The sequence below is a fragment of the Periplaneta americana genome, chromosome 16 (assembly GCF_040183065.1).
Source record: "Periplaneta americana isolate PAMFEO1 chromosome 16, P.americana_PAMFEO1_priV1, whole genome shotgun sequence".
NCBI lineage: Eukaryota > Metazoa > Arthropoda > Insecta > Blattodea > Blattidae > Periplaneta > Periplaneta americana.
In genome coordinates, this window is record NC_091132.1 from 11,383,524 (window position 1) to 11,444,471 (window position 60,948).

The 60,948-nt window shown below is 36.8% G+C and overlaps 1 protein-coding gene across 3 annotated transcripts; it reads left to right on the plus strand.

Annotated features, from left to right (window-relative positions):
• Positions 1-20,737: 20,737 nt before the first annotated feature.
• LOC138691191 (testis-expressed protein 10 homolog) lies at positions 20,738-56,363 on the plus strand. 3 transcript variants are annotated; one of them, XM_069812972.1, is made up of 12 exons: positions 20,740-20,937; positions 21,703-22,746; positions 24,070-24,278; positions 27,696-27,902; positions 32,396-32,762; positions 36,919-37,152; positions 42,823-42,914; positions 46,061-46,310; positions 47,158-47,377; positions 47,460-47,614; positions 50,955-51,141; positions 56,195-56,363. In XM_069812972.1, the coding sequence occupies exons 3-12, from the start codon at positions 24,084-24,086 to the stop codon at positions 56,211-56,213; spliced, it is 1,926 nt and encodes a 641-aa protein (XP_069669073.1). In that variant the 5' UTR covers positions 20,740-20,937; positions 21,703-22,746; positions 24,070-24,083; the 3' UTR covers positions 56,214-56,363. The 3 variants fall into 3 exon arrangements, with proteins under 3 accessions (XP_069669074.1, XP_069669073.1, XP_069669072.1); XM_069812971.1 differs by lacking the exon at positions 21,703-22,746 and having other exon boundaries at positions 20,741-20,937; XM_069812973.1 differs by lacking the exons at positions 21,703-22,746; positions 27,696-27,902 and having other exon boundaries at positions 20,738-20,937.
• The last annotated feature ends 4,585 nt before the right edge of the window (positions 56,364-60,948 follow it).

Genomic DNA, 60,948 nt, shown 5'->3' on the forward strand with positions numbered 1-60,948 from the left:
TACAGGTAAATATCAGCGACAAAATGGCAAGGGTTTATAGCGCACATCTTAAATACAGTAGAATCTCTATTATCCGTGGTAATGAAAGGGGTGGGCTGAACGGTTAATCGAAAAAATCGGATAATCCGTACCACAGAAAACTTTCTTAAATTAAGTGTTGCATAATGCAGTTTTCGTAATTTTCTTGTAGTCATGTGTTGTAACACATAGGTAGTGGACCAGAAGTTTTAAGTATAATAGCTCTGTTGGAAAGAGTGGATGAAGAAAGAAGAATGCTGAAGCTGACCAGGAAGAGAAAAAGGAATTGGCTGGGTCATTGACTGAGAAGAAACTGCCTGCTGAAGGATTCACTGGAAGAAATGGTGAACGAGAGATGATTTCGGGGCAGAAGAAGGTATCAAATAATAGATGGCATTAATATAAATGGATCATATGCGGAGACTAAGAGGAAAGCAGAAAATAGGAAAGACTGGAGAATGCTGAGTTTGCACTGTCAGAAAATTATCAATGAATGAATGAATGATGGGTTTCCAAGGGTCAAGGAAACTTCCTATCATGGATTTCTGTGGAAAGATAGGAAAAGTATAGGTCTCATGTTATAGATTTAAGTAATTTATACACTTTATCCTTGTTTTTTTATTAAATCGCGCACAATTGTAGCTTCAATTTCGTATTCCGATGTGAGATGAACCGCAGTTCCTCTTTTCCAAAACCACTCAATTATATGCACTTTTCTTCGATATTTAGCACAACATGTATTCTTTTGGCACTTCTGGAAGAAGTTTTGCAGAGAAATTAAACAGGTCACTCGAACAGCAGACCATAATGTGTAAGGGCAAAGACTTGTAGTATCACTCTCTATAAAAAAAAAAATACGTACTAATGTATTGTGCAGTATTCAATATTTTTTCTGCAACAAAAAAAATGAGAAAATGACAGTCGGATAATCCGCCAATCGGTTAATAGGGTGACGGATAATCGGGGTTCTACTGTAGACCTAAATGCAATAAAATTATTTCACAACATGAGATGTTATGTGGGGTTTTAATAACTAACAAGAAGTTACTTTTACATTACAATAGCTGCGTCCACGTGTAGGCCTACAACTTTCGGAACTATTGGAGTATTACTTCATTGCCATTAAAATAGCAATACTGTTATGCGAAAATAAACTTTTTAAAGTATAATTTCGTTAGAATGTCTTCTATTTCACTCTCACCCCGGGCTAATTACGTCTCGGAAAATGAATGAAGCAAATCCAAGCATAGAGCTCTTATCATTATCCAATAGCTTGGCTTTGTTAGTTCATGAAATCCGATCGCTATGCAGATAACTTAGCCTATGTGCTGCTGAAAATCGTGACATACTAATTTTCGCTGCAAATTTACTAATATTCGGACAAAGTTCATAGTTTGAGGAACTGCAAAAGCTAAGAAATTGCTTGTCATTGTGTAGGTACATTTCAGTATGAAAGATCAATTAATTCTAGCTGCAGCCCTGGAGGCAAATTTCCTAGATTTGCGGAGTGGAGGTGACAGAAGAGCTCTAATTTGGGTTGAACCACTTCCACAAAGCGTCTCTGAATACTGTTTTCCATAATAATGCAATGTTTTCCACATGTTAAGGACAATGTACCTCCTACTTGCTCTATACATTATTCCTCTACTTGATTTAGAAACTGATAATCTTTTCACCGTACCCACCTTCCTATGTCTTCTAGTAGCCCTAGGCTAGGGGAAGAGAAAAATCCCCCGCGCAAGATCTTGCGGGCTTGAATGTGCACCACAGGCCTACTGTGTCCGTTGTTTCTGCTTCAGACTAAGCTGGCTTTCTTGTTAAGTCCACCACCATTTGTCTTAGGATCTTAAATGTTCTTAATGTATTAATGCGGTAATCTGCCAGTGAAAGCATAGCTTATTTCACGAACCAGTTCTTTAATTACCGGTTTCAACTGGTAATAAATTAGTCGTTTATAATGATGATGATAATAATAATAATAATAATAATAATAATAATAATAATAATAATAATAATAATAATAATAGTGATAATAACAATGACAATAGCGATCAATCAACCTTACCAGTAATTATGATATATCGGTTTATCGTTTCTGAAGCAATGTAGGCCTACGGCATGTCAGATTTCAAGGCAGGTATTGCATGAGTTTTCCCAGTTAATTCATTTGTGCATAGCATATAATTGACCGCATGATTAGCACAGGAGGTAGGCCTACTATACCAAAATTGTTTCCTAATTTCGGCAAACAATTCGACTTCAAAACTAGACACATTAAAAACTTGGCCTCTTGACTTTGAAAGGTTCTCTTAACATCTTACGAAATCATTTACATTCTTGTGGAGACTGGAAAGGCAAGAGAGAATATGGAGATGAGAAAGGCAGGAGAGAATGTGGAGACGGGAAAGACAGAAGATAACGTGGAGACTGGAAATGCAGGAGAGAATGTGGAGATGGGAAAGGTAGGAGAGAATGTGGAGACGGGAAAGACAGAAGATAATGTGGAGACTGGAAATGCAGGAGAGAATGTGAAGATGGGAAAGACAGGACAGAATGTGGAGACGGGACAGGCAGGAGAGAATGTGGAGACGGGAAAGGCAGGAGAGAATGTGGAGACGGGAAAGGCAAGAGAGAATGTGGAGATGGGAAAGGCAGGAGAGAATGGAAAAGTAGAAGAGAATGTGGAGACTGGGAATTCAGGAGAGAATGTGGAGACGGGAAAGGCAGGGGAGAATGTGGAGATGGGAAAGGTAGGAGAGAATGTGGAGCTGGGAAAGGCAGGAGAGAATGTGGAGATGGGAAAGGCAGGAGAGAATGTGGAGATGGGAAAGGTAGGAGAGAATGGAAATGCAGGAGAGAATGTGGAGACTGGGAATGCAGGAGAGAATGTGGAGACGGGAAAGACAGGGGAGAATGTGGAGATGGGAAAGGTAGGAGAGAATGTGGAGACAGGAAAGGCAGGAGAGAATGTGGAAATGGGAAAGGCAGGAGAGAATGTGGAGACGGGAAAGGTAGGAGAGAATGTGGAGATGGGAAAGGCAGGAGAGAATGTGGAGATGGGAAAGGTAGGAGAGAATGTGGAGATGGGAAAGGTAGGAGAGAATGTGGAGATGGGAAAGGCAGGAGAGAATGTGGAGACGGGAAAGGCAGGAGAGAATGTGGAGACGGGAAAGGCAGGAGAGAATGTGGAGATGGGAAAAGTAGGAGAGAATGTGGAGATGGGAAAGGCAGGAGAGGATGTGGAGACGGGAAAGGCAGGAGAGAATGTGGAGATGGGAAAAGTAGGAGAGGATGTGGAGATGGGAAAGGCAGGAGAGAATGTGGAGATGGGAAAGGTAGGAGAGAAAGTGGAGACGGGAAAGGCAGGAGAGAATGTGGAGACGGGAAAGGCAAGAGAGAATGTGGAGATGGGAAAAGTAGGAGAGAATGTGGAGATGGGAAAAGTAGGAGATAATGTGGAGAGGGGAAAGGTAGGAGAGAATGTGGAGAAGGGAAAGGCAGGAGAGAATGTGGAGACGGGAAAAGCAAGAGAGAATGTGGAGACGGGAAAGGCAAGAGAGAATGTGGAGATGGGAAAAGTAGGAGAGAATGTGGAGATGGGAAAGGCAGGAGAGAATGTGTAGACGGGAAAGGCAGGAGAGAATGTGGAGATGGGAAAAGTAGGAGAGGATGTGGAGATGGGAAAGGCAGGAGAGAATGTGGTAATGGGAAAGGTAGGAGAGAATGTGGAGACGGGAAAGGCAGGAGAGAATGTGGTAATGGGAAAGGTAGGAGAGAATGTGGAGACGGGAAAGGCAGGAGAGAATGTGGAGATGGGAAAGGTAGGAGAGAATGTGGAGATGGGAAAAGTAGGAGAGGATGTGGAGATGGGAAAGGCAGGAGAGAATGTGGAGACGGGAAAGGCAGGAGAGAATGTGGAGATGGGAAAAGTAGGAGAGGATGTGGAGATGGGAAAGGCGGGAGAGAATGTGGAGACGGGAAAGGCAGGAGAGAATGTGGAGATGGGAAAGACAGAAGATAATGTGGAGACTGGAAATGCAGGAGAGAATGTGGAGACGGGAAAGACAGAAGATAATGTGGAGACTGGAAATGCAGGAGAGAATGTGGAGATGGGAAAGGTAGGAGAGAATGTGGAGACGGGAAAGGCAGGAGAGAATGTGGAGACGGGAAAGACAGAAGATAATGTGGAGACTGGAAATGCAGGAGAGAATGTGGAGACGGGAAAGGCAGAAGATAATGTGGAGACTGGAAATGCAGGAAAGAATGTGGAGATGGGAAAGGTAGGAGAGAATGTGGAGACGGGAAAGGCAGGAGAGAATGTGGAGATGGGAAAGGTAGGAGAGAATGGAAATGCAGGAGAGAATGTGGAGGACTGGGAATGCGTGAGAGAATGTGGAGATGGGAAAGGTAGGAGAGAATGTGGAGACTGGAAATGCAGGAGAGAATGTGGAGACGGGAAAGACAGAAGATAATGTGGAGACTGGAAATGCAGGAGAGAATGTGGAGACGGGAAAGACAGAAGATAATGTGGAGACTGGAAATGCAGGAGAGAATGTGGAGATGGGAAAGGTAGGAGAGAATGTGGAGACGGGAAAGGCAGGAGAGAATGTGGAGACGGGAAAGGCAGGAGAGAATGTGGAGATGGGAAAGGCAGGAGAGAATGGAAAAGTAGAAGAGAATGTGGAGACTGGGAATTCAGGAGAGAATGTGGAGACGGGAAAGGCAGGGGAGAATGTGGAGATGGGAAAGGTAGGAGAGAATGTGGAGCTGGGAAAGGCAGGAGAGAATGTGGAGATGGGAAAGGCAGGAGAGAATGTGGAGATGGGAAAGGTAGGAGAGGATGGAAATGCAGGAGAGAATGTGGAGACTATGAATGCAGGAGAGAATGTGGAGCCGGGAAAGGCAGGGGAGAATGTGGAGATGGGAAAGGTAGGAGAGAATGTGGAGACAGGAAAGGCAGGAGAGAATGTGGAAATGGGAAAGGCAGGAGAGAATGTGGAGACGGGAAAGGTAGGAGAGAATGTGGAGATGGGAAAGGCAGGAGAGAATGTGGAGATGGAAAAGGTAGGAGAGAATGTGGAGATGGGAAAGGTAGGAGAGAATGTGGAGATGGGAAAGGCAGGAGAGAATGTGGAGACGGGAAAGGCAGGAGAGAATGTGGAGACGGGAAATGCAGGAGAGAATGTGGAGATGGGAAAAGTAGGAGAGAATGTGGAGATGGGAAAGGCAGGAGAGAATGTGGAGACGGGAAAGGCAGGAGAGAATGTGGAGATGGGAAAAGTAGGAGAGGATGTGGAGATGGGAAAGGCAGGAGAGAATGTGGAGATGGGAAAGGTAGGAGAGAATGTGGAGACGGGAAAGGCAGGAGAGAATGTGGAGACGGGAAAGGCAAGAGAGAATGTGGAGATGGAAAAAGTAGGAGAGAATGTGGAGATGGGAAAAGTAGGAGAGAATGTGGAGATGGGAAAGGTAGGAGAGAATGTGGAGACGGGAAAGGCAAGAGAGAATGTGGAGATGGGAAAAATAGGAGAGAATGTGGAGATGGGAAAGGCAGGAGAGAATGTGTAGACGGGGAAGGTAGGAGAGAATGTGGAGATGGGAAAAGTAGGAGAGGATGTGGAGATGGGAAAGGCAGGAGAGAATGTGGTAATGGGAAAGGTAGGAGAGAATGTGGAGACGGGAAAGGCAGGAGAGAATGTGGAGATGGGAAAAGTAGGAGAGGATGTGGAGATGGGAAAGGCAGGAGAGAATGTGGAGATGGGAAAGGTAGGAGAGAATGTGGAGACGGGAAAGGCAGGAGAGAATGTGGAGATGGGAAAAGTAGGAGAGTATGTGGAGAAGGGAAAGGCAGGAGAGAATGTGGAGTCGGGAAAGGCAGGAGAGAATGTGGAGATGGGAAAAGTAGGAGAGGATGTGGAGATGGGAAAGGCAGGAGAGAATGTGGAGACGGGAAAGGCAGGAGAGAATGTGGAGATGGGAAAAGTAGGAGAGGATGTGGAGATGGGAAAGGCGGGAGAGAATGTGGAGACGGGAAAGGCAGGAGAGAATGTGGAGATGGGAAAGACAGAAGATAATGTGGAGACTGGAGATGCAGGAGAGAATGTGGAGATGGGAAAGGTAGGAGAGAATGTGGAGACGGGAAAGGCAGGAGAGAATGTGGAGACGGGAAATACAGAAGATAATGTGGAGACTGGAAATGCAGGAGAGAATGTGGAGATGGGAAAGGTAGGAGAGAATGTGGAGACGGGAAAGGCAGGAGAGAATGTGGAGATGGGAAAGGTAGGAGAGAATGGAAATGCAGGAGAGAATGTGGAGGACTGGGAATGCGTGAGAGAATGTGGAGATGGGAAAGGTAGGAGAGAATGTGGAGACTGGAAATGCAGGAGAGAATGTGGAGACGGGAAAGACAGAAGATAATGTGGAGACTGGAAATGCAGGAGAGAATGTGGAGATGGGAAAGGTAGGAGAGAATGTGGAGACGGGAAAGGCAGGAGAGAATGTGGAAATGGGAAAGGTAGGAGAGAATGGAAATGCAGGAGAGAATGTGGAGGACTGGGAATGCGTGAGAGAATGTGGAGATGGGAAAGGTAGGAGAGAATGTGGAGATGGGAAATGTAGTAGAGAATGGAAATGCAGGAGAGAATATGGAGACTGGGAATGCAGGAGAGAATGTGAAGATGGGAAAGGCAGGAGAGAATGTGGAGATAGGAAAGGTAGGAGAGAATGTGGAGACTGGGAATGCAGGAGAGAATGTGAAGATGGGAAAGACAGGAGAGAATGTGGAGATGGGAAAGGTAGGAGAGAATGTGGAAATGGGAAAGGCAGGAGAGAATGTGGAGACAGGAAAGGCAGGAGAGAATGTGGAGACGGGAAAGGCAGGAGAGAATGTGGAAATGGGAAAGGTAGGAGACAATGTGGAGATGGGAAAGGCAGGGGAGGATGTGGAGACGGGAAAGGCAGGAGAGAATGTGGAGATGGGAAAGGCAGGAGACAATGTGGAGATGGGAAAGGCAGGAGAGAATGTGGAAACGGAAAAAGTAAGAGAGAATCTGGAGACGGGAAAGGCAGGAGAGAATGTGGAGATGGGAAAGTTAGGAGAGAATGTGGAGATGGGAAAAGTAGGAGAGAATGTGGAAATAGGAAAGGCAGGAGAGAATGTGGAGATGGGAAAAGTAAGAGAGGATGTGGAGATGGGAAAGGCAGCAGAGAATGTGGAGATGGGAAAGGCAGGAGAGAATAGCTACGTAGACTGGAAAGGCAAGGGAGAATGTGGAGATTAAAAGTAAGGGAAATAACATTATAGAAAGAGAATAAAAAATTCAAGAACAAAGGGCAGAAACAATTAGAGGAGAAATATTTAGAGAAAAAAATAAATAGAGAAAGTGAAATAAAAAGAAAAAGAGGAAGAAGACTGAAAAAGAGAAAGATCTCTTACAGTGTCTTGGCACAATAGAGTTGAAGCACGAAATATATGTCTACAAGTTTAAGCCTATCATGAATTAATTTTCACGCTTATGGAAAACTATTGATTTAACGTGACGTAGGCCTATGTGAAAACGTTGGCTGCACAGAATTGCAGTTACATACACTGCGAGCATCCTTGATAAAAAGCCAGCTTTGGAATGACGACTGGATTGCTACAACACAGTCCGTTACAACCCTTTGGGACGCTCTGTAGAAGAGATGTTGGCTGAATACAAATGGCTTTATTGTACCAGCATGTTGATTCTGACGACAGCGCGTGTGACAGAAGACAATGTTTACTGACGACACGATCCGTTGAGGCAATCTAAAGCCTAATTGAGCTTCGGTCCACCCCATCCACTCCCAAGTAAAGTCGACTTCTTCATTTAAGCTGTAACTTCGATACAGTTCCAATTTATTTCTTGCTGATTTTGTTTACGAATTTGATTAAGCTAAGTTAGGCCTATCTAAATTCATGGAATCAGTTTATTCCTTAATAATTCAGTCTAAGATATTAGATTAAGATATTCCTACAAGTTAATGTCCATAGTATTAATTATTGCTGATGGCGGTTCAGATATCTCAATTGGTAGAGGAACTGGCTACGAACTGGAAGGTCTGGGCTCGATCCCGGGTGATGATGAGATTCTTCTCGTTGCCAAAACTTCCTTGAAGTCCACCCAGTCTCTTGGCAAATGGATTTGGCATACCGGATCTTTCCCGGGGTAGAAGGTGGTACTGACCACTTCATTCTAGTGCCGAGGTCGTGAAAGCATGGAGCTCTACATCTTCATGAGGTGTAAAGTGGTCACCTTCTTGATCTTGTTATTTATAATCGTACTATCTTAGGCCTAATTCTTATTGATTTAGTATGCGATTCGTAGATACTCCATTTTATTTTTATTGATTTAGTCTGCGATACTAATGAAAATAATTTAGATTCATACAGCCGCCATCTTATTTCCAGCAGATTTAATAGACCTATGCGGGACTGGACTCATACATTCATAGTGTTTTCCCCAAGGGCAGGTCTTTCACTGCAAATCCAGCATTTTCCAATCTTTTCTATTTTCCACCTTCCTCTTAGTCTCATATCATTCATGTAGGCCTATTTATCTTAGGCCTAATGTTGCCTATCATCTGATATCTTTTTTTTTACCTCGAGCGTTTCTTCCATTCACCATTCCTTCCCGTGCATTCAACTAATCTGTCTTGTTTCTTACTGATTGATTCAATATAGTCTACGTTATTGCATTAGGCTACTTAAATTCCTACAATCTCTGTGTTATTTCTTACTGATTTAGCCTACGATACTTAAATCGTTTAAATTCATAGAATATCAGTCTTATTTCTTACATATTTAGTCTACGATACTGAATTAGGCTACTTAGAACTCCTACAATCTCTGTGTTATTTCTTACTGATTTAGCCTACGATACTTAAATCGTTTAAATTCATAGAATATCAGTCTTATTTCTTACATATTTAGTCTACGACACTTAAGTCGCTTAAGGTCATATTCATAGACATTCGTAGTGCGGGCTTCCGGTGGATGATCAGCGAACTAACGTTTTTCGTATTCATAAACCAGTGTTAGCGATATGATATGATATGACATGAATCCTGTACAAATAATCACTCGATAGCCGAGGCTAATTTAGCACGCTCCTAGCGCGGGCTAGCGAAATATCTATGCATAGCTACATTCTAAGATTCTCACTCTTACTTCTTACTGATTTAGTCTACGATACTAGGTTAGAATAGTATTTAAATCCCTATAATCTCAATCTTATTTCTTACTGATTTAGTCTACGATACTGGATTAGACTATTTAAATTCCTAGACCTATAATCTCAGTATTATTTCTTACTGATTTAGTCCATGATACTGGATTAGACTATTTAAATTCCTATAATCTCAATATTATTTCTTACTGATTTAGTCTACGATACTGGATTAGACTATTTAAATTCCTAGACCTATAATCTCAGTATTATTTCTTACTGATTTAGTCCATGATACTGGATTAGACTATTTAAATTCCTATAATCTCAATATTATCTTACTGATTTAGTCTACGGTACTGGATTAGACTATTTAAATTCCTAGACCTATAATCTCAGTATTATTTCTTACTGATTTAGTCCATGATACTGGATTAGACTATTTAAATTCCTATAATCTCAATATTATTTCTTACTGATTTAGTCTACGATACTGGATTAGACTATTTAAATTCCTATAACCTCAATCTTATTTCTTACTGATTTAGTCTACGATACTACATTAGGCTATTTAAATTTCTATAACCTCAATCTTGTTTCTTACTGAATTAGTCTACGATACAGAATCTTATTTCTTACTGGATTAGGCTATTTAAATTCCTATAACCTCAATCTTATTTCTTACTGATTTAGTCTACGATACTACATTAGGCTATTTACATTTCTATAACCTCAATCTTGTTTCTTACTGAATTAGTCTACGATACAGAATCTTATTTCTTACTGGATTAGGCTATTTAAATTCCTATAACCTCAATCTTATTTCTTACTGATTTAGTCTACGATACTACATTAGGCTATTTACATTTCTATAACCTCAGTCTTGTTTCTTACTGAATTAGTCTACGATCCTGAATTAAGCTATTTAAATTCTTATAATCTCTATCTTATTGCTTATTGATTTATTCTATGATACTGGATTAAGCTAATTAAATTCCTATAATCTCAATCTTATTTCTTACTGATTTAGTCTACGATACTACATTAGGCTATTTACTGTAAATTTCTATAATCTCAGTTTCTTACTGAATTAGTCTACGATACACAATTGGGCTATTTAAATTCTTATAATATCGATCTTATTGCTTATTGATTTATTCTATGATACTGGATTAAGCTAATTAAATTCCTATAATCTCAATCTTATTTCTTACTGATTTAGTCTACGGTACTGGATTAGGCTATTTTAATTCTTATAATCTCAGCCTTATTTCTTACTGATTTATCTAGAATATTTAAAGTCATTTTACGTTTGTGCAATTTCAATCTTATTTCTTTCTGATGTAGTAATTATGCGGTATTGAATTAGGATCCTGTTTAAATTCCTATACCTTCAGAACAGTTTCATGGACTAAATCAGTAAGAAATAAGATAGGCCTATTTAAATTCCTACAATCCCAATCTTATTCCCTATTGATTTAGTTTAAATTCCTACAATCTGTATATATATATATATATATATATATATATATATATATATATATATATATTTACTATTTATTCCATGATACTGGATTAAGCTGCTTAAATTCCTACAATCTGTATTATTTTTGACTGATGTAATATATGATACGGATTAAACTACTTAAATTCCAACAATGCCAATCGTATTTCTTACTGATTTAGTCTACGATACTTAAATCATTAAGGAGTAATATTAAGTATCTATGAATGTAAAATGACTTATACGATACCTGATTAAATCTGTATAATCTGAAACTGAGTTTTTCTTGCTGATTTAACATAGACCTAGTAGACTATAATTTGGATTAGCCTATAATTTCAATCTCGTAGTCTATGCTTGGTTAAACTGTTGAGATTCCTGAACTCGGAACCTTGACTATTGCTGATTTTTCTGTTATGTTAATCCAAATCTATTTTGGAGTGTCCTCGGAAGTGGATAAAAACATTCACGAGGACTGGCAACGTTTAACAACGATCTGCGTTGCATTTTAATGCGTTAGTCAACTACGCGACATTTCAAACGGTTCACGCATTTTATCGTCCTGCGCTCTGCCTCGCCACTCCACAGCCTACCGTCGAAAATCGATTGTATTCTGATATTCTTTACCCTTGCATTGATTACCCATCGCCATGAATATTTCAGGACGGTGAGGCAACACGAAACAAGAGCACCAAAATCCGGAACGTGCCAAGGCTGAGTCCCTCGTATCTGTTTCTTCATCGACAGACTTCTGTAAGACTAATGGACTCGATAAACTGAAATCAAGCCGGTATCGGTACGTCACGAAATGCATAGACGTACACTCGCCTCGCACGCATGCCCGCTCGGACATTTGGGACCTTGAACGGAGAAGCTTGCTTGCGTCTTGCGTCTCCGTGGCGACCCATGTTTATTCTAAGAAGCGTCCTTCATTTCCTTTTGTGAAGGGAGAATGGTACTAGCAGATGAATAATGCAACACATGTTCCTATTTATTCCTCTTCTGTTTCATTCCGGATGCAGACGTAGTCTTGCGCTATCTGGCGTTGAATATTCGTATTACATCCAGTCTGTACGACGTCAATATTCTTCCTAGCTTTCCAGCGGTTCCTGCCATCTGTTGGCAATTTCTTTTAACAATGAGACGACGATCCGCGCCGATATGGTCGCCATTTTATAGTACCTGCAAATCATCATAGCATGCTAATTTCGACTTGTTTATCGCTTTAATAATACTCCATTTGAAAGAGTGTAACTTGTAGCTTTTAAACCAGGAAATCCACTTTGTAATAGGGCGAACGACTATGTCCGTTACAATGCAAAAAAGAGGCAAAATGTGGAATTTGTTTTACGAGAGGAATATGAATCTAGGCAAATGATGGCATCCTGCCAAAGAGATCGGAATCTGAACGTTAGCAGGTCTTGTGAAATTTGTGATGGGAAGGGTGGGAGAGGCTGAGGGACACGTTTTCTCTCTCTATTTCACTTTATGCTTGCTCTTTACCTCTATAAATGCACAATGTTCGTTATTATTTCACTGGCTACAGGCTTTGTGTGGAGTGTGGCATTTTATGGGGGAGAAACATGGACATTATGACGAAGTGAAGGAAAGCGAATGGAAGCATTTGAAATGTGGATATGGAGAAGAATGGAACGTGTGAAATGGACAGACAGAATAATAAATTAATGAAGTTGTGCTAGAAAGAGTGGGTAAAGAAAGTATGATGATGAAATTTATCAGGAAAAGAAAAAAACATAAATTGATTGGGTCACTAGCTGAGAAGAAACTGCGTAGGCCTACTGAAGGATGCACTGGAAGGAAAGTGAACGGGAGAAAAGTTCGGGACAGAAGAAGATATCAGATGATAGACAACATTAAGACAATTTAGGCCTGTAGTCTATGGATCATTGCGGAGACTAAGAGGAAGGCAAAAAAATAGAAAAGATTGGAGAATGTTGTATTTACTGTAAAGGATCTGCCCTTAAGCAGAACACCATACACCTAGCTAAGTAGCCTACGGCTACAGACCTAACAACCTCTGTAATTTGGATGAAACATAAAACTCATCAACCTCTACGAACAGGAAGCACAAATTTTATTTCCGTCGAAAATGGGTTAATTTAATGGTAAATTTAATATTACTTACCTCTAACTTCGCTATTTGAAAACTTACAACTTCTGCTTTTGCTGTAAAAACGCAAATAGGCCTAAAATGTAGTGGCTTCTGTGGCTTGACTTGAAAAGTCATTTCATTCGTGTGATGTCACAGCATATAGGCTAGGTCTACTTATGTTACTCCAACACCATTAGACTAACTTTTTTTCCTAGATCGTGTAAAATTTTCCTGCGCAACATAGCCTATTCAGCACAGGCTAAGCTTATAGACCATTCCTGTATTTTTTCCTAAATCTCTGCAGGAATTTGATGTAACATACCTATAGCCTATCTCTGCTGAAAAGATGCACACGAAGATATTTTCATCTGGTATAGTCTAGGCCTAATGGCCAATAAACTCTCGTAACCTGCATTCTGGACACATTTTGCACTTCACAATAAGCCTAGGCTACACTTGCCTTTTTCGCGATTTAGGCCTAAGTACCTAGACCTACTTAAGTTATCCTATAAAATTGTCTCCATAATTTTCTCGACCAACACTATTTTTAAAACTACAGGAAAGAAACTTCGATAATTATCCTCCAACACTACACATGTGAGAAAAAAGTAAGGTTTACTCAAATAATTGAAAATAACCTAAAAATTGTAACGCGAAAATTATATACTTAATAGGCAACAGTTCCGTATAGAAGGCCTACCTACCCAGAAACAAAATTCAGATGGTCCAAATTTTGTTTCTAGGTCTGTACACAACATTCTATGGGCCTAGCCTATTGGATAATTAGACCTAGCAAAGCAACATCTTCAGCATGACTTGTGGCTTGTGGGCAATGCCAAATCCCGATCTTCACAACTCTGAGAGCGAATCGTTATACACTCGGTCAGTCATGGCCTATTGTTATAAATAAAACAATTAACAATAGGTATTTAAATCATAACACCTCATAAAATAGTCTACCCGATGGAACTACAAATTATCTAAATAATTAAAATACGGTCATTTGGTCGAGGGATCATTCGTTTTTACTCTAGGATAATTAATTTAACATCTTTTTCAATTGAAATTGTATTTAAATAATATTAGTCCAAGGAGTTTCCGATTTTGGTGGAAGGGTAATTTGTTTAGCATGTTTCTTAATTGAAATTTTAATGTATTTAAATAATTAAAATACTATTATTTTGGTCCAGGGAGCATAGGCTACAATTTGGTGTAGTAAGTATAGCCTAATTTCTTCAACGTATTCCTTAATTTATTGTTATTGTATCCAAATAATTACCGGTAAATTACGATCATTTGGTCTAACAAGCATCCACTTTTGTGCAAGGACAGTTCGCTTAATACGCTTCTAAATTAGTCTTGAATAGTTCACATTCTTTAATAAATCGCTCCAAACCAATATGAATAGGCCTACAGAGTTGATTGTGTACGAAAATAATAATTTTTGTGCTGGCCCTATAGTACATGTGTTTACTAAATAAAAACAAGTGAAAATGGATTTAATTTTCAATAGGCTATAGCCTAAAATATAATAAAGGCCTAATAAAACATATTTTTTCTAATATATGATTTTTATTTTTAACATATAAATTTTCTTTATTACTTCGACAATTTTTTCGATTCACATTAGAGTTATTCCACGTCAAATCGCACAGAAAAAACACGACCTTCTCGTAAATGGTCGAATTTTTGTCATGAAGTTCAGACATCAAAAGACACGTATTGTTTTATTTCTACAATTATTAATCATTTGTGTAGTTATGACTATTTGAAATTACGAAAATTATGCACGCACTGTTACATAAACTCACTTGGAACTCTGTATCTACATATGGTTGAGATTTGGGGTTTGGCGCACTTGAAAGACTAAATACAATACTTTTTATTACTTTAGGACTATCACAAATAAATTTAAAATTTGGCCTTATGTTTTAATCATTTCTTTTTCAAAGCAAAATTACTACATTATATTATAGACTTGTTCCCTGATGTATTATCTGTAAACTACTGCATTAAAAAAGTGTGGGATAGGCCTATGCATACATATATTTGCAACAATTTATTTTCCAGAGGCATGCATGCACTCGCGATCCCCAGCTAATGAACCGTTTGCAGCCGTAGGCCTACACGTGTGCTAGAATGCTGCGCGCGGAAAGTTTTACGGAATGCAAAGAAAATGTACAACCTGAAAATTACCTAGTTATTGCAGACTTTTCTGAAAGTTATTCTTTTGTGATACAATATTCAGTACAAGGTGTGCATTGGATCAACTGCCAAGCCACAATACATCCTTTTGTAGTAGGCCTATATTTCAAAGAAGGTACAGAAATTCGTCACAAAAGTAGCCTATTGTTGTCATCTCAGAAAGCGTGAAAAATGACGCCGATTCCTTTCAATTTTTCCAATACGAAGCAATCAATTTCTTGAAGCAAGAATTCAATGATAGACTATTAAAAAAATTATCTACTTTTCCGATGGAACAAGTTCACGATACAAAAAAAAAAATAATTTTAAAAATATCTGCTTACATGAAGACGATTATGGAATTAGCGCTGAATGGCACTTCTTTGCAATGTCGCATGGTAAAGGTAGGCCTACACGTGATGGCAATGGAGGAAGGCTGCTATTACACTATCAAAGCTCTTTTAGAAAGAATATGATAAAATACTTTATCGAAGATCTTTGATAAAAGATAGGATTTGGGGTAGGCCTATATTACACTACATAAAATCTTTCATAAAATATTTTATCAAAGATAACCTAAAATTAGGAACAAACGCTCACCTAACACTTGTTCCACAGCAGTTAACACGTGTTCCGAGGATTTGTTGATACTAATATTTAGGCCTACGCGTTAAGTTTATGATTTGTTGATACTAATATTTACGCGTTAAGTTTATGATTTGTTGATACTAATATTTACGCGTTAAGTTTATGATTTGTTGATACTAATATTTACGCGTTAAGTTTATGATTTGTTGATACTAATATTTACGCGTTAAGTTTATAACATCATGAATAAAGAACAGTATTATGATTGTTTGGCTACAATTAGTTCAGTTAGGCCTATTACATAAGCATTTTACTGAAAAAGAAACCGTGTATTGCAAAATGTGACAAGAGAGGTACCCATCAGAACTTATTGAAAGAGCTACAATGCGAGGACTTGAAAAGTCATACAAATAATAATAATAATAATAATAATAATAATAATAATAATAATAATAATAATAATAATGACATTATTATTATTATTATTATTATTATTATTATTATTATTATTATTATTATTATTATTATTATTATTATTATTATTATTATACAAATTATTTATTTACTACATTTAATTTCTTTCACACTTCGATATCAGAATTTTTGTGGTAGCAACAGTCCAGCTACATTTGAGCTTCGCCATATTTGTTTCAAGGTATGAAATCTTTTATTAAATGTAACAAAATGCACTTACATTTTATAAAAGATTTTTATCAAAGAAACTTCTATAAAAGAAAACCCATTACCTGTAATATATTTTATAATATATTTTTATAAAAGATCTTTGTCAAAGAACTTTGATAGTGTAATACCAGCCGAACTGTTAAAAGACTTGCTTCAAATAGCCTACTTGGGGTGTACTATAAGCAGCAGTGGCTGCTCGTAAACATTTAATGACTAGTGCCAGAGATAAGGATAATAATAAACAGTAACAATAATGACATTATTATTATTATTATTATTACTATTATTATTAAACTTACCAAAATGTATACAAATTAGAGGGAAAATGCACACACGTCGGTTAATAGACAGGCATTCCATCAATAATGTAACGTAATTTATTTATTTGGTTATTTAACGACGCTCTATCATCTACGAGGTTATTTAGCGTCGATGGAATTGATGATAATGATATTCGGCGAGATGAGGCCGAGGATTCGCCATAGATTACCTGACATTTGCCTTACGATTGGGGAAAACCTGGAAAAAACCAACCAAGTAATCAGCCTAAGCGAGAATCGAACCTGCACCCAAGAGCAACTCCGGATCGGCAGGCAAACGCCTCAGCCGACAAAGCTACTTGCATGAATGCGTAGTGTTCTTTACGCTGTCTTCCATGTTGGATTTTTTTTGTGGCGCCAATATAACTTAGTAACCCACCATTTGTATGATAATTACACATTGCTCATTTGGTAGCCTATAATTGATTATCTTCTAAATATTGTTTGTATTAGTTCAATATTTTCACATCTTTAGGAAATAGTCTCTAAGCCTTGCAACATAATTTTCGGCACCAACAATACGCGTCTATTTCGTCGATTATTTTTTTTTTGTTTCCAGTGTCTGTACATTCCTACTATCTGCCTATCTTAAAAAACTGAATTAAGATTATGAATTTATTATTATTATTATTATTATTATTATTATTATTATTATTATTATCTCAATACTTTACAGTTTCAGAAAATAGTTCCTAACACTTGCAACACAATTTTAGGCGTGGCGCCAATAATACTCGGCTACTTCGTCCACCATTTTTAATTCCAATGTGTTTTACTGCTTTCTGTCTTAAATGTATTTAGGTAGGTGGATATAGGCCTATTGCAATTATTTAATTTGTTATGAACACTAAAAATCATTAATATGGCACGGATTTTCATGTTATGATTTTGAACGTAGGCTATAGAAGTTAATTTACCGAGAATATGAACTTAGGGCCTAAATTAAACTATCTTACCTTGTTAGCTGTTTCTATATTTATAGGCCTATAACCTTTACTTATAAAGTTTAGCTTTTATCGCCATGGCAACTAAATCATATTATGAAGTTTTTCAATGGTTACATTGCCCATTTCCATTACCAGCAAACAAGTTCATGATTTTGTCTGTATTTATCTGCTGCTTTTGCCCAATGTTTCGATTTGGTTAACTTATCGGTAATAATAATCCACATCTTTAATTTGTTTCTGAAGGTTGTTTAAGGGTTTTAATTTAATAAAATGTACAAATTAGAATTTTATGATGTTTTTGAACATATGATTCTGTTGTCATGTTTTTTTTTATTCATTCCTTTGCTTGAAAAGTCTTGATTTCTTGTTATTGTGAATATTCACTCGTTTGGATAGATACTCAGGTACACATATTGTTTAGAATTTTGTACATTATGCATGTATTCTTTCTGAAGCTGAGTTTTACCATAAATACATAGCCTAATTATTTCGAGAAATCTATCATTTATTTTTGTGATGGTGAAGATGAGTGTTTCATATTTCTTCGAGGCTGTTTGGTTATTTTATTCGCAATAACGTTAGCAGGAGCATTACAGTGACTTGATATCTTCTGCGCTGTGACATCAAGTTTTATATTTTTCAGGAGGAATATTGGTTCAATGATGTGTTCGTTCTGAATTAATGGTTACCGTACTAAATATTTAATTCTATACGTTTGAAATTTTGATATTAAATTTATTCCGACATATTATTTTTTTAACTGTCACATTTAATAGCCTGAATCTGATTTTTCATCTTGTGGTGTAAGAAACCCAGCTGTACAATCGATATACAATCTTTATATACTTCACTGATATTAATGTATTTGTTACCCTACGTAATTAAGCATAATTTTCTTTGCCAATATTTCAAGCAATCTTTAATTTTTACTCTTCGCACAGTTCGATTACATGGAGAGCTCAATCTTTAAATCAAACATGAAATTTCCCAGACTTTCCAGTCATATCGACAATAAAATATCATAGAGTCTATCTAGAAATTTAATTATTCGAGTTATTTTAAGAAAAAAAACAATATAATTAGGTATATCGAATGAACCACAATTAAATTTTTATTTAAACTACAAAACGCTCATATTTAACATAAAAATGTTATCATATAACTCTTGGTAGATTAGGTAAGATGTTTTCTTAAAATAGTTCAGTTTAATTAATGGTATGGTGAGGAACACGTTGTTTAACTCATCTCCAGAATTATTATCTTGAAAGATCAGTTATTGAAACTATGTTTCAATGCATTAATTTACCGGATTTTATTCTGAAATTATTACATTTTGCCCGTCCATAAATTAAGTTATCCATTCATTAACATTAATTTTTTAGCATCTGAAAGTTTCGTAATACCACAGTCTAGTATATACAGTCACGAAGCTCAATACGCAGTAAATAAGCATCCATAAATAGTTGCTAACCACTAGGATCGCTACTATCGCCTCATTACAGACAATGCGAAACAGTACCTGCACAGTCTATTGCTCCTAGTACCCGCATAAACTAGATCTTCGTGACTATAGGCCTATATACTAAACCGTGGTACTACCAACGTGCATTGAACAGATCATCCGTCTATTAGTTACTAACAACTAACATTTCTTCTTCCTTTCTGGTGTGGGATACTGTGGTGTGGGTTTATTGTAGTTTGTAAGTTTCTCTCATCTTATTTAGCTTTCTTTGCATGGCCGGCACAATATATAAATTAGCCTAATACATGATCTGTTTCAGTCACTTTTCTATGTTACCAACTTTCAGATTAATATTTCCGATAGCATTTTATATTTCAATTACATTCACTCCATAAAAATGATCTTAAGAGTGATATAGGCCTACAGCAATTAATAGGCTACATACATAAACACTTTGCTTCTAAACGTATTGGACATAATGTTTCGATTATAAGTTTGAACATAAGATGTGCAGATGGATTATACCATACAAAATTTACTAATTGTTTCCAAGTAGGCTAACTCCGTTTATTAAATATAAGGGGCACAAGCTATTCATTCTGATATTGATATCGTTGGTTCAAACATCACCTACAAAACCATCACTGCATCAAAATCTTTTCCTCTTTCTCTTCCTTAGCATTTATCCCAACCTCTTTTGTTATTATCATTAGTATTCGTTGTTTATTTCCTAATTTTATTATTATTTTTCTCGTAGGGTAATTGGTTCTTCGTTTCTACCTCTATAATCTTGCAGACTATTTATTTTGTCATCTTCGTTTGATCACGTGTTGATCACTTCGTGTGGTTCTAAGCAATTTCATCTGTTCTAAGGCAATAAAAACCTTAGTGTTAGGCTACCCATCCGCGCAGCCACCTTGGAATCCAGCACAGAAACACGCACCGTCTGAACCGGGCTTAACTTTCGGTGCTGGGCCCCGGACTCATTTCACCGGCATTATCACCTTCATCTCATTCAGACGCTAAATAACCTAAGATGTTGATAAAGCGTCGTAAAACAACCTACTAAAATAAAATTCACCATCGCAGTGCAGCAAATCAAAACACCGCTTTACGAGTTTGCTGCACGATCCATCATGGCGGAATGCGTGTTTTGGTCTTTTGCAACATTTATTACAAAGACGTTTTATAGTTTAACCGTTTATTATTGTTAAAATCGTCTAGCAATAATAATTATTTCATGTCATTATCACGGAAGTTCAAACTATTTAACATGCTCGTTTCTTTTAGGGTTAAATTTATTGCGGCAGTAATATAAGCCAATATTAATTGTCCACCATTTTGCAGTCAGCTGGCCAAATTGCGTTTTTTTTCGACCCTCTTTTTGCTGCAGCAAAGTCATGAAGCGCTTTAAAAAAACGCATTGGCTGAACCAAAAATAGGGTGGAAAAAACACAATTCGTTCAGCTGATTGCAAAATGGTATACAATTAATATTGGCTGCTATTACTGCAGTAATAAATTTAACCTTAAAAGAACCGAACATGTTAAATAGTTTCGACTTCCATGATGACATGAAATTATTATTATTATTATTATTATTATTATTATTATTATTATTATTATTATTATTAGACGATTTTAATAGTGAACTTTACAAAAGACGAAAACACGCATTCCGCCATGATGGGTCTTGCAGCAAATTCGTAGAGCGCTGCTGCAGCGAAGGTAAAGCAAATGTAATAAAAGAACGGTTTCGCTGCAGCGCTTCACGTTTCGTTTAAAAAGAAAAAAAAAAAACATTTTGGAGTTTGAACAGTGTGGTTAAATGTCTGTCACGTTGGGATAGAATATCGACAAATTAGTTATTAATAATAAATTTGCATAAGTACCTGCATTTTGTCATTTGCTCAGACAAGACGTAGTTAAGGTATAGTTACGATTGTAGCGTTAAAATATGGAAAATGAGACATCGATGTTGACCATAACCTTACATATAGCATGTTGACAGCATGTTCATTTTTGCAATATTATTAAATCGGTGGTAATATGATAGCACTTTCGTTTTAATTATATTTCGGCAGCGTATTGTCAAATAATTTACATTTAAAATTAACACAAACTACTGTGAGAAACTGTTTCTTTAACGGGAAAATTTCAGTATACGGATTCCTCACTAAATTATATCTTACAATACTGAAAAGAGCAGATTTGTCTGCGTTTGTCGAACGCGTATCATAATGCTTACGAAAAGGCACTTTTCAGTGCCAATAATTTATTTTGTGAGCACAAGGTTTGAATTTTGAAGTAAGAGGGAAAGGAAGGAATTCGCGTGCTGAAATTTATCCCCTTTAACTTGTATTGTTAATATGATACAACTGTAGATAATTAACATGGACATCCATCAATTTTAGCTTATATTTCCTTTACGACGTCTGGACTTAAAGAGTCTTCGGTTAGAACTTAACAGTGAAGCCCTACTCTTCTGCACATTTTTAGGCCTAGACGCTATCATGGAGACGAACCGTTGCATTGTGTGTTTTGTTTGTATTGTGTTCTCTGCAAATAGCTCAACATTTGATAGTTTTGTATTTTTTTTTTGTTTTGTTTTGTGGTTTTTTTTTTTTTACTACATATATGCCTTTTTCGACAAGGTGGGCGATCCTGAATTGATGTTTGAATTTCTTTTATCTAGGTGTCAAGTGGTCTCTCCCTTTTCCTTCGTCCTTTACCTACATGATGCTCTTTGGCAATCCTTCATCTATCACCCTTTTTGTGTGCCCTTACCATTTCAACTGGTTTTTGTTAACAAAAATTAATAATTGAATTTACAGCATGTGTTGTATCTAACTAATAATTTTATTTATAACTTAGGTAATTATTTTCTTTTGTGCCAAGTTGGTCAGTGTGACGGACATCATCGAGGATCAATGACAGGTTACTGCTTACTGACCAGAGATCAATTTGGCACAGAAGTAAATAATTACCCTAACTTTTTTCTTTCGTCGCATTGTTCTTGCAATATTAACTTCTAAGTTCATCTCTGCTGTCATTAATTCTGCTTGCAATTGTAATTTCACATTTCAAACTTCTAATCTAGGCCCACACAGGAAGTTCCTATGCATAACGGACCCATTTCAGTCTCTACACCTAATAAAATCTGTTGGCAAGCAGCAAATGGTCCTACAGGTCTGGCCATGCTTTTCTATGCAGACTCATACCACTCAAACTTCCACTGCTTAGCTTTCTCAGGATGATCACTTCACACTATCTTCATTAAGCCAACGGAACGTGACTGTCTGGAACATATTTGCATAGAAACACTCAGTATATCATGAACTCATGATGTGGAGATAAGAATAAAAGGGCCTAATACAGGACGGAAGCAAGACAGATCTCACTCCTTCACTGTGGAAAGGGACCTGTTTTTCCTCTGAGGAGGACCCAAAGTCTAGTACCTCAGCCTGAGGCTTATTTTGCAACATCCTTATATTGTAAAGTGATTGTTGGAGTCCTTAGGACCGTATTTATGTGAGTTCGTGATTCACTGCATGGTGCCATCTTATCGATTCAGCTAAAGCATCCAATTCTGACAAAGTCCGCATAGGCAGGAACGCCCCTCTGTCTCCCTCTCTCTGCCACCTACTCAGATCAATGGCATCTGTTCGCAATTCACGTACTACATCCTGCCCCAAGGTCTCCCTGAGATCTGTGCAGCTATCTCAGACAGATGACGCCTGTAAGCAAATCACATTACTATGTCTACCCGATCTGATCGACTTGATACTATTAAAGATGATACACGAAGTTGAAATTAATGAAGGCGAAATGAGTCCGAGATCCAATGCCGAAAGTTACCCAGCAATTCTGCTTCAAGTGGTTGTAGTTGAGGGGAAAATCTCGAAAAAAAATTCCCAATCAGGTAACTTGTCCCAAACAGGATTTGAACCCTAGTCCGCTCATTTCACAGTCAGACATGGTAACCATTTCTCCACAGTGATGGACTTCGGAGCTAAATTTTCTGCTGGCCTGGATGATCAGCATGAACGAAAATTTATTTTGTTGTAATCGTGTGATTAAAATATAAACACAGGAATGCCATTTCGTAGCATTTTTTTAAATTCTTCAGGTAACCTCGAAAATAAAAGGGGACAACTCCAGTGAGACCCACAAGTGAAATACTTACTATTTGTATTGTAACTTTTTGGGTGGGGGGGGGGGGGGAGGGAAAATACTCGTCTTTTACGAATACACTCTTAAACCATTTTACCATAAATCTGGTCCATATAAAAATTATTATTTTTGCAATTTTTGCTCCAGTAGTACTGTAGTTTCGGTCCATGATTAGATTAGATTAGATTAGATTAGATTAGATTAGATCTTTATTAGCCAAATAGAATTACAAGCATTCATGGCGTCGTCAGTACACAAGAAAAATGACATAACATACAATATAATACAAAAATAGACTTAATTCTAAATAAATTTAAATTTAAATTTAGTTCTTTAAGTACAGATACGGAAATAAAATTTGTAGCTCCCTTATTGCATAAGTTTCGCTTACAACACTCTGTGCATATGCAGTAAATAAGGGCCCCTGTGTATATATTACAGGTGGACTCCCATCAAGACTCTCTTCAGACTGGATCAGTGTAGCTGTTGCATTTTGTCTTGTCTGTTATCCGAGTAAGTTTATAAAGTGCTACGAAATGGCGTGTCTATGCTTATCATTTACCTTGACTGGCACGTACAAAGAAGGGGTGCAGAGAATGCCCCAGTTCTAGTTCTTAGATCTACAGTGCCTGTTAGATAATTCAGTTAAAATAAAGTTATGTATTTAATTCTTATTTTTAATGCAATTAGTAATAATTACCGGCAGTTTTAATGATGAGAGATTATTTTGCTGCTGTCTTGCTGGCTGCATAGTGGACACCAATAGCCATGGACAGTGAAAGTGTCAATTAGTGTAAGAAAATAAAATGGGGGTGTTGTAGTTATCAGTGTTATAAAGAACAGCTTATTTTAAATTGGTTATTTAAAATGTTTGTGCTTTACCTTGCAGATTAATTTTTTATAATGGCTAGGAAACAACATAAGAAACATGAGCGTAAGGAGAAGTCAAAGGTGAAACTGAAAACAAAGAAGACAGTCTTGACTAAAGCTCAGAACATTACTGATGCACGCTTCAAGATCCGCAAGATAGTGCTACCAGACCAATTGAAGACAACAGTCCGAAAGGATTCAGTGATACCTAAAAGACATAATGTTAAGGTTGTTACTATTACTGTTATTATTATTATTATTATTATTATTATTATTATTATTATTATGTATTATTATTATTATTATTATTATTATTATTATTATTATTATTATTATTATTATTATTATTCTTATGAAACATACAGCAGAGTCCATATAGGTCAGTTTCTATCTGATCCTTTTCCAATTCACTGCGGGCTAAAGCAGGGAGATGCACTATCACCTTTACTTTTTAACTTCGTGCTAGAATATGCCATTAGGAAAGTTCAGGATAACAGGCAGGGTTTGGAATTGAACGGGTTACATCAGCTTCTTGTCTATGCGGATGACGTGAATATGTTAGGAGAAAATACACAAACAATTAGGGAAAACATGGAAATTTTACTTGAAGCAAGTAGAGCGATCGGTTTGGAAGTAAATCCCGAAAAGACAAAGTATATGATTATGTCTCGTGACCAGAATGTTGTACGAAATGGAAATAAAAAAATTGGAGATTTATCCTTCGAAGAGGTGGAAAAATTCAAATATCTTGGAGCAACAGTAACAAATATAAATGACACTCGGGAGGAAATTAAACCCAGAATAAATATGGGAAATGCGTGTTATTATTCGGTTGAGAAGCTCTTATCATCCAGTCTGCTGTCCAAAAATCTGAAAGTTAGAATTTATAAAACAGTTATATTACCGGTTGTTCTGTATGGTTGTGTAACTTGGACTCTCACTCTGAGAGAGGAACATAGGTTCAGGGTGTTTGAGAATAAGGTGCTTAGGAAAATATTTGGGGCTAAGCGGGATGAAGTTACAGGAGAATGGAGAAAGTTACACAACACAGAACTGCACGCATTGTATTCTTCACCTGACATAATTAGGAACATTAAATCCAGACGTTTGAGATGGGCAGGACATGTAGCACGTATGGGCGAATCCAGAAATGCATATAGAGTGTTAGTTGGGATACCGGAGGGAAAAAGACCTTTAGGGAGGCCGAGACGTAGATGGGAGGATAATATTAAAGTGGATTTGAGGGAGGTGGGGTATAATGATAGAGACTGGATTAATCTTGCACAGGATAGGGACCGATGGCGGGCTTATGTGAGGGCGGCAATGAACCTCCGGGTTCCTTAAAAGCCAGTAAGTAAGTATTATTATTATTATTATTATTATTATTATTATTATTATTATTATTATTATTACTACGAGGGTTGGGACATAAGTCATGGCAACTATTTTTTTTTTCCATTTTGAATCTTGCGTACACTACTTTTAACACTTGAATATAATTAATTGATTAACTAGTAGACTTACTCGTGTTAATTATAATTAACACGAGTAAGTCTACTAGTTAATCAATTAATTCTTTTTTTTTTCTACACTCAGTCAATGATATAATGAGATGTGTGTTGTATGGCATCCATAATATGTGGTCGCATCACTAGATGGCAGTTTATTGTATGATTGTAGCACAGAGAGCAATGTGGATTAATTTGTGAGTCTACTGCCATGCCTTGCATCCATAGTACGAGTACGTAGTCGCATCACAACAGGGATAACAGTGTGATGTGTTATATTTACTCCTTGGGGGATGTAATTTTTTGTTGTATTGGCGATTCATTTTTATTGTGTTGCATGCCTATGGATTTGGATGGGGTGGACCTGCGTTAAATAAACGGTGGTATGGCATGCCTGGATGTTGACAGGATACGTAGATAAACTGTTTTGCTAATTTGAAAATGTCCTAGCAGTCTTGCATGTGAAAATGTGCTGATATTTTTGCGTGTGATTTACCATAAAGTAATTTTTCTAATGTGTTCATTCTTTCAAAATGCAATAACTTTTGAAAAACTGAAGATTTTTTACGTGATTTTTGTTGTAAATTAAAGGTAATACGTATATGTATAGTCCGACCATCGGATCTGTGCCCCGGTAAGATATGCAAACTGAACCTTAATTCCTTTTCAGCCTCGGCAATTCATTTCTCTCCCTGTATTCCTATTTCTCTCTTTTCTATCCCTCTCTTTCTCTCCCCCACTACTCACAATTTTGAGCCTTCTTGCGGGACAGTTTATTTGCACTTGCAGTCCAGTGTTGTCAACTCAACATGAATACTGTAGCACGGAGTGGTGAAAGAAATATTATTAAGCAAGTAATAGCATTTTGCATAAGTCAATCAGCGTCATTAGACCTACTTAAATTAAATTATGAATAAGTAATAATTAACCTTACATTATTATAAGCAATATTCAAGAGACATGACACTGTTTGACGGAAGTTTGGCAACATCCCTATTCGGCAAGGTTTGTGGCCTGCTGTTTGATGTAGTGGGAGAGAAACGGGTGGAATGGGGTGAGTAGAGGCGTTAACTTTTCCAAGAATGACGTTAGCGCTGAAGGGGCATAGATCCGATGGACCGACAATATACATCTTCTCTAACATTGAGGAAAGAATATCTATAAAGATGTAATTTTAATTTCTGTTAAACAATTTTGCTAAACTACCCGGGAACTCCACCCGACACCGTCTCAACTTTTCCCTTTATATCCACACAACTCGCATGGGCTGACGAAATGCCAGAGACCCACATCGAGTGCACACAATCTCTGTGTGACTTGGAATTGTGGTTTTCTGTTAACGTACACAGTGACGTATATATTATGCAAATCTAGTCTTTCATGTAAGGCTCCCTGTAAAGCAGATTTGAATAATTTCAAGGGAAAAACTGTTCTGGGGCCGGGTATCGATCCCGGGACCTCTGGTTGAACGTACCTGCTTTACAGGGAGCCTTACCTGAAAGACTATATTTGCATAATATATACATCACTGAGTACGTTAACAGAAAACCACAATTCCAAGTCACACAGAGATTGTGTGCACTCAATGTGGGTCTCTGGCGTTTCATCAGCCCATGCGAGTTGTGTGGATATAAAATGAAAAGTTGAGACGGTGTCGGGTGGAGTTCCCGGGTAGCTCAGTTGGAAAGAGCGCTGGTACATTCAACCAGAGGTCCTGGGATCGATACCCGGCCCCTTGAAATGATTCAAATCTGCTTTACAGGGAGCCTTATCTGAAAGACTAGATTTGCATAATTTTGCTAAAATTGAAGGAAGTGAAAAACTGTTTTAATTTTTGAACACTTTACTCTTCATAAATTAAAACAAATTTTCGGTCAAGTTAAGAGAATTTTCGGGGAATTTTATTGGCCATTTTTTTTTTTTTTTTTAATCTTTAGGTCATAAACTTCTAGCCCCTAGTTATAAACAATTAAAATAAAATTGGTATAGAACGAGGCTGAAACTGTGCTAGTTTGAAGGTTATGAAACGATATAAAAATTAACATTACTGTACATTGATTTATGAAAGGAAAAATGTGAATGTATATTGACCACCTTAAACCCAAATTAATTTTTTTTTTCCTATTATTTCAAACAGGAATTACTGTCCAAGCTGCGTCATCACAACTTATCCATGCGGAAGGAAAGTCTAGCAGGATTGCATGAGCTAGTGACGCATCGCCCTGAAGAGATTTTTGGTTTATATCTTGCAGCAGTCATTGAAGGTGTTTCTGAGCTGGTAATAGATTTAGAAAAGGATGTCCGCAGAGAAGCACTGAAGCTGCTTCAACTTATTCTCACTCAGGTGGGCTCTCTTACGGGTTACACACACTTACAATTACGTCTCCTGTTCATTTTAGTCACCTGCTACACACACACACTGAAGCTTTCAATATTGCTGAGTCAAAAGAGACACCTGAATAACATTTTTTTTTTTTTTTTTTAATCCAATGCCACCAGGTTGTCTTTTCGACATTTCTGGTCTTCTCTCCTGGCCGTGGCTTAGTTGTAACCCACTTCTGAGGTTGGGGCACTTGGAAGGCAGAGTTACATTACCCCGATGATGTGATAGGATGATTATGATAATGTGGTGCCAGGATCTAAACTTAACCTAAATTCCAGACCATGGACGAACACAGGAATAATCCCCTTTAAGGAAAAATTCCTGTGCTCTAACCGGGAATCGAACCCGGGACCTCAGAAGCTCTGACCACTAGACCATGAGGCTGGACTGTACAGATTATATAATGAGCCGGACATTGTTACATTTATAAAAATAAGAAGATTGGATTGAACCGGGCATGTTGTGAGAATGCAAGATGATAGGATTGCGAAGAGAGTTTCTAAATTTATTCCGATGGAAAGAAGGAAGGTTGGGAGACCGAGATTGAGATGGGAAGACTGTGTGATGGATGACATCAAGACTTTGGGTGTTAGAAATTGGAGACGTTTGCATTGAATAGGGAGGAATGGCGAAACTTCTGAAGAAGGCCAGGGCCCAAGAAGGGCTGTCGTGCCATTGATGATGATGATGATTCATTAAGGGGTTTTCCTGTAGTTTGTTTTAACATGAACTTCCAATCCCCTGGTTATAATATATTTTTAAAAGTTGAATATGAAAAGTCATTTCTGCTGAAGCACGATCTAGTGTTGGTGACAAATTTTAACATAACATAAAAACGCTATATTTTATATTGTTTAGTCGCCTGTAGTAGCCAAATATAACGAGCCTAACAGAATAGGTGATTCTTCTGGTCTTTCTAGCTGTCCTGATGATGGAACCTGTATATACTGGGTGTTCATTTCAAAGTGTGTCATGACGTCACTGTTGTGAGTCAGCGATTTGAAGCGAGTTCCAGCTTTTATGTCAGAGAAGTTGCCGATTAATCAAGGCGTTCAATCTGAACTTGAGAACGTGTACGGTATAACTTGAACGTCGTAGCAACAGATGGCGGTCTGTACGGTCTGTGTGCTACCATAACCTCTTTCGAATTGTGTTTTGCGCGGGCAAGTCATACGCAGTGTATTTGTTATCATCGGTTGCGTACGGCAACATTCCACAACACAAATCAAATGCTCTGTGTCCATGTTAGCTGTCGAAGTTAATGTCAACAAATACGTAAGTAATCGTCTTAACCCTCTCCCCATATCCCGACAGTAACAAAAAAACTTACCTCAGTACGTGTTTCCAAACAGTTCACATTTCTGCCACTACCGGCATTACCATACGTATCAGTAAGTACTCTTCAGAATGAACGCCGTACTTGCTAGGCAACTTCTCTGGCACATAGGTAATACGCCTCTGCAGAAGTGTAGGAAGATTGAATTCTCTAGGCTCATCGGCTAGCCACATGACGACATACAACGAGCCATGACACACTTTGAACTGAACACTGCAGTAGTGCCCAAACATTGAAAATGTAAAGTTTCAGTACACGTTGAAGTACCCAAAAATCTATTTCTGACCACATTCACCGTGAAAGCCTAAAAACGCATATATTCACTTTGTTCAGTTTGAAAAATAAAAGTACCACTAAACTAGCGGTTTCCAACCTAGGGTACACATTCCCCCAATGTCAATCCACTTAGGATTATGTCAAAGATAGTTCTTAGGGGAAAGTCAGGTAGTATCGGACATCGGGTAATATCGGACAGTGCGTTTCTTTCATCTACCACCATATGGTATTACCTGAATGACATGGTTACGTTTCTCTATGCGACATCACAGAAACGTAACCATGTCAATCAGGTGCTATCATCGTGTGGTAGATGAAAGAAACTCACTGTCCTATATTACCCGATGTCCAATACTACCCGACTCTCCCCTAATGGCGTACATTACATCTTGTTGCCTGATATTACAAGAAAAGATAAATCTGAAATTATTTTAAATGTGTTTCGTAATTGTAATCTTTTTATTTTGTTACTACAAGATTTTGTGAAATTTGTATTTTTCTGTTATTTTAAACTAAAAAAAAAAAAAAAAAAAAAACTAATCTAGATATATAAAATCGTTCTGTTACATCTTATGTAAGTGATATGGTAAAAAATTGGTGTGTGGTGGAGTTAGGGGTACAGTTTCAGTAAAAGTCTAGTTAAGAGATACGAAGGATTTAAGAGGTTAGGAACTGCTGCTCTAAACAAATGAGGATTAATGACATTTTTAAGGGGGAACATTCAGCTTATTTATATGAAAACTGCGTAAATTAATTTTTTCATTTTATGAATTAAGTTGAAAATTTACGAGGTTATTATTCACAGTCATTTATAAGAACCACTACTTGTATGAGAGAATTGTCATATTTTAATTTTTTTTTTTTACAGTCGATGACCATTTTCCTCCTAGTTCCCACAATTTCAAAAATATTTTCAATCTCTCTTGTCCGGCCTATTCCAGAAGGTTGTGGCAACAACGTGAATCATTATCATTAAATTATTTGCAGTGTAAGTAGTAATTTTTACTTTTTTTTTATTATTATTTTCCTGAAAATTTTCATTCAAAAATATTTTTTATACATTTTCTGTTAATGAGAAGACAAATATATTAATTCATGCGAGAAGTAGTGAAAGAAATTTTCCTGAAAATTTTCATTCAAAAATAATTTTTATTTATTTTCTATTAATAAGCCAGATATATTAATTCACGCCAGAAGTAATGGAAGAGAATACTTGGGATAACTGTAAAAGATGGAGGATTCTATCTCATACTCGACCCCATAACCAGGGACACGACGAAAAAGAAAAAAAATTATATATGTATTTATTCATGTTGTAGATCATGCCATACAATAACCATGCAAAATTTCATGCAATTACCTGTAATAGTTTTTGAGTTATGAAGAGAGATAGCTAGTTTGAAAATTTCAAGTTTCAGTGAACGAGCGACAAACTTTGCAACAGGTGATGGACGCTTTCTAGAACTCTCCTGGTGCATATTTTTGTCCGTACCTCGGAAACTGTTTCAGATATTTATAAAAAATTTTCACAGACAAAAACGGGAAATTCTATACTCCAGATTTCGGGCAAAATAAAAAAAACAAAATCTATTTTTTTTTTTGGGAACAGTTAAGCTGGATGTTCCCCCTAAAAGCAGGTAATGCAAATTGAACTTAACAATGGATATGATAACATTGTTGGTGTACGTGTCTTCAGTTCACCTAATGAAAATGATGAGTGGAACTTTCATTTCTACATTTACATCTCACATATTTTAGGTAATGAATTTGTAAATCTTCCAATGTTCAGTCAATTTCTTTTTGTCACAGAGACATTTTACATTATTGTTGATTAGCAATAAAACATAGTTTACATGTTGACGCATTTTGAGGGGAAGTGAATGTTAAAGTATGGCTTCAGGAGAAAATTAAATTACAGTGAAACCTCTCATTTATGGACATGGAAGGGACGTAACAATCTGTCCGCATCTGGGAGGTGTCCTTTATTGGGAGGGAGGCTCCCCAATCTAACAGTAAATTTATAATATGCATTATGTATCCCTTCACGCTTTAAATGAAGTGTATTACTGTAGTTTAATTCTAAAAAATGTCTACTGTACTATAGTAAATTCTTTGCAACTTTGATCTATACTGTAGATAAGACCGAAAAAGGAAAATACAGTACTGTGACATGCAATTTTATTCTAGGTCTACAGTTATGCAATACTGTAATTTACAGTTTTCAACTTAACCTTTATGCTCAGGTGCCATGTCTCTCGAAACAGTACAACTGATTGACGTGAAGAGAATAATCCTACTAACCCAATCATATTTGGACTACAATTTCATGATCGCGGAAACTTGGACCCATCAGGCAGGTTAAATTTTATGATTTTGTTTATCCACCCGCTTTGAGCTTATAACAAGGGGTAGCCGGGTGGGCTAGTGGTAGCCTACGAGACCCTTCTTGTCTTCTTTCATGTTAAATAATTTCTGTACAGTTCTCAAAACTAAATTCTCCATTTTTGTAATATATTAGGTCTTGAAATCCAAGTCCTGTCCAGAGTCAGGAGGTAAAGCAAGCTGTCCGTATCCGTGTCTGAGAGTGTCCGTAAACGAGAGTTAAATTTATCATTATTCCTATATTATTTCAGTTGGGACATAAAAATCTGTCCGTATATGAGGAGTGTCCGTATCTTGGGGGTGTCCGTAAGGAGAGGTTTCACTGTAAGTCATACAGAAATAGAATCTGTTTCTGAAGCTGTCGTAGATAACCTTGATTAATCTGAATTTTGCTCATATTGAGTTGTTAGAACTGTAATTCTAAGATCTGCATGTAAATGTGACTTTAAATTTCTCGCAGGTTCCTCCTTCCAAAATGTTGCCATTTTTCAACGTGCTGCTGAGCTACCTTCGCTGTGGAATGACCCACCTCAAAGCATCTGTTCAGAACGACTCGCTTGAAATGCTGGACATTCTGCTTGCTTCAGCCCCGAACTCAGTTGCTGTTCAGTCTGTCAAGATCCTCCCTAACTTTCTAAACATGATTTCACATCAGAATGCAGATTTGAAACACGGCTGTGTCCTCAAAGTGAACCTGAACAGCAAGTTTACGAGTGTGAAGTGGTATGTGAAAGTGTTAACCCGGCTGCACGGTCTGATGTCTGCAGTGGTTGCATACAAACAGGAACGGACTGAGAAGAAATGTGGAGATTCTTCAAGAGTTGCTAGTGAGTTGCTGTTAATACTAATTTTACCATTTAGATCAATTGTTCCCAACTTTTTGAGTGCCCAGACCCCTTAAAGTTCATACTTCATTTTGGCGGACCCCCTAAAATGTTTAGCATAATTTAGGGCCATAAACATGTTCTCATTCAATATGAGACGCGTCCAGAAAGTCAGTTTCCCTGGGGCTGTGTACAGAAATAATACACAATTTCATGGAAAGATTTATTGGAACAGATACAGTAATTGTTGAGCTACTTTTCAACATATTCCCCATCGGAATTAAACATTTGTCTTACCGTGGGATCAACAGAGATGTGCAGACAGCTGTCACACACTGATTCCGATCCCAGGCGGCAGACTTCTACAACACAGGGATACAAACGTTGATCCCAATTTCTCAATTTCAGTGGGGAATATGTTGAAAAACAGCTGAACAATTGCTGTATATTAGACTTGGGTCGATTCGTGAACGAATCGTTCATTTGAACGACTAATAATAAAGAATCGTAATAATCGATTCGTGGTATCAACGAATCGTCGTTCAAAAGAATCGTAACGAATCGTCGTTCAAAAGAATAGTAAGGAATCGGCATGGTATCGTAACCCACGATTCTATTAGTTGTTTGATGTAACCTGTCAGCGGACATTTCCGAACTGTGTCTAATGCTCCCGAGCAAGAGTGAAATCAAAATATGTACTGCATTTGTTAAGTATGGAAAAATAATGAACACAAACCTGAAATTTGCATAGTTAAATAGAGATGTAATGCAAAGAATGTACTTCATAATAAGGTTCAGTTGATAAATTATAATTTAGAGACATTATCTTGGGTAATTTTGTAGACTAATGGAGGTCATACTGAATGGTTCCAGCCAATGAGAAAGAGACAATCCAATGTCTCGGCTCTTATGCCATCTATGCGAGAGATGTAGAACGTTTTTGTTCTACGCGTGGTTTGCAAAGGAAAGTGTCTTGCGACGATTCAAAAGAATAGTTGGAATCGCAGACTGGGAAGAATCGTGAACTCGTTGACGATACAAAAGAATAGTTGGAATCGCAGATTGAGAAGAATCGTGAACGAATCATTAGTATCGATTCGTAATGTGTGATTGAATCGTTGGAATCGACTTCTGAAAAAGAATCGTGTTGCCCAACTCTACTGTATATGTTCCAATAAATCTTTCCCTGAAATTGTGTTTTCTTTCTGTAAACGGCCCCAAAGAAGCTTAAGTTACTTTCTGGATGGCGCTTGTATATCCATAATGTACTCAATTGAATATCCTTAATAAATTGGTAGTGGTATTAAATTTTAGCTTTTGAATATAATTTACTAAAGATTTTTTTTTTTGGTCCTACAGAATATATCTGTTATGGTAATAATTAATATTAGAGGAGAAAAACTCGCTCCAGCGCTGGGGATCGAACCCTAGTCCTTGGTTCTACGTACCAAGTGCTCTCACTATTGAGCTATGCTGAAGTCCAATCCACAGTACCAGATCGAACTCCCCTCCTCCAGTGTTTTTCTCTTTGTGGCCTGACTCCAAGTTTGGCATGTATGTTGACATTTTATTAAGTCAACTGCCATTATACAAGGAGCGCACTCAGTTGAGTGACTTCGTGGCCGGGATTCCACAGTAATATGCACAGTAATCTGTACGGATATATGCACTGTTGCTAGAAGAATTTACTAAAGATTATTATTCTTTTGGTCCTACAGAATATATCTGTTATGGTAACAATTAATATTAATTTTGAATATAGGCCTAAACTGAAAATACATAAATAGAAATATATTTTACGTTCTGTCACATTTTTTCTGAGAAAAAATTAAATTAGTTTTTTAGACTTACCATAAGATTTTTAAGAGGATGGTTGATATTACCTTGCAGCTGTCAGTTTTGAAAAGTCTGGTTCACTTTTACTGTAGATAATCAAAGTCGCAAGTTTAGCTCAACATTAAATTTACTTCTGTATTAACTGTTATTCTACCTCGGTTTGCTCGAGGTTCTGACTGATATGTTCATCTATTATCAGGCAGTGTGTTTCACTTGACTATATGTGTCAGAGGAAGAATAAAAATGAATGGTTTGATTCCAAAACCTGTTTTGCTCAAAAACCGATTTTGACCTATTAACATAATATACATATATCTTAAACTGTGAATTCAATGATAAAGTTTTTCTTTTTTTTTTTTTTTTTTTTCAAATTCCTGCTATTTGTCAATGAAACATATTTAAAAGTATGATTATTTTTTTCCAAAACCTTCTAATTTACTGATTAAATTGCAAACTTCTTTACCGTGTTAATACAGTATTTAGTATATACCTTGCTTGACTAGTTTCGAAGTCTTGTCCTTCATTGTCTAAAGCCTTTACCACAAGGTAAATACTAAATATTAACACGGTAAAGAAGTTTGCAATTTAATCAGTGATATATAAGTGTTAAAAGTGGATATAGAAAAATGAACCATTATTCTTCTAGTTTATGTTTTTCAGGTCAAAACCTGCTATCTTATATTTGAATTGAGAAACTGTGAAGTATTCTAGTACATTAACAGTCTAACTAATAAACCGTGTATAGTTTTTATACGAGACTTATGCAGAGATGAGACAGAAAACGTTACTAATAAACCGTGAATAAGCTATGGACGTATAAACAGTCTGTAACTATACAATGGGAATTGCTTTGCAGTAGTTGTATACACGAACCCCTTGTTTAAGCGTTGTATATAGAGAAAAAATGGCCGCCCCTCTAACAGCTGTTCGTATCGACTGTCATTTTATGATGATGTTTACCTTGTAACCACAGAAGAACAAACCAAAGATCATTGAATTATTAGACTAATATTGCTGTAGCTTGTACTCTTTGACCAAAATGTAGTGTGGTAATTGATTAGAGCCAGTTGTACTATCGATATTTAACACGCCACACTAGAGCGCTCTACCGGATCCAGTAGAGAACCTCAGATATTCTATTACCTTTTGTAACGAAGTAATGACGAAACTATGACGTAGCTGTGTAACAGTTATACTGTTATACACGACGTATGTAGTGATTATTAGTAAGGAATTTACACACGACTTATAAACGAGCTACTCATTGTATAAGTATAAGACAGTTAAACGTCTGTATATAGAGTTTTTATTAGTAAGACCGTAAGTACATAGAATGGTATAAGATATGAATATCATTAAGATAAGAACAAACACTATTTAAAAATTAGCTCGTTTATTTTAAAGCTCCTTCTTTTAAAAAATAATAATAATCCGTGGCGCTACAGCCCTTGAAGGGCCTAGGCCGACCAGCTGGCAGCTGACCTCACGCCCACATGCCGAAGCAGAGGTGGACGATCATCCAACCAGAATGGAGGTATCGTGTGGTTAGCACGATGATCCCCCCAGCCGTTATAGCTGGTATTGGCAACTGGATTTCGCTACCTATCGTAGCTCCCCAAGTGCATCATGATGCTGGGTGGGCACCGGTCCCATTCACTGGCCGAAACTTCATGAGAAAACCTCCCCCCCCACGAAAGTTAAATGGCATATAGCAGATTTTGGAAACAAATTACTCATTATTGTTTGTATACATATGAAGTCTGATTAGTGTAATATGTATGCAATGGAGGGGGAAAGGAACAGCGTGTCCTTCCCCATTATCTTCGTGGCTTAGTTGCCTCATGAGTTGTGCCACTTATGATGTTCAAATCTGTCTTCGGACAGTTAACTTAACAACAAAATTTTTTCATTCAAGAAGACAAACAGAATATGTTCACTGGTTACAAGTATGTTCATGAAAATTACATTTAATTGTTGTATTGCACTTCGAAAACATAGGATATAATATGGTGGTCATGCATGCAACCAAATTGCAGCAGGGTCGTTGTAGGAAACACGATTTTTAAGCTCGAATCAGAAAATAATTCTAACAGCTCCTGTTCTTTTTTTATGGCCAAACTATTTTTTGTCACCAAGAAGAGGTTTTCACCCAATTCTTTCATCTATGGCACAGTGCAGAAACTAAAAAATTCTCGTATCATGTTAAATAGTTGTAAGTGACACTTTAAAATGGTATGAGAGTAAGTACTGTAATAAAATATAAAGTAAATATACTTTATGATAACTACTCTGAAAAATTGGTTTCTTTGTTTTCATTTTGCAGAAATGTCATCTTGGAAAAATGATGATCTGTGGATAAATTTACTCAATTCATGTTATAAACAGACATGTGATTTATCCTCCATATTTAATGTTGGCAGCAATACGTATCAAAGTGGCAGTATTGATGTCAATATTAAAACTTTAAAGGAATATGCCAGTTCATTGACGCCTGTTCTAATGGAAATCTGGTGTGAAGTCTCTCCTGCTAGTGAAAAAAATGCAGACTGTGATGCAGGTGAGTTCCCACATTCATTCAGTTTTTATTCATTCATAGTTTTCTACCCAAGGGCAGATCTTTCACTACAAACCCAGCATTCTCCAGTCTTCCCTATTTTTCGCCTTCCTCTTAGTCTTCACATACAATCCATGTATCCTAATATTGTCTATCATCTGGTATATTCTTCTGCCCCGAACTTTTCCCCCGTTCACCACTCCTTCCAGTGTATCCTTCAGTAGGCAGTTTCTTCTTAGCCATTGATCCAGCCATTTTCTTTTTCTCTCTCTGATCAGTTTCAGCATTTTTTTTTTTCACTCACTCTTTCCAACACAGCTTCATTTCTTATTCTGTCTGTCAATTTCACATGCTCCATTCTTCTCCATATCCACATTTCAAATATATATTATTTTAATGTACCGAAGTACATATGATATTTCCATGCAGATATTCTGCGTCATCATACGATGGAAGAGTAATGGAACAGAGAAAAATTCTCTCCGGCGCCGGGATTTGAACCCAGGTTTTCAGCTCTACGTGCTGATGCTTTATCCACTAAGCCACACGGATACCACCCCGGCATCGGACAGACTCGTCTCAGTTTAAGTTCCAACTCTTGGGTTCCCTCTAGTGGCCGCCCTCTGCACTACATCATAGATGTCTATGAACGTAGGACCGAAGTCCGCACACATGTGCTGAGGTGCACTCGTTATGAGTGACTAGTTGGCCGGGATCCGACGTAATAAGCGCCGTCTTAAGTCACGAAGTGATTTACGCATATCATATATATTATTTTAATGTACCGAAGTACATATGATATTTCCATGCAGATATTCTGCATCATCATATGATGAAAGCGTAATGGAACGGAGAAAAATTCTTTCCGGTGGCAGGATTTGAACCCGGGTTTTCAGCTCTACGTGCTGATGCTTTATCCACTAAGCATTTCAAATGCTTCTAGTCGTTTCTCTTCACTTCATTGTAATGTCCATGTTTCTGCCAATATAATGCCACACTCCGCATAAAGCACTTCACTAGTCTTTCTTTAGTTCTTTTTCCAGAGGTCCACAGATGATGTTTCTTTTTCTATTAAAAGCTTCCTTTGCCATTGTTATCCTTTTGACTTCCTGGCAGCAGCTCACGTTACTATTTATAGTACACTTCAAATATTTGTAGCCATCCACTTGTCCTACTGCCTCATTTCCAATTCTCACACTTACCTTCTTTATATAACTCCACAGCTGACCTTGAAACGAGCAGGCCTAAATTCAAATCCTGGTTGGAACAAGTTACATGGTTGAAGTTTTTTTCTGGGTTTTCCCTCAACCCATTAAGAGCAAATGCTGGGTAACATTTGGCGCTGGACCCTGGACTCATTTCGTTGGCATTATCACCATCTCATTCAGACGCTAGATAACCATAGCAGTTGATAAAGCGTCATAAAATAACGAATTAGTAATAAATCAATCAATCTTCTTAATGTATCCAGCTGTTTGCTGACAACATAAAGACCACTATAGTCCACTGTAGTCTATTCAGTTGTTGTTTTGCACGAGAAATGAGGGGTATTTTGATCGGTGTTCATTATAGATGCCTGTTGCTAGTAGCCAGAGTTGGGGTGTAGTCAATATATACTGCAGGGTTGTGTCTTCTGCAACCGGTATTGATGAGTTTAATTTACTTCTTTTGTAGTTTATGGATGGACAGTATAGAAGAATGTGTTCCAGATCTTCATCATGATTATTACACCATAGACAAGTAGGATTATCAGAAATGTGAAATTGGTGTAGGTACAATTGAGTGACAATGTGACCTGTTCTGGCTCTTGTTAAAAATGTTTGAACATGTCTGGGCAAGTTTTTGTACATTTTCAGGTCATTTTGTTTCTTTTGTACAGACTGTAAAATTTTGTCTTTGTCAGAAGAGAGCCAGTTGTTGATTCATAGGTTTGTAAAATGAGACTTCACTTAAGCAGAAGGACTGGATAGAGATATCATTTGAAGAGATCTTGGTTGCAAATACGAGGGGGATCCAGGAAATAACGACCATTTTGTTGTAATAATTAAAAAAAAATATTTATTTGAAAAACCAAAGTCTGTTACATAACTGAAGCTTCCTTTACTTCTCTACATAATCACCACCTACATTTAAACATTTGTCGTATCTGTTCACTAGCTTTAGAATTCCCGTGTTATACTCCTCTGCCGCCAGTTCATTAAGCCAGGTGTTCACTGTCTTCTTCAACTCTTCATCACTTCCAAAACGCGTACCACCCAGAAAGTCTTTCAGCTTAGTGAAAAGGTGAAAATCGCTAGGAGCAAGGTCTGGACTATAGGGCGGATGATCAAAGATTTCCCAACCGAATTGATCCAGCAATTCTCGAGTTGAAGCAGCAGTGTGCAGGCGGGCGTTGTCGTGAAGAAGCACAACTCCTCTCGAAAGCATTCCTCGCCTCTTGTTTTGGATGGCTCGCCGTAGTTTTCGTAAAGTCTCACAATAACGATTTGCATTGATCGTAGTGCCTTTTGGCATGAAATCCAGCAAAAGAACACCTTTGCGATCCCAAAAGACAGTAGCCATGACTTTTTGTGTTGAGAGAGTCTGTTTGAATTTGCTCGGTTTCTTGGGTGATGAGGGATGATGCCACTGACGTGATTGGCGCTTGGTCTCTGGGGTGTTGTGAGACACCCAGGTCTCATCACCAGTCACAATTTGATCAAGAAAGGCGTCTCCATCTGTGTGATATCGCATCAAGAATGTCAATGCTGAGGCCATTCTCTGAGTTTTGTGTTGGTCACTCAGTTGCCGTGGAACCCATCATGCACAGATTTTGTGGTAGCCAAGATGTTGCGACACAATTTCACCAAGCAAAGAACGAGAAATGTCAGGAAAGGCAATATGCAATTCGTCAAGTGATGTGCGCCTGTCTTGCAAGATTCTGTCGTTCACTTTAGTCTTCAGGTCTTCTGTGATGAGTGATGGGCATCCGGGTCGAGTTTCATCGTGGACATTTGTTCGCCCATTGTTGAACATTTCGCACCATTTTCTCACATTTCTTTCATTCATTTCAGTATCACCATACACTTCTTTCAATTGCCGGTAAATTTCTGCAGGTTTCAAATGTCGGGCATTCAAAAATCGAATCACACTCCTCACCTCACAGTCGGCGAGATTATCAGTCACGTCATTCATTTTGAAGTAACACAAAATGCACAATGGCGACTTGTTGCAACCAGTACTCACAACATTATGAGAACACATGTTAAGGAAGCCAGTTGACCTTCAAACAAGGAAGGGGAGTCAGCTGCGCGGCGGGTATGCACGAACGGTCGTTATTTCCTGGATCCCCCTCGTATGTTGCCTGTTTTGCAATATTATCGACTTTCTCGTTTCCAGGTATACCACAATGACTAGGTATCCATTGAAATGTTATTTCCTTTAATTAATAATAAAAAAACCACCTTTATTTTTCCTCTGATAACCATGGTTTTCGTCTTGTTGGCAATTTATTATCTTCATCCCATACTGCTCACAGCTGTCATTTAGTCCCAGTAACATATCCCTTAGTATCATTCTTTCTTCGGCTAACAATGCCATATCATCAGCAAATCTTATGCACTTTGTTCTTCTTCCTTCTCTTATCATCCCTCCCATGCTATAAAAACAGTTCATTATATCCTCCAAGTAGATGTTGAATATTATTATTATTATTATTATTATTATTATTATTATTATTATTATTATTATTATTATTATTATTACTATTATTATTATTGTTGTTGTTGTTTCTGATGCTGCTTTCTCATTTATCCCGTGATAAGCCATGCCACATTTTCATAAATTAGTTGTTGTCACTGTTTTTGACATGTTAGTAAATAGTCTTCCAATAAGCTAATTATTGTTTCTACATACAAGACATGTTTAGCCTACTGATTTTGTACAGATCGAGAAACAAAATTTGGCCCATCTGAATTTTCCAAGTTCCAGTTGCAACGTACTATGCATGCTCAGTGCCCAAATTTTGTTTCTGGGTCTCTACAAAGTCAAGGAGATGCACTATCACCTTTACTTTTTAACTTCGCTTTAGAATATGCCATTAGGAAAGTCCAGGATAACAGACAGGGTTTGGAATTGAACAGGTTGCATCAGCTGCTTGTCTATGCAGATGACGTGAATATGTTAGGAGAAAATCCACAAATGATTAGGGAAAACACGGAAATTTTACTTGAAGCAAGTAAAGCGGTAGGTATGGAAGTAGATCCCGAAAAGACAAAGTGTATGATTATGTCTCGTGACCAAAATAATGTACGAAATGGAAATATAAAAATTGGAGATTTATCCTTCGAAGAGGTGGAAAAATTCAAATATCTTGGAGCAACAGTAACAAATATAAATGACACTCAGGAGGAAATTAAACAGAATAAATATAGGAAATGCCTGTTATTATTCGGTTGAGAAGCTTTTGCCATCTAGTCTGCTGTCAAAAAATCTGAAAATTAGAATTTATGAAACAGTTATATTACCAGTTGTTCTGTATGGTTGTGAAACTTGGACTCTCACTTTGAGAGAGGAACAGAGATTAAGGGTGTTTGAGAATAAGGTTCTTAGGAAAATATTTGGGCCTAAGAGGGATGAAGTTACAGGAGAATGGAGAAAGTTACACAACACAGAAATGCACGTATTGTATTCTTCACCTGACATAATTAGGAACATAAAATCCAGACGTTTGAGATGGGCAGGGCATGTAGCACGTATGGGCGAATCCAGAAATGCATATAGAGTGTTACTTGGGAGACCGGAAGGAAAAAGACCTTTGGGGAGACCGAGAAATAGATGCGAGGATAATATTAAAATGGATTTGAGGGAGGTGGGATATGATGATAGAGACTGGATTAATCTTGCACATGATAGAGACCGATGGCGGGCTTATGTGAGGGCGGCAATGAACCTCCAGGTTCCTTAAAAGCCATTTGTAAGTAAGTAAGTAAGGGTTTGTACAAAGTGTCTCAAAAGAGAAGTTTTGTATTAAGCCATTTCTCTGTCTTCTGCCAGATACAGTACTGTACCTTTTACTCAGAACATTTCCGACTTGGCCCCCATTAAAATGGCACTACAACATAGCATAGCCTATGCATATTATTTCAGCCTGATAGCAATTTGTATTCATAAATATTGTAGATACTGTTCAGACAGAAGTGCTGTATGAGAATGACATAAAAAATTAATTTAAACTTTACCTTTAGGTTAGGTAATTTTGTTCAGTCATTGGCAAGGAAGCATTATTAGTCTTTCAAATGGGTTCACTTACCTTATGTATGTTAATTAGAAGTTGTTGGAAAGATGTCCCCCAAGCATTTATGCAAACTTCACATCTTTGTATTCAATTTGACATACTCACTGGAGCTCATGTTGCTTAATTTTCTGAATTAGATTATGGATTTCATTTTCCAAGGCTTTCCATGTGCACAGATGTCTTCTATATTTTCTGTTTCAGATTACCCCTAGATAAAAGTCACAAATTTCTTTACTTGGAAGTGAAATGTGCATAGTTATCCACTGGTGTTTCGCAAAATTCTCTCAATAAATGTTTTGTATTATGTCAGTGCTTTCTCTTTACATGTAATATAATGAGAAAGTAGAAGAGTTTCATGTAACTCTTCAGTTCTTATACAGTTATCTTTGTTTTTACAGAAAGTTCCCGACAACTGTCTGAGGAGTCTGCAGAGCTGCTGACACATGTCCTTGAAGTCTTCAGATTACTGTGTGAAATCTTAGCAGATGAGGTATGTACAGGGACTTCTGAAAAATATGAAGTCTCTGTCAAAAAATGCAATTATTGTTTGTCTATTTTTGGTAAGTAGTAAGAAATTGTGCCCTATCAGAAGGGCCAGCTCATAGAAGTTTAAATAAGAATACTGAAGAAATGGATCAAGATCATCTTCAGCAGTGTCCAGCCCTTTCCTCTAAACTCACTGTATGTGAGAAATATTGGAGAGCAAGAGAGTTAATGGTTTCATCAGTGTTAGTTAACAACAACAAACTTTCCTCAAATGTCAGTGAAACAGCTGCTATCTTGTCCTCACCTCACAGCAGTGCTAGAATTAAAGGTACTGTCACATGTCGCTACTTTTGCAGCGATGCAGTACAAAAAACTGCGCAACTCTCGTACTGTGACGTGTGAACAATGGTGCAATCCGAAAAGTAGCGGCTGCCAAACCTGCTGCTCGCTACTTTTTCATGCTGCGCGCAGCTTAAAAGTTGCGACGTGTGAACAGGGTTCTCAGGGTTGCAGCCGCAGCATTTTTCATATCGGTTTTGTTGAAACTCTTGCTGCGGTTGCAACCAGTGTTGCCACCCATATGTGCCAATGATACTTTTATTGTTTGGATGTATTTTAATGTTAGATGTGATGAAAATAAATTATTTGTAACAGCTATTAAATGCACAACACAGTCTGAGCATATTTGCTGACGATATAATTAATTTTTTTAATTTTCTGTAGCGTAGTTTCAAACAGGAGGGTTGCCAACATTGATGACGTGAATATGCTGTTGGTTATCATTTAAGTATATAGGCGTTTTTAAAAGCTTTGTGGTAAAAGTAATGCCAATTTCTGAATACTAGTTAGGACAGAAAAGCAAATAATAGATAAGTAAGCTTTCACATGAGTTTCTTAATAATGCAAACATAACCACAAAATGTATATTGAGAAGTCAACACAGAGATGGGAACCTGCAGCATGACTGCGGCTGCAAAAGTAGTGCCTTGTGTGTGAACAGACTCGCAACCTCCAGTTGCAACTTTTGCTGCACTCGGGTTGCGGAGCACGAAAAGTAGCGTGCAGCGTGCTACTTTTGGCTTACGTGTGAACACGACACGCAACATTTGCAGCTGCAGTATAAAAGTAGCGCAGCAAAGGTAGCGACTTATGACTGTACCTTAAGGGTGAATGTCCATTAAGGAATGCAATAGAGAAATTTATTTTCCATACCCTCAGTTCACGCAAATAGCTGTCATTTTGGTCTAGTGGCTGGAGTTATAGTTCTGTGAACCTGGGTTCGATCCCTGGTGTACCCCGATTTATAACTTGTGTTGGTTAAGCCTGTGATCCAACAAATCTCCATCATCTCATCTCATCTCATCTCTCATCTCTCATATCTCATCTCATCTCCTCTCATCTCATCTCCTCTCATCTCATCTAATCTCATCTCATCTAATCACATCTAATCTCATCTCATCTAATCTCATCTAATCTCATCTCATCTAATCTCATCTCATCTCATCTCTCATCTCCTCTCATCTCTCATCTCCTCTCATCTCTCATCTCCTCTCATCTCTCATCATCTCTCATATCTCATCTCCTCTCCTCATCTCCTCTCCTCCTCTCATCTCATCTCATCTAATCTAATCTCATCTAATCTCATCTCATCTCATCTAATCTAATCTAATCTAATCTCACCTCACCTCACCTCACCTCACCTCACCTCACCTCACCTCACCTCACCTCACCTCACCTCACCTCACCTCATCTCGAGTGTAGCATAGACCAATCTCCTGTAGCACACTCTGAGCAACAACTCTGTTGGTAAATTGGTCTACACAACTGATTTCATATGGCTGAATAACGAACAGTCAAGTACCCGCCATTAGTTAAAAGAAAAATAAAGATCTTAACATTCGAAGCTATATCTTGAAATTAATTCTCCTTGTGATTTGTTGTACTACTACTTACTTACTGGCTTTTAAGGAACCCGGAGGTTCATTGCCGCCCGCCATAGGTCCCTATCCTGAGCAAGATTAATCCAGTCTCTATCATCATATCCCACCTCCCTCAAATCCATTTTAATATTATCTTCCCATCTACGTCTCGGCCCCCCCTAAAGGTCTTTTTCCCTCCGGCCTCCCAACAAATACTCTATATGCATTTCTGCATTCGCCCATACGTGCTACATGCCCTGCCTATCTCAAACGTCTGGATTTATGTCAGGTGAAGAATACAATGCGTTCAGTTCTGTGTTGTGTAACTTTCTCCATTCTCCTGTAACTTCATCCCTCTTAGCCCCAAATATTTTCCTAAGAACCTTATTCTCAAACACCCTGAACCTATGTTCCTCTCTCAAAGTGAGAGTCCAAGTTTCACAACCATACAGAACAACCGGTAATATAACTGTTTTATAAATTCTAACTTTAAGATTTTTCGACAGCAGACTGAATGATAAAAGTTTCTCAACCGAATAATAACAGGCATTTCCCATATTTATTCTGTGTTTAATTTCCTCCCGAGTATCATTTAGATTTACTGTTGCTCCCAGATATTTGAACTTCTGCACCTCTTCAAAAGTTAAATTTCCAATTTTTATATTTCCATTTCATACAATATTCTGGTCACGAGACATAATCATGTACTTTGTCTTTTCGGGATTTACTTCCAAATCTATCTCTTTACTTGCTTCCACTAAAATTCCCGTGTTTTCCCTAATCGTTTGTGGATTTTCTCCTAACATATTCACGTCATCCACATAGACAAGCAGCTGATGTAACCCTCTCTGTTATCCTGGACTTTCCTAATGGCATACTCTAGAGCAAAGTTAAAAAGTAAAGGTGATAGTGCATCTCCTTGCTTTAGCCCACAGTGAATTGGAAACCATCTGACAGAAACTGACTTATACGAACTCTGCTATACGTTTCACTGAGACACATTTTAATTAATCGAAATAGTTTCTTGGGAATACCAAATTCAATAAGAATATTATATAAAACTTCTCTTTTAACCGAGTCATATGCCTTTTTGAAATCTATGAATAATTGATGCACTGTACCCTTATACTCCCATTTTTTCTCCATTATCTGTCGAATACAAAATATCTGGTCAATAGTTGATCTATTACGCCTAAAACCACACTGATGATCCCCATGTGATTTGTTGTAGGATGCTGAATTCATCAGTGCATACAAGAAGGATCTCGCATCATTATTTTTCCGTCACTTTCCTTACCTTTATACCAAAGAACAAGAAGATGGAATGAAATCAAAGAAGAAGAAGAAGAAGAGTGATGATGAAAAGAACTTGCGTATGACTTGTCTTACTCAGAACTTGACCATCTGCCAGTTGTATTTCTGTTACCACATGCACCATGATGACATGGAGCTTTGTATGCATATGCTCAAGTATTTGAAATGTAAGCTTTATCTCATTTAATTGGTGTGCGTGTGTGTGTATGTGTGCGTGCTTATTTACAAAACAGCATGTTCCATTACATAAGGTAATACTATACGCCTTGGCGTTCTTCCGTGAAACCAGGTGGCCCGGGTTCGATTCCCGGTCGGGGCAAGTTACCTGGTTGAGGTTTTTTCCGGGGTTTTCCCTCAACCCAATATGAGCAAATGCTGGGTAACTTTCGGTGCTGGACCCCGAACTCATTTCACCGGCATTATCACCTTCATCTCATTCAGACGCTAAATAACCTAAGCTGTTGATAAAGCGTCGTAAAATAACCTACTAAAATAAATAAAAAAAACTTGGTGTTCTTTCGGCAATACAGTGGTTCATTCATTTTTCATTTAGTGTTCTGCCCAAATACAGGTCTTTCACTGCAAACCCAGCTCTCTCCAATCTTTCCTATTTTCTGCCTTCTTCTTCGTTTCCTCATATGATCCATATATCTTAATGTCGTCTATGATCTGATATCTTCTTCTATCCTGAACTCTTCTCCCGTTCACCATTCCTTCCAGTGCATCCTTCAGTAGGCAGTTTCTTCTCAGCCAGTGACCCAATCAATTCCTTTTTCTCTTCCTGATCAGTTTCAGCATCATTCTTTCTTCACCTACTCATTCCAGCACAGCTTCATTTCTTATTCTGTCTGTCCACTTCACACGTTCCAGACATCTGCAGTCTCAGTCTAGACTTTGGCTGCGGAAAAGTAATAAGATGATGTATGTAGATCATTTTGACGATTTGTTTACTCATTAAATTTTCGTTTCAAATATTGATGCCATTTCCTGTATGTGGTCTTTTTCAATTTTCAGTAAAGATAAAACACTGGAGGGACCCAGCTTCCAGACATCAGATAAAGGAAATTCTGACTCATTTGTTTTTGAAGAGGAGTTCAGTTTGTAGCAATTGTGACAGGAATGTGCACATTGTGATGGATAGAGTCATCAGAATTTGCATGAGCAATCACGATCCAGAGCTCTTCCAGTTATTGAGCGATATTTCTGAAACTCCCAGGAAGGCACAATTGCACAGGTGACTACATTGCTTCGTACATTCAGAGAGATGCTTACATGGAGGCTCTTTATGCTCCGTTACTTATCATCTTTTGCTTCAGGTTCCAAAGCTTTGAGAGCTGGATAAAGTCTCTTCCTGATCTTCTGTGTGAACCTGTCATCTCTGCTAGAACTCTCCATGTCCTGGAAAAATTTGCCTGTCAAAACAATCCAGTTTTTCAAGTCAGCTTATGCCAGAAACTGCCAAAGATTCTCAGTAAGTAAAGTTAAAATTTTTAATAAATGAGAGATGTCATAGTATTTGAATTTCTAAGATTTTCTCTACATCTAAAGTCACTAGGAGCAGACAGAACCAAGTTCTTTACACATTTATAAATTGGGAGCTAAAAAACTACATATTTAACTTTAAATCTCAGGAAAGGTTTTTCTCTAAAGTACTTGAAATTAAGAAAAATATAAATCTCCCAACAAGTAAAGAAAATCTACTTCATTAAACTAACTCTACACAAGATACACAAGAATAGAAATGGAGTATTATCTGGACCTAGTTGAAGATATCAAGAAAAGTGACACTCCAAAAGACGTCCTAAAATTGCTAGCATTGGGAACTATTCATAGCAGATTCTCTGAGAAAAAATAGCTTCATATTTTTACTGGTGGATCACTACTGTCCGAAATTCGATAGGTGCTGGTGGTACATGTCCACTTTTATCGTTTTATAAATCCTTAAGTTATGGAGCTACAAATTTTGATGCTGAAGTTGAAACCATCTGTTTGACAGTTCAGAATCTGTTGTACTAGATCTTTTATTTTCAACAAACTGTTATTTAAAAAAAAAATTCTCTCTTCTTAACTTTTACAATAAACTGTCTAGCTTTTATTAATCATACGATGAAAGAGTAATGGACCGGAGAAAAATTCTCTCCGGCACCGGGATTTGAACCCGGGTTTTCAGCTCTACGTGCTGATGCTTTATCCACTAAGCCACACCGGATACCCACCCCGGCGTCGGACAGAATCGTCTCAGATTAAGTTCCAACTCTTAGGTTCCCTCTAGTGGCCGCCCTCTGCACTACGTCATAGATGTCTATGAACGTAGGACTGAAGTCCACACATGTGCTGAGGTGCACTCGTTATGAGGTGAGTAGTTGGCTGGGATCCGACTAGAGGGAACCCAAGAGTTGGAACTTAATCTGAGACGATTCTGTCCAACGCCGGGGTGGGTATCCAGTGTGGCTTAGTGGATAAAGCATCAGCACGTAGAGCTGAAAACCCGGGTTCAAATCCCGGTGCCAGAGAGAATTTTTCTCCGTTCTATTACTCTTTCATCGTATGATGACGAAGAATATCTGCATGGAAATATCATATGTACTTCGGTACATTAAAATAATATATATTTTATTAATCAGTTAATCTTTTAGTATTTTGATTTTTATTGTATTTGTAAATTTAATATTAATTGTAATTATAATTGTAATTGTATTCTTAATATTGTAGTTGTAATCCCCTGGTAGACGGGAAGAGAAGGCCTGATGGCCTTATCTCTACCAGGTTAAATAAATAAATAAAATATTCAGTGAATAACAACCAGTCTGTCAACTAAAAAAAAAAAAAAAAAAAAAAACTGATTGTTAGGAAACCATACTCCATCTGATAAAGCTTAACAGAAGAATAGTTTTTCATTGGATACTGTCACACTGTGAATTATCTGGTAATGAATCTGCTGACAGCCAGAAGGGAGTAATATCTTACAACACCTCTTGTCAAATTTGCCATTCTCGATAGTTAAAATGTTAATCAACCCAGTATATCAGTACAATATCATACCATTTCCACGAAATTTCAAATTACATTCTCAATGTACAACAAAATATAATTCCTGAATATCCAAGGAAAAATGCAGTTGCGTCATTTTGATTACTCACAGGACATAACTATTTGTCAAAACATTTGAACAAAATTGGATTTATTTCTTCACCACTTTGTCCATCGTGAAGTCTTCAGGAAGAAATTAATCAGAATCATCTTCAGCGATGTCCAACCCTTTGTTCTAAACCTATTGCGTGTGAGAAGTATTGGAGAACAAGAGAGTTAATGGCTTTATTGCCAATAATTAGGCATTAGTTTAAAAAAAAATTTTTTTCGTTGTAGGAAATGTGAAGATAATGTAATAACAAAATATTTAAAAAGCGATTTTGAGAGTTTTATGATCTCAGGAATGATGAAAAGTGATTTGAGGTACTCTCTCTGTGTCAACTACTATATTGAAAATTATCGCAAAACAACTGCACATGTTTGCTTAGCAACCAAGAATTTATTTATTTAGACATTGTGGCTTAGTAGTGCTGCAATTATGAGACAGCATCTGTTATTTCTATAACACTGATTTTTTTAAACGATTCTACAGATTTTCAGGACATTCAACTTCTGATGTTATGTAGTCACAATGTTAAAGTGGAATTAAAACAAAACCGAGTTGTGACATTTGAAAGAACTAAAGGTTTCCATGACAACATCCCTTCCTCTATCTTTGTGGCCATTAAGGGGAGAGGATGGTATTTTTTGGTGAAAAATGAGTAAATTTTCAAAAAAAATTTTTTTCTTTAAAATACTCTGTGATATGTGTGTGGAATGCATAGCATAACATTTTGTGGGTATTTGTGTCCTTATCGGATGTTGAGTCGTCATTTTTAAACTTCCTGCGTTATGGATTTTTAAATCACTCGCCCACTTTTATTATTGTTTCCAGTAAATTAAATTTTCAAAAAAAAATTTTTTTCTTTAAAATACTCTTTGATATGTGTGGAATGCATTGCATAACATTTTGTGGATATTTGTGCCCTTATCGGATGTTGAGACGTCATTTTTAAACTTCCTGCGCTATGGATTTTTAAATCACATACCCACTTTTATCGGTTTCCAGTAACTTCATTGTTTTTGCTACATTGCCAGACGAAAATGGATATATTTTCTGAACTATTACAGATACATGCATGAAATTTAGAACACACATTCTTTAGACTATTAGAAAAAGTTTCTCTGTAACAGAATTTTGTTAATTGATTTCATTTTAAAAATACGTCCGTTTGTTTGCAAGAAACGAAATCAGAAAATTGTTATTAAATTATAATTGTTTATTTTACAAATATAGGGACTAATATCAAAATTCTGTTACAACAATTGTAGAACATACTTTCCCAAATATATTGCAAAAAAAATTTGAATCTATCTTTAAAAATGGTTTAGATATATCGGTTTTTGTACAATCCTGCATTGGGTATATTTTTTTCAAATTTGGGCCCCCAAATAATTTTTTTTTTCAAAATATATTTATATTTGGGTGAGTTGCTACAACTATGACCACCCTACATACAAAAAATTAATATTTCACACCAAATAGGAAAAAAATTAAAAAAAATACCATCCTCTCCCCTTAAGACACTACTGCTCCTTCTTCCCTTCATCTATAACCTGTATCTGTTGCTCACAAAGAGAGGGGAAAGGATGTTGCCATGGAAAACCTATGGCACCTCCAAATGTCACAAGTCGGTTTTTGTTTTGATTCCACTGTAGTTATGCTTTATGTATTTCAACAGATAATTTGTCAAGTGTGGTCATAAATGATACAGAGGAAGAATATGCAAGCAAAGAGAATATCATTAACATTCTGTACTGGGTGAGAAGCTGGCCACAGGATGCAATGGATACATTGAGAAATATCTTGCTTAATTCACTCTGGGAGAAGGAACTGTTTTTGCATCTTCGTGATTTGTTATTATTAAGGTAAGGGTTTTTGTTTTGTTTGTCTTTACAGATTTTGATGTAGAATAAATCTTTCCCCATATCCAGTGTGGTCACCTATTTTTTTTAATAGGTTATTTTACGACACTTTATCAACAGCTTAGGTTATTTAGCATCTGAATGAGATGAAGGTGATAATGCCAGTGAAATGAGTCCAGGGTCCAGCGCCGAAAGTTACCCAGCATTTGCTGATATTGGGTTGAGGGAAAACCCCGGAAAAAACCTCAACCAGGTAACTTGCCCCGACCGAGAATCGAACCCGGGCCACCTGGTTTCGTGGCTAGATGTGCTAACCAGTGGGCACCTGTTCCGGGATCAATTAATTATTAATAATTTTACACATAAATATAGATCCAAGAATGTATATATTGATGTGGGTGTTCCTCAGGGCTTTGTTCTGGGCCCTGTATTGTTTCTTTTATATGTAAACGATTTACCCATGTATGTAAGAAATCATTTTATGTGTATGTATGCTGATGATACTTCTGTCATTGTAAAAGATGGAGAGGAACTGGATTTAGAGACAACCTGTTGTGACCTGTTAAAAGATCTCAAAACATGGTCTGCTTCACTTAAATGTTAATAAGACCGGATATATTTACTTTCACAATTCTCAAATGAGAAATTTGAAGGACATCAATATTTCTATTCAAGATCAATACTTATGTAAATGGGAAACTACTAAATTCTTGGGCGTTACATTTGATGATTGTTTGTCTTGGAGACCCCATTGCACAAGTTTAATTTCTAAGCTCAATAGCATTTGTTATCAAATCAGAATTTTGAGGACGATAATAAATCACGATGTATTAATGTCTTATTATTTCGCACACGTCGAGTCAAGGCTTTCATATGGTATTTGTTTTTGGGGATCTGGAACCATGCTGAATGATATATTTATTGCTCAAAAGCGTATTGTCAGATGCATAGCGGGCGTTGACAGTAGGACTTCTTGTAGGGAACATTTTTTACAATGTAATATTCTTACTGTTTATGGTTTATACATTTTTAATGTTTTACTACTAATTTATAAAAATCTGTCTGATTTTCATCAAAATTGTGATTTCCATACCTACGACACTCGTAACAAAAATAGTTTAACTATTCCAGTTCACCACCTTACAAACACTAGTAGAACATATATGGTCTTTGGTATTAAAATATACAACAGTTTGCCTGATGACATCAAATATACAAAAAATTCTCTGAAATTTAAGAATTATATAAAAACGAAATTAATAAAATTGTGTCCCTACAGTCTTGAGGATGCACGCATGGGCCGTTGAAATGAATAATGTTTTTATATATATATATATATATATATATATATATATATATATATATTTGACTTATTCTACATTAAATTGTAATTGTATATATTTGATCATGTCTATGCATACATTATGCCATCGACAATAAAGTTCTATCTATCTATCTATCTATCTATCTATCTATCTATCTATCTATCTATCTATCTATCTATCTATCTATCTATCTATCTATCTATCTATCTATCTATCTATCTATCTATCTATCTATCTATCTATCTATCTATCTATCTATCTATCTATATCTATCTATCTATATCTATATCTATCTATCTATCTATCTATCTATCTATCTATCTATCTATCTATCTATCTATCTATCTATCTATCTATCTATCTATCTATCTATCTATCTATCTATATCTATCTATCTATCTATCTATCTATCTATCTATCTATCTATCTATCTATCTATCTATCTATCTATCTATCTATCTATCTATCTATCTATATCTGTCTGTCTGTCTGTCTGTCTAATGGTGAAACATAATAAGTATTTGAAATTTGCCATTTTTTAGCTACAGCCGAATGCTAATGTTATCAGTAGTTAAGCCATGAACCAATATAACTTGAGTGACCACGCCCAATAATGCTACCTCCCCTTGCTATGAGCATGAGGGTGCCAAAGTTGTGTAAATTAGCTGTGTGATGCAGCCTCTCTCAGTAATGTCTCGGTATATCAAGAGCAGCTACAGACCTGTGCGACCACTCGTTTGATTTCTAATCGCGAGTTCTGCAGTATTAAAGTGATAATAGACATGTACGCAGTGGCGGTGCGTCAATATGAGCACAAGAGCACGTGAACACCTTGTTTCCATTAATGCACGACTAGTTTTATTATTTGATACCGTATTGACGTAGTGGGGATGTATAATATCAGAATCGAGTATTTTAAACTTCCCGCATCTTGCATAAATTTCTTATGTAAACTTGGCAACATCCGTTCACGTACAAGCCGTGCTTTTTTCGAGATGGTTTCAGGAATTTCACGCATGCGCGGGAGAAAATTGTCTTTAGCTGGCCGCTTATGACTCGTCAAGAGCACAAAGCGTTAAGTGAACAGTGAATCTATCCTACAGATGTCAGGTCCATCGATGCCTATCGTTCACATGCTATATCTCGAGGAGGAAATTTAATAGCCTGTAGATGTCAGCATCTGACTGTAGGAACGTTTACTTACATGGATGTGCTGCTACGAGAGTGTAGTTTGTGAATTACTATACTTCAGTGTCGGCATAATAGCATAGTTTGGGTTTCAAACACGTGCTGGCTGACTGTGGCGGTGGTATGAATTTAAGTATCTGTATGGCAGTGTATAATATTTAAGAATAATTTTACTGGCGTGTATTTATAGTAATCTATGCGAGTGGGATTACAGTACTGGTATAGGCTATAGCATATCAGTGTGTTGTGAATCAAAATATATTACTGAACACATGCGTTTGTAAATAACGAGGCTGTGGTATGTATTCATTTTTAACAAACGTAAACAATGAACTCTGTTCAAGTAATTTTGAACAGTAAAGAACTGGGTAAACTGGCTTACCAAGAAAAATTGGAAATAAAAAGACTGAGTTTCATCATTATTATTATTATTATTATTATTATTATTATTATTATTATTATTATTATCATCATCATCATCATCATCATCATCATCATCATTATTATTATTATTATTATTATATGTTGTTTTGAATTTATATACGGTTTTTTTGATAGTGAAACATTGGAATTATGACATTTCATATTAGACTAAACGTACGATTTCAAATTCTCTTCGATTTTGGAACCACAAAATTGTGAACACACATAATATTTTATCACGAGCCGCCACTGCATGTACGATATACTTTGAGTGAACCATAGTGAAAAATTCGTTGTGACTTGGACTAATTTTGGAATGTTGCTTTATATGAAGAGAAAATATTGCATGCCCTTCATTGATTACTTCTCTTATCATGGATCTATTACTCTCTCCATTTGTAAACCGAAACAAAAAATAAAATATTCAAGCTAATACAACTGTACTTCAATTCCCTATACTGGATGACTTATTCTATGTGCTGGTGTATCTCTGATAAAGTGCAGAATTCTTTAGTTAGAAAACTGCAGTGTTCACTGTTTACAGTATTTTGAACAGTTGAAGGAAATATTTTTTTTTTTAATTTTTCCATAATTATGCTGGAAATGGTAACATAGGGAAAAGAAATACAAAATTCTATGGTTCAAAACAGACTCTTCACACGTTGCTTTATGGAAAGATACATGACCGTTTTCTTTGCTACCAGTACCAAGTAACCACAAAAGTATTCGTTGTTCTCTTCCATTCTCACTTGTTTATTAAATTTTAGAAATGGCAAATACTTTTTGTGGTTACCTGATAAATTTAGAAAAAGTTGTGTTCGTAAAACTCATGAGTACATGTTTAAATTGGTTTATTTCCGTGTGTTTTACGAAATTCGTGAATAATTGGCGAGTTAAAATCATTAGAATGAAGCTTTTTCACGATAAAATAATAGATTTTTCTGTACTTAGGTCAATATGCTGATTCTTCTTCTTCTTCTTCTTCTTCTTCTTCTTCTTCTTCTTCTTCTTCTTCTTCTTCTTCTTCCCTTAAAGTATTAGGTCATATGGCCTGTTACAATCTCACAGTTGAATTGATTTTTTTGCTGGTTTTTAATTCTTTGAAAATTCGTGAGTTGCGAATTGTTTAGATTCCTAGCCATAAGGCATGAAATAATTTGAACATATTCTGTGTTTTAATTTGATATGTGATGAAATATACATTTTTAAGTGTATAAAATAATTTTTCATCTAAAAGTTAAGTCTTTAGCAGGCCTGTTTAAATTTATATGACTTCACAGCTAATATCAACAATATTAAGTATTCAATACATCGTCGGTTTTCAAGCAAAAAAACACATTAAGTAAAAAATATTACTTCTGAGAAAAAGGCATATATAATGTATGAGTATAAACTTAGAATTTTAAAATTAAGTACACATAAAGGGAAACAACTTACTAAATAATATTTTGAGAATTCACTTTTGTCAAGAGATTTCAAAACTACCTTTTCTCAGAGGTAATATTTTTTACTTCATGTGTTTTGCTTGTAAGCGACAACATTTTCTTCAGACTTGATAGTCATGCACATTGTTGACTTCAAACTGTCGTCCTCAGTGGATGCAGGATTTTAAAATAGCGGGTTGGAGGACTGGCGTAAGTAATAAATCATAGGACTTTTTTTTTTTTCTATGGTAATACTTCGCATTTCAATTTAAGCAGTTTATCATCATCATCATCATCATCATCATCATCATCATCATCATCATCATATGTACAGTATATATGCCTGATGGAATATTCTCCCTTAGAACTCAAAATCCCTAACCTTCTCCCAGAGACATTTCAAGTACACAAACTATTACTTTCATTTTAAGCTACTTCAAAAAGCTGAATTAAAAGAAATAAATCTCTTGCAGTCTTATATGATCAAAATTAATAATATAACAAATTCTATGTGTTATTCATATATTTCGAAAATTTAGTTCTGATTTCCAGGGTTGATGGATTAAGAATTTGTAGAGTGCGAATTTGAAGAAACATTTTACAGGACTTAATCAGAAAGCTAGGAGAGAGATTTGTTCACATAGTTTGAAGAAAGGAATTACATAAAAAATTTGACATGATTTTGTTCTTTTACAGGGGCCTTATATTGGAATGAAGCATTCATCATCACACCTGTGCAGAAGTGACAGTACGTTGTTATTGTTATAAAGTGAACAGTTTTGTGAAGTTTGATTTTGAATTCAACACAAGGAGATGTTACTTTGTAGTAACTATTTGAGTTGCATAAAGGAATATTACGACTTTTCTCATTTCTAAAAAGTTTCAGTACCTCAAATGCTCCCAGTAGGCATACTGCATCATTTACAGACCTTCAGAAATAAGTACTAAATAATACATCCAGTAAGTCCTGAGGAACAGACCTGTTCCAAGGGATGAAGAGTTTGCTGAAGAGATGGTAATTTCCAAATACTGATGAAGTCTCAAGCTACAATGGATATGTTTATGGACCATTGCAGAAGTACATAATCTAGGAAGTGGAGGCATTTCAGAGATGGTGTTCATCAGCAAAGGTATGATAGCTGTATCACGTTTCTAAGTACTTCTCTACAGTATCTTTTTTAATTTTACAGGGTGAGTCATAATTATGCACTATAAAGTATTGCAGAGTATTCTATACACCAAAACAAACATATTTTGTCATATAAACGTATAGCCAATACTTCATTGTTATCAAGATATGGCAACATAGTGTTATTTCAAAGCTAGTCTACCAATTATAGTCCGGATCAGCTTACTTCATACCCTAAGGATAAAACCTAACCATTTTCCCTCCATTTCTACATATGCTAGTGGATTGTGGTGATTTTCTAGTTTGCAAGTTGAATTTTCTTTTACCAACTTCGTTTCGAATTTCGATACTGACAAATACTACAAATGGTACCGGGTAGTGATTTTGTAACTGGTATGTTGGCAGCTGAGATAAATATCGTCTATATTTTTCGGTACTGGAGTTCCATGAAATTGAAATTGTACTAGATTTCTGAGCCTGTTACTGGAAACTAGTGGAATTTGAACATACTAATAATTAATTAATATTAGTATTAATATTAATACATAATAGTTATTTTATGTGTTGTGGTTATAATTCAAGACTACAGTCAGGTAAGTTTTCGGAGTTAGTACAAATAATTTCGTGTGGTCAAACAAAATACATTTTTAGGTTATGTCTCGTGAGTCAATTGTTTACTCAAACCAATAAATTTCGTATTTCCAGACAAAATACTTGACATGTTGATCCCTTTCTCGTATAGTTTGCCTACGAAAATATGTTACAAATTATTGAATTATTTAGAATAGCCTTCCAACTGTAAGTAAATAAGTCCTTTAGTACGATGGGTCATGTGACATCTGGTAACAGTTGGCAACACTGATAAGACGGTAATATTTGCTGTTTGGGAACTGTTCTTATGTGACCCTCACTATACCCATGGCTAAAATCGGAACTAACAGCACAGTCTAATACTTACAGTCGCGCAACTTCAACACTTTTTTTGCCAACATTCGCGACACTAGCGCCCAAGCGGCAGGCAAGGCACTGGTCATAGGGTTGATACAGCCAGCACGTGCTTTAAAGGTATGCGAGATGTTATAATAACGTTTTAATCATGCGTCGGAATAAAGGCAATGTGTGCAATGACGAAAATTGCAGTAACAAGTTTAAATCTCCGAATCTGTTATTCTTCAGATTCCCTAAAGACCAAAAGAAAATCATAACTCAGTCATAACCTATAATCCACACTGTAGGTAGCCTACGTATTGTGTTCTATAAAACATTTATTAGTTATCAGTTACCTATTTATATGCCAGGAAGGAGAGTTTAAATAAAAACAAAGTAAATACCTGTTACAGTATATTATTGTTTTGCAGAGATCATGTGTAAATGTGTAACCATTCCGATTTTGGATAATGTATCTACAGTTTTTAATGCAAGTAATTCCATAATTTTTGTATTCGTGTTTTTTTCTTTATATTTTTCAAAAGTTGAATATTATATTGCATTCAAGTTAATTTTTTCAAGAATTCATGGCGTATTATAATCCTTATGCAAAATATTCACTTCTTGAATAAATCCAGACTGTGTCGATAAATTTCTGATGTGTTGGTGTAGATACGTGTGGCAGACGTGTTAAGTTCTCAAGAAATAAAAAGGGCCTTTTTAAATTTAACATAAAAAGCAATCTTTCTGTAATAACTTGCATGATTGTTATTAGTGTTGATTTTACATTACCAGTGATTATTTGTGCCGTTCAGAGCAGAATTAGGTAATGAGGTTTAAAGTAAAAATTCTGTAAAATACAGCGCAAAGTAGCAATTAATATATCCTTCGTGCTATTCACTGACTACTAATAGTTTAAATAAATTCAATATTAACTGCTACTTTGCGCTGTATTTTACAGAATGTTTACTTTAACCCTCATGACCCATTTTTGACTTACACCACTTCTGCTCTGAAAATAAAATTAGGCCTACATTTTCTGAGTTAATTGAAGTTACAATTTTTTTCAACAAAGTTGTGTATTCATTTGTTCTCACCTAGTCATAATAACAGTAAGTGCATGTAAATTACGTATTATATAGGTAAAAAAAGGTAAAGGTAACCCTGTAACATGCCATGAAGGCACTTGGGGGGCATGGAGGTAGAGCCCCATGCTTTCCATGACCTCGGCACTAGAATGAGGTGGTATGGTCGGCACCGCGCTCTGACCGCCTTTTACCCAATTTTATAGGAGGCTGAGTGAACCTCGGGGCCGTTCTGAAAGTTTGGCAACAAGAAAAAATCCCGTCAGCACCTGGGATCGAACCCCGGACCTTCCAATCCGTAGCCAGCTGCTCTACCAACTGAGCTACCCGGCCGCCATTATATAGGTAGGGTAAGTTAAAATTAAGCTTATTTGTGAAAACTGGAAATGTAATGTAAAATGCGGTAAACTTTCCATAACAATTTTAAACCATAATATCAGCACTAATAGCGACTCAAAATAATAATAAAAACATGAAAAAATAATGAACTTCATAAATCAATGTCTGTCAAATTAAGGTTTAAATCTTCCCCTTTTTTATTTTTAAGTTTACCTCAGCGGCCGAGTTTACCCCAATTTGCGGTATGGAAAATAGTTAATTTCTCAGGAAATAGGGAGAGGAGTTCACCACGCGATGTACCCTACGAGATATGCCCTACAATTTTGACTCTTCTCACAGGAAATATAGAGTTCCAATGGTTTATAAATATATTTAGGAATGAATTGAATTAACCGTCTACGTACAAACAATTATATTATTTCAAACCATGATACGTGATCAGGGCCATGATTCAGTTGTAAGGAGCAGAAAGAATTACGTTTATTCCCAGCTTCTGAAACTTGTAGATTAACTGCGTGTGAAATTCTTCCAGGATTCTAAGGTAGAATTAGTAAGAACCATATACACTTATTGTATAGCATAAGAATATAAAATAAATTACGCAAAACCCGTTTTCTGATGTGTTATCATATGTCGTGTGCACACTTTTAACTTGCCTGCCGCTAGAGGGCTACTGTCGCGCCAGCTGTCAAATGTTGGCATATTTGATACGTATGAGTTGCGTGACTGTATCTATTAGACTGTGCTAACAGTCGGTGTTGTTTTGTGGTTAAAAAAGATGTATTCATAGTTGGCCATGTCTTGTAGTTATGGTGATGTTATATTTATTCATGATGTTGAATATTGTAACTGAGATTAGTATTACTTTCACTTTACTGAATTGCATAACATAACAGTTGGCACTAATACAGAATGATGGGGGAAATATACACAAACAGTGAAATGATCGATAAGATCTTGATTTACGGTCAGCAGCAGCAGTCCGGTGACTTTGCGGTCTACCAGCATTGTTCATCACAGGTGCAAAGCGACCGGTTTCCCTAAGGTGACGTTCCATTGCTACAGATGTTTTTGGAGCTTGGTGTCATTGGCAGGAAAACGTTCAGCATAGATGCAAGCAGCAGAATTGTTTCTTACGTCATCGTAAATCAATATCATATTGGTAATTTATTTTCATGTGCAAGTTCTAAATGAGGCAGTAGAGCAAGTGGACAGCTTCATATACTTGGGTGTACTATAAGCAGTAACATGAGCTGCCACCAAGAAGTCAAAAGCAATGGCCAAGGAAGCTTTTAATAGAAAAAAGGAGCATATTCTGAGGCCTCTGGAAAAATAAATAAGGAAGAGAGACTAGTGCTTTGTGTGGAGTGTGGGGCAGAAACATGGACATTACGAAGTGAAGAGAAAGTAGAAGCATTTGAAATGTTGTTGTTGTTGTTTTCTAATGCCAGGCGTTTGACAATAAAGTCATTTGACCTCTTGCACTCCAATATTTTTCAAAGATATTATCATGGTCAGCCATTGAAGCACAGATTTTGAGGTGTTCCGAATCCATTTCTTGGTTTGAGTTGCACAATGGGCAGTTAGGGGACTGATATATTCCAATTCTATGCAGGTGTTTGGTCAAACAATCATGGCCTGTTGCCAATCTAAATGCAGCTACAGAGGATTTTCGTGGTAAATTGGGAATTAACTGTGGATATGAATTTGAAATGTGGATATGGAGAAAAATGAAACGTGTGAAATTGGCAGACAGAATAAGAAATGAAGTTGTGTGGGTGAAGAAATCATGATGGTGAAACTGATCAGAAAGAGGAAAAGGAATTGGTTGGGTCACTGACTGAGAAGAAACTGCCTACTGAAGGATGCTCTGGAAGGAATGGTGAACGGGAGAAGAATTCGGAGCAGAAGAAGATATCAGATGATAGACAACATTAAGATATATGGATCATATATGAAGACTAAGAGGA

Coding starts and splice junctions, on each gene's coding strand:
- LOC138691191 (XM_069812972.1), top strand. CDS start 24,084: ATGGCTAGGAAACAACATAAGAAACATGAGCGTAAGGAGAAGTCAAAG. Junction 27,903..32,395: donor TTCAACTTATTCTCACTCAG/GTGGGCTCTCTT, acceptor AATTTCTCGCAG/GTTCCTCCTTCCAAAATGTT. Junction 47,378..47,459: donor AGGAAGGCACAATTGCACAG/GTGACTACATTG, acceptor CTTTTGCTTCAG/GTTCCAAAGCTTTGAGAGCT.